The sequence below is a fragment of the Zalophus californianus genome, chromosome 12, assembly GCF_009762305.2.
Source record: "Zalophus californianus isolate mZalCal1 chromosome 12, mZalCal1.pri.v2, whole genome shotgun sequence".
Lineage (NCBI taxonomy): Eukaryota > Metazoa > Chordata > Mammalia > Carnivora > Otariidae > Zalophus > Zalophus californianus.
The window spans coordinates 599606-655946 of record NC_045606.1 but is presented as its reverse complement, the minus strand read 5'-3'; the positions used below and the strand labels follow the sequence as shown (position 1 = coordinate 655946).

At 52.5% G+C, this 56341-nt stretch overlaps 3 protein-coding genes across 4 annotated transcripts; 2 read left to right on the top strand and 1 right to left on the bottom strand.

Moving 5' to 3' along the window:
• The first annotated feature begins 7717 nt into the window (after positions 1-7717).
• Positions 7718-16104, top strand: PURB (purine rich element binding protein B). Its single transcript, XM_027573475.2, has one exon. The coding sequence runs from the start codon at positions 7806-7808 to the stop codon at positions 8718-8720; it is 915 nt and encodes a 304-aa protein (XP_027429276.1). The 5' UTR covers positions 7718-7805; the 3' UTR covers positions 8721-16104.
• Positions 16105-29330: 13226 nt separating this feature from the next.
• Positions 29331-37654, top strand: LOC113911499 (histone H2A.V). 2 transcript variants are annotated; one of them, XM_027574177.2, is made up of 5 exons: positions 29331-29457; positions 32052-32129; positions 34471-34584; positions 36385-36514; positions 37327-37654. In XM_027574177.2, the coding sequence occupies exons 1-5, from the start codon at positions 29455-29457 to the stop codon at positions 37386-37388; spliced, it is 387 nt and encodes a 128-aa protein (XP_027429978.1). In that variant the 5' UTR covers positions 29331-29454; the 3' UTR covers positions 37389-37654. The 2 variants fall into 2 exon arrangements, with proteins under 2 accessions (XP_027429978.1, XP_027429980.1); XM_027574179.2 differs by lacking the exon at positions 34471-34584.
• Positions 37655-51071: 13417 nt separating this feature from the next.
• On the bottom strand, positions 51072-54506 carry PPIA (peptidylprolyl isomerase A). The gene is made up of 5 exons (XM_035723339.1): positions 54378-54506; positions 52967-52997; positions 52583-52671; positions 52201-52373; positions 51072-51406 (listed from the first exon to the last, which is right to left on the bottom strand). The coding sequence occupies exons 1-5, from the start codon at positions 54444-54446 to the stop codon at positions 51274-51276; spliced, it is 495 nt and encodes a 164-aa protein (XP_035579232.1). The 5' UTR covers positions 54447-54506; the 3' UTR covers positions 51072-51273.
• Between the last annotated feature and the right edge of the window lie 1835 nt (positions 54507-56341).

Genomic DNA, 56341 nt, shown 5'->3' with positions numbered 1-56341 from the left:
GGGGGCCTGGGCCCACTTCCCCGCAGGGCGGCCCTCAGCTCCCAGCGCAGTGTGTTTGGAAGCCTGGAAGCTTCCCCGGCCCACTCTTGCTCTGTCCTTCCTGCTAGGACTGCCCCGTGCTGTCTAATAAACTGGTGCTTTCTTTACTCCCCACTCAAATCCAGCAGCCTCCAGACACCTGGGAGTGACCCAGGGTTCTCGGCCAGGCCCCCTCAGTTAGATTCCATGGCGGGGGGGGGGGGGGCGCCTCACCCTGGACCGATGCTGTCAGAACATGACGGCTGCTGTTCTGGGGCATGGGGTCGGGCTGACAGCCGGGGGCACACTGCAGGCTGGTAAATCAGTACACAAAAACACCCTGAAGAAAGGGAAAGATGAGCTGCAGACGCGGATGGGTGCTGCCTCAAGTTGCATTGAGGACACGCACAGAGCTCCCTGTCTCCCCGAAACGCGGGTGAGAGCTGCCAATGGGCTGTTCCCCAACAGCAAGCATGAACGGGGCCACTCACGGGCCCAACAGCTCGGGAAACAGCTCCTAGGTGTTCACCTAAGCCAAGCCCCACCCGTGTGCCCCACAAAACAAGTTCCAGAGTCCCCCGGCCTGTTGGTGACAGCAACCACGTCCCTGATACCGCGGGCCAGTGGCATTTCCCCACAGTGTATTATACAGCAGTGAACACAATTCACTCTGGCTAGACAAAGAAGGGTGTGTGTCTTCACATCATGATGGGGAGTGAGAAACTTGGTTGGGCCCTGGCACCCAGATATTTGGCCAAACACCAATCCAGATGTCAGGGTGAGGGTATGGTTTAGGAGAAATCAACATTTATAGCAGTGAACTGTGATTAAAGCAGATCACCCTGGGGCGCCTGGGTGGCTCAGTCGTTAAGCGTCTGCCTTCGACTCAAGTCATGATCCCAGGGTCCTGGGATCGAGCCCCACATCTGCTCCCTGCTCAGCGGGAAGCCTGCTTCTCCCTCTCCCACTCCCCCTGCTTGTGTTCCCTCTCTCACTGTGGGTCGCTCTCTGTCCAATAAATAAATAAAATCTTTAAAGAAAAAAAGCAGATCACCCTTGATAACATGGGTGGGCCTCGTCCAATCAGTTGAAGGCCTTAAGAGAGAAAGACTGAGGTCCTCCTAGGGGAGGGGGGAGTTCTGCCTCCAGGCGGCTGTCAGACTCCAGACACATCAGCTCCTCACTAGGTCTCCAGCTGCCACCAGTGCCCACAACAGTATGAGAAATTCCTTAAAATAAATCTGTCTCCCTTGCTCTCTCACACACTATATATATATATATACACGCATAGGCACACTTCATTTAATTTCACTTTGCTTTACTGCATTTCACATTGTCTTTTTTTAACAAATTTTAGATTTCTGGCAAACCTGGGTCAAGCACGTCTATGGGCACCGTTTTTTCCAGCAGCATTTGCTCATTTCACGTCTGCATCCTATTTTGGTGGTTCGCCTAAGATTTCCTGCTTTGTCATTACTATTTTATCCGTTACGGTGATCTCTGGTCAGTGATGAGGATTCACTGAAAGCTCAGATGATAATTAGCTTACTTCATTAACAAAGGATCTTTTATTTATTTTTTAAATATTTTATTTGAGAGAGAGAATGAGAGAGACAGAGAGAGAGCATGAGTGGGGTGAGGGGCAGAGGGAGAAGCAGACTCCCCGCTGAGCAGGGAGACCGATGCGGGGCTGGATCCCAGGATCCCGGGATCATGACCTGAGCTGAAGGCAGACGCTTAACCAATTGAGCCACCCAGGTGTCCCACCTACACAAATTTTAACATGCAAATTCACACACCTCTGTGTGTGCACATAGATTCCTGCTGTAAAACGAAGATTATTCTCTGCCTACTGATGCGTAGCACTTTCATTTTATGCACAGAATTAGACTGATCAAGATCTTTGGTTTATCGCGTATTCTTAACATTAGTTCATGCACCACGGTCTTTTTATCATTCGTTCGTTCGTTAATACTATTGTAATAAAACCCGGGGCGCCTGGGTGGCTCAGTGGGGGAAGTGTCTGCCTTTAGCTCAGGTCATGATCCCGGGGTCCTGGGATCGAACCCCAAGTAGGGCTTCCTGCTCCGCGGGGAGCCTGCTTCTCCCTCTCCCTCTGTTGCTCCCCCTGCTTGTGCTCTCTCTCAAATAAAAAAATAAAATCTTAAAACACGTTGACAACTTGAACTTTTTTTTTACTTTTTATTCGGATAGAACTGCAGAGCTCTAGGAAAGGGGCCAGGCAAGCGGAGAATCCCTACATGTGCCCGGCCCACGGTCCCGCGCTGACATTGTCCCCGCTGCTCATCACTCCGCCCACGGGCACGTGTTTCCGCATTGGGGTCGGAGTGCAAACTGCAGCCACGACACCCTTTATACTTTCCCGTGTAAACCTCCTCAAAACAAAGATGGTCTCTGCTACAGCCACAGTTCAACGGTCAAAGTCAAGAAACTGACACAGCACAGTTATCTGATGGGCATTCTTGGCAGGGATCCTCCAAGGGCACCAGGGTGGGAGGCGCCGGGGCCGCGGCAGGGCTGCGGGGGGTGACCCGTGGGGACCTGCGCTAGGAGGAGGCAAACATTTGCTTCGCTCAGCAAACTCTCACCCGCTGGTGTCGACATCCACCGCGGATTTTTTTACTCTATTGTCACTATGCTGGCCGCTAAATATTCCTCAAATTTCATCTTTTCTTCCTTATTACTGGCCTTTCTACTGCATGGGAAGGCCTTCCTTTCTCTCATTCGTTTATTCGCCTCAGGAGGTATATATGGGATTCCGATCTTAGTCAACGGCTTATGCTCTGTTGCTGCCATGATCTGATGCTTACGTTGTCCCAGACCCAGCCGGCACGTGTGACCTTTTGACGTGTCCCCCTCGAATTCTGAGCACTTGCTGATACAAGATACTCGCTCACTCTCCCCCCGTCCTGGAGGCACGTTTCTCGGAGCAACAGAGACGGAACTAAGAAACCAAGATCTGGTGCTGAGTGTGCCCGCCGCTGCTGGGGCGTCGCTGCTACTAGGAAAGCCACCTAATACACGCGCCCCCATCCGCGTGTCCGAGGACGTGTGCTTCTGCATCCGTCTGCATCGGTGTGCGAGTGCACGCGCTCGTTTGTGGAATGAAATCGTGAGCTCAAGCGGGTACCTCGGACTGTAACCCAGGGTCACAGGGTTTGTCTCAACCTCCCTCCCCGTCGTCCCTCGATCACGCGGCCTTGCTCTGTGCGCAGCGGAGGCTTGGGCGTCACCAGCCTGAGGGAGGCCCTCGTCTGGCTGAGCCAAGGGCAGACGGACTCACCAGGCGGGGGCCCGGTGCTGAGCCAGACGGTCTTCTGGAAGGTACAAGGGAGGCAGAAGCAATATCCCCAGGAAGCTCTGGGGTGAGAGCAAAACCTTAAGATTTTCTGGATGGAAGGAGTGGCCAAAAAAGACGGCTGCTGTCCGGCTCTGTGGAAAGGCCTCAAGGGACACAGGGTCGCTGGGAAAGGGCAAACGTGTCCCCAAGCAGCTGGGAGGGGGCTCCTCACACACTGCTGTCCCCCAAGAGAGGCCGCCCCCCGTTCAAGGCACGAGTGACCCTAGTTACGGCCTCCTCAGACCTGCTTATGAATAACCACCTAATACACTTCTGACTGTTCTGTTTCTAGGGATCCTGCTTCCTTTTTTTTAAGGACTTATTTTTAATTTCATTTAATTTTTTTTAAGATTTTTATTTATTTATTTGAGAGAAAGAATGAGAGAGAGAAAGCACATGAGTGGGGGGAGGGTCAGAGGGAGAAGCAGACTCCCTGCCGAGCAGGGAGCCCGATGCGGGACTCGATCCCGGGACTCCAGGATCATGACCTGAGCCAAAGGCAGTGGCTTAACCAACAGAGCCACCCAGGCGCCCCTTCATTTAATTTTTTAAGTACGCTCTACGACCAGTGTGGAGCCCAGTGTAGGGCTTGAACTCATGACCCTGAGATGAAGATCTGAGCTGAAATCAAGAGTCAGATGCTTAACCCACTGAGCCACCCAGGCGCCCCAATTCTTATTCTATTTTTTTTTAAGTAGGCTCCAGGGCCAACGCGCATGGGGCTTGAACTCACAGCTCCAAGACCAAGAGTCACATGCTCGACCAAGACAGCCAGGTGCCCTGGGATCTTGTTCAAGGTTGCTCTGTTGAGGGTTTCATCTCTCTCATCCAACAAACATAATTTCTCCCAAAGACAAAAGTATTTCTAGGTTTGATGCGCGTGTGCTCTCAATTCAACACTGCGTCTTTACAGAACAGGCAGCCTGCGGGAAACGTCTGCACACAACCAGGACTAATACCAGCAAGGAAGGGCAAGGCCGCTCTGGAGCTCGTGGTCTGCACACTGGTGGCCGGGAAGCTGGAGTGAAGCCGCTCACCATCACCAAGTGCTGGGCAGTGGAGGCTGGAGTGTTCCCAGGAGGGACATACACCTCTCCTGGGGATCCCAAGGCCGCGTGGCAGTGCCGGTGAGCACAGGATACAGGGGGCTTGACGAGCGTGAGTGAAGCTGGGTACCAGCCTCTGGGAGTGCCCCAGAGGTGTATTTTAAGGCCAAGAGCACCTACAAAACCTGGAGAGCTAGTGCATCGATTGATAAGCCCCAAAACCAGAAACTGTGCCTGGAACTCAACCCCCGAGCGAGAATTGATTTTCCACCTCACAGGAGACAAAAATCTCCAGAATGACAGCAGGTGTGGGCCTTCTGCCAGGCCCGGATGAGGCCATCTCTTTAGCTTGTGCACGAACAACAAACCAAGATGTCACTGGAGGTTCTGACGCACGCCAGCTGGAAATCGTGACCAGAGCGTCACGCTGAGATGCATCTGCACATGGGGTGCCGGCCGGGAGTCTGGGTGCCAGCGCCCGCGATGGGGGCACCCCTCAACACCAGGGCATCGTGTCTGCAGCTCATCCTCAAATGGTTCTGGGGGAAGAAAAAGGAGAGAGAGAGAAAAGAAATGTGCTAAAATATTGACGTGTAGGGGATGTGGCTCAAGAGTGCTACACTTGAACAGTACTGTTTCAATTTTAGGCTTAAAAGGAACAATAACGGGCAGGGGGAGGTACCGGAGCTGGGAGACGGGCTGGTCATCTGAGGCCACGGACCCCAGTCCCTCACGTGTTTCCCTAGCCCTGGCAAGGCCCGCCGCCATCTGCGCCTCCTGCCCGGCGCCAGCTGGTCAGTGGCTGCAGGAAGCAGCGTGCTTTTGCCCCAGCCTCGGCCGGACCAGCTGCTCAGGGGGATTCTAGTCGCGCCCAGGCGTCCTCCGCAACAGGCGGCCTCACTCGGGCCCTGGAGCAGATGCAGCCTTTGGTGGAAAGCCCCATCTTCTCTCCTCCCCACCAGAAGCTCCTGTCTCTCGTCCACGCTCCCTGCCCACCTGCCAGGGCCATGCCCTTCCCTCTGTGCCCATCTCCTGGCCACTGCAGGCCCTCACTGAATGACCACTCCCCTCCCTGCTCCCCAGCCTCGGAGCTGGCTCAGGCCTCTGGAAGGCAGGCAGACGCCTCCCTTTGCTGGGTGCCGTCCTTCCCCACCCACATTCACTCCGTAGCACTGGGACATCTGGCTTCCACACTCCCCCCAAATGGCAGCGTAAGAGAGAGAATTTAGATCCGTGACGTGAGCAGGGATCTCTGCTCCACCTCTTAGAGCTGCGTGATTTTTGCCCATGTCCGAGACCTGCGGGCAGCGGACATGCAGGCTCAGTATGAACTGTAACACTGACTCCTCAGTCTTTGTCCCCCCATCTTGTCTGCGTGTCCCTGATCCCTCTACACTGCCTCCCGGGAACTAAGGTCAGAACCACCCTGTCTGCCTGTGGTTCCCAACCCTGCTGCCCCTCTCCTCGACTTAGCTTGTCTGGGTCCCACAGCTGCCTACATGCCTCCCCTTGGGCAGCCAGCCAGCTCCTCAAATTTAACACACTGCCTGACACTTGGACCCGCTCTCATCTGTGCTGGATTTGCTAAAAGGCAGGTGCTTAAGGCCACTGAGAAGTAATAAACTTCTGGGAAAAGAATGTGATATTCCAAAAATGCACCAAAGCTCGACCCATTGTGCACCATTCTCTGTGAGTGGCATGGGGGAGGAGCACCGAACATCAGCAGGCTGGCACCCAGGAGGTCTCTGCTCAGTGCTCCCTATCATCTCCAGAGCTGGTCCTCCCCAGCAGCCTTGGGCACTCTAACATTAACGTGGACTCCTCTTGCCTGCCCCCACATCCGGTTTTTAAATCTTGATGCTTCTCTTGCCCCAAAGGCCCCACAGCTCCCTCCCTCTCCACCAGCCACATCCAGTCCCTGCTTGCTTGGGTCTGCAACACAGCTGTTGCCTCCTAATGGACCCCGCCAGGCTGTCCTGTGCCATGAGTCACCTCCTCCAACTACAGAGCAGACATACATGTCACACTCCTGCTCACACAGCTCTGCCTGCCCCCTCCAAGTCCAAGCCCCTGCCTAGAGGTCAAGCCCTCTCGCCGTGATGTTCACCACCCCCTCCCCGCAGACCCTGGGCTCCAGCCAAACCAGACTTCTTGCCATCCGGGAACATATGTTCCCTCTGCCCAAAATAATCTACAACCATCCCCACCTGTCAAGATCTGTCTTTGTTCAATAAATAGTACCGGGACAATTGGCCATTTGAAGCAATTTTTTTAGATTCTCTGCTTCACAGTATGCACCAAAATATGTTACAAACGAGAATTAAGCGTAACACATGATGTAATCATGTATGTTTAAGAAAACAAACTGTAAAAAGTCTGAAAAATATGTGACCATCAAATATATGAAAAGGGAGAAGATCCTAGGCTCAAAACCAAAGCCCGAGATCTGACTCATCAGGCAGAACCGGGCTGGTCAGAAGCAGGCTGATGAGCGAGGAGCAGAGGGGCGGCGAGTTCTCCCCGAGCTGAGCCGGGCCGCGGGGGCGGGCGGCCCGCGGGACCTCAAGGAGGAGCCGCGGGGCACCTTTCACGGAGGCCAAACGGGGTGCGGCGCCCGGAGAGGCCCACGTCCTCCCCGGGCCGAGGCTTTCCGCCGGACCGGCCCGCGCTCCGAGATTGGCGGACGGAAACTGCACCACCCCCCCCCCGACCCATCCCGCCCCCCTCCTCCCCTCCGGCCCGCGGCGATGACGTCACCGCGCCCACGTGACGCGGAGCGCCCGCCGCTCCCGGGCCGTTGCCCAGCAACGCTACCGGATCAGCTCTGTTGTGAGCGCGGATTACCCAGGCATCCTCCCTCTTTTAATGCCTCTCCATTTAGAAGTAACCACAATCATAACCGCTTTTCCTACAAGGAAGTGCCCCTATCTCGACGAGTCTGGCACCTGGGAGACACGCGACCGCAAACGGGACGCACACCGTCTCCGCCCCGGGCCCTCCCGCGCCCTTCCCGTCCCCAGACGCCCTCCCCTTCCCAGGGCGCCGCGCGCCGCGACGTCACTGTTCTGCGCGCGGCCGCCGCCGCCGTCGCCGCCGCGGCGCGCGGCGCTTCCGGCCGCGAGGGCGTGTGGGCGGGGCGGGGCGGGTGGCGTCAGGGGGCGCGCGCCGGAAGCTGGCGGGAGCCGGGCGGAAGTGGCGGGGCGGAGCGCGGGGCGATGGGGGGCGGCGGCGGCGGAGGCCGGCGATGAGCGGCGGGAGCGCGTGAGCGGCCGGCGGGCGAGGCTGGGGGCCCCGGAGAGCGAGCCGCAGGGCGGAGGGCGGGCGCGAGCGCGGCGGGCGGCGGCGGCCGAAGCGCGGCGGCGGCGGCGGCGGCCGAGAAGATGGCGGACGGCGACAGCGGCAGCGAACGCGGCGGCGGCGGGCCCGGCGGCTTCCAGCCCGCGGTCCGCGGAGGCGAGCAGGAGACGCAGGAGCTGGCCTCGAAGCGGCTGGACATCCAGAACAAGCGCTTTTACCTGGACGTGAAGCAGAACGCTAAGGGCCGCTTCCTGAAGATCGCCGAGGTGGGCGCGGGGGGCTCCAAGAGCCGCCTGACGCTGTCCATGGCGGTGGCCGCCGAGTTCCGCGACTACCTGGGCGACTTCATCGAGCACTACGCGCAGCTGGGCCCCAGCAGCCCGGAGCAGGTGGCGGCGGCGGCGGCGGGCGCGGAGGACGGCGGCGGGCCGCGGCGCGCGCTCAAGAGCGAGTTCCTGGTGCGCGAGAACCGCAAGTACTACCTGGACCTCAAGGAGAACCAGCGCGGCCGCTTCCTGCGCATCCGCCAGACGGTCAACCGCGGCGGCGGCGGCCCCGGGCCCGGCGGCCTGCAGAGCGGCCAGACCATTGCGCTGCCCGCGCAGGGCCTCATCGAGTTCCGGGACGCGCTGGCGAAGCTCATCGACGACTACGGCGGCGACGACGACGAGCTGGCGGGGGGCCCGGGCGGCGGCGCGGGGGGCGCGGGCGGCGGCCTGTACGGCGAGCTCCCGGAAGGCACCTCCATCACCGTGGACTCCAAGCGCTTCTTCTTCGACGTGGGCTGCAACAAGTACGGCGTGTTTCTGCGCGTCAGTGAGGTGAAGCCGTCCTACCGCAACGCCATCACCGTCCCCTTCAAAGCCTGGGGCAAGTTCGGGGGCGCCTTTTGCCGTTACGCGGACGAGATGAAAGAGATCCAGGAGCGGCAGAGGGATAAGCTGTACGAGCGGCGCGGCGGCGACGAGTCGGAGTGCGAGGAGGCGGACGAGGACTGAGGGCGCCGCTTCCCCGCCGGGCCCGCCCCGCCTCCGTCCCCTGGCCTGGAGAGCCCCCTTCCTGCTCATCCCCAGGGAGCCAGTGGAGGCGGAGCGGGGAGGCCCCGTCGGGAGAACGCAAAGCTAAAAAGTAATACAGTTCATCAAGAGAAATAACCGCAAAAGAACAGTCGCAGACAATTCGAGAAAAGCAGCAAAGTTCCAAGGAACTGACAGCAGCCTGCAAAGAGGAGACAACCTGAGCAAAATCGTCTCTGTTTCCATAGTTTCCAGCTGGGGTTTGCGACCCCGCCAGGGTAGCCCTGCGGGGGGCCAGATCCTTGCGTGCCCGGGGGCCGCGGAACACTGGAGTCCCCCCAGACGCATCCATGACAGCTGCATGTGTGTTCTACCTGGGTGTCCTGGCCGGACGAGCTCTCCCGACCTCACTGTTGTGGGGTCGGTCTCTTCACCTCCACTGAAATCACCATATTGGATCTAGGTCTTCGTGAGATTCTTGAGAAGAGAGAGGCCTTGGCCTTTGCCCAGTTCTGAGGGTACAGGTTTCATGAAAAGGAGTGCGACTTTAAATAATCATGGACAGGGCATTCTTAATAAGAATTCAAGAAGCCACCGGGGAATATAGAAACAAATTGGGTCCATTTTGTCTAAAATGGTTTTGTGTGGAACCTGGACCAGTGTCCGTGTCTCTTTGTGGCATTGTTTTCCTGGATGCAAATGGATTCAGATGTCAATCCTTCAACTAGAAGCTGTTACTAAAGGGTTTTGGAAGTTGGCCAAGTTTTTTTCAGAACTAAGAGCCGTTTTACATTGGGGGTTGCTGAGGTAGGCCCGGGAAGAAATCCGGCATCAAGCACAAGGAGGACTGTTTGAGTGGATTAGTTGCTGCTCACTAAAGTCCTTCCCCCGGTCTCTAGACACAGAGGTCATTACCAAGAGATGGCTTAGGGGTGAATGAGAGCCAGGTCCCTGTGGCTGTTCCGCCTGAGCTGGCTAATTCGGCTCTTTGGGCCCCTGGTTGGCTGGATTTTCAACCGTTAAACTTGAAGATACCTACAAAAGGAACTGTGGCTACAAGCCTGAGCTTTAATGGAATATATGTCCTCACAGAAAAGTTGGAAATAACCAAAACTGAAGTCTTCACCTATCTTCAGTTCCGTCTGTGGATTTGTTCACATACTAAAGATCCTCAGGTCCAGAATTCCAGCATCATCTATTCTTTTAAAGTAAATTTTTAAGAACTCGATCCATTGTTTCAGTACCTCCCAATCAAAGTTGGCAAATGATGGATGAGTGATTGGAGCAGCGCGCCCTTTAGAAGCTGAAATCCATCGGAATGGAGATGAAGGGAACGTACAAATGCTGACTATGTCCTGGAAGCATTTTTATACCATCTTGAAATTTCAACAAACTGGCTTTCGCCAGTTTATCCAGCTGTTTTTCAAGAATAAAAGTTGGGGTTTTCAAGGATCGCCTCTTCTATATTTTAAATGGATTTTCAGTAGAAATGATTTTTACTAATCAAGTTAATCCCACCCCATCACCAAGGTATTCCTAGAAGTGTCACAGACCTAGGCGACTTTGAATTGAACGGGAGCTAACGTTCTTTCCAAAGTTTGTAGGTATTCTTTGTGCGACACCTTCTCAACCAGGAGGCAAGTAACCCCACCTCCACAATCTTAGTTTTGTGTTTTTGTTTTTTTTAACTGCATGCCTGCCCTTTATCTGAGCTGCCATTTAATTTATTGCATACCCTTTTATTATCTGAGTTTGGTATTATTCAATCTATACAATCTTTTTGTATTTATTGGGAAATAAGTAATCTACAAAAAGGTCATCTTCATGCATCATGGCCGAGAGGGAGGGAAAGAACTGTACATAAAATTAGGCTTTTTTTAAAAAAAATTAGACTATGATTCAGAATACTGTTGATCTTAGGTTTTTAAAAAAAAAAAAAGTGGAAGAGCCACAAACTGGTGCCCTTTTCAGACTATTTCTCTACTCTCATCCTCCACAGTAGACTTTTTAAACAGATTTTTTTTAAAGCTTTTCCTTTTTTTTAAAAGACTTTCTCCGTCGCAAAGAATGTTTCCTAAATTGTATGGGAGCAATAGTATTTTTGATGTTTTAATGACATCCGTATATACTCGTACTGTATTTTGTACCACAAGGCAGCTGTTTTCAATAATGTCCTGCTGTATTGACCTATGTGTTTTGAGTGTTGATTTCTTTGCTGCGGAGAACAAAAAATCCCTACACCGTTTTAGTAAGGGCGCTAGTGTTAGGTTTGCAGAAACTGTTTCAGTTTCAACTTTGAGGCAGCAATGAAAATTCAGGTTGCAGCTCTCAGTTAACTGCTGTGACTTGTTCATTTTCACACCGTGTACAATTCCTGTTTAGACCAACTTGTTTTCTTGCTTCAGTGGTGGTTCTGTTGCTCAGCTGCACTGAGCCAGTTCAATTTTGCAGAGGTGCAGTACCTCCCCTTTGGAAGGGGCTGGTGTATTTTTTCTTTTCTTTTTGTTTGGCTAAATTGCAGTAACTAGCCTTGCCTTTCTATTCTGTAGAAATGACAGGGTCTTCACAATCCTTCACCAGTGGCTACTAAGCTATAATTAGCTGAATAGAAAGAATGTGGAAGTGGTCTGAGGCATATAGAGTATATGCCAAGAACACTACCATATATGGCATCAGCTTTGGTTACCAGAGAAATTTTCTTAGTCATTAGACCATATAACAGTAATATATCATATGTAAATCTTTAGATATCAATTTGAGAATCCTCCAAAAAAAGGAGCAAAGAATGCATAAGCTATGTGTTGGAAAAAGTAATTTATATTAAAATTTTGACCTGCCTATGTAAGAATAAGTGGTAAACGTCATAGTGGTGGGTTTTTAAGTCTTAACCAATCTCAAAGGTTTGTTTCTCCTGCAGGGGGTGGTTCACAGTCTCTCTTCTCACTGCAGGAAGATTACAGAAGGGTGTGGATTAGTTGTAGCATTTCACTGACCCTCATTCAACTCACTGTTCTGGGGCAATAGAAATCCACGAGCACAGAGACTGCTCTTTTGATGTGTGGCCTGTTACCAAGGCCGGATTTCAGAACTCGTTCACAAACAGCGCTTAGCAAAGAAAATCTGTTAATTCCACTCAGAAAATGGCATTACAGACTCTGGGAAACAACCAGATTTTTTTTGTTCTGGTTTTCAGCCTCTACTACGAACAGTGATTCAGGGCTTGTCCTTTCACCTTGGCAAACATCCCGGCTAATCACATGTTCAAAACAGTCCAATTTCTAAGAAATGGGGAACGAAAATTCCTTTTGCGACCGGTGGTAGAGTGTTTCTCAAGCCAGTGCCGTTCTGGACCCAAGAAGTCCAGTCGCAGGAACAGAATCAAAAGAGCAAAACTCTGTGGTGAGATCCCGCCATTGCTTCGTGGTTTCTCTTGTCCCCACTCTGGTTCGAGTCGCGGGGCAGTTCTAGTCCGCGGAGAAAGCCTTCAGTGCATATGCTGCACAGAGCGCCACGTGAATCTATATGGCACCCAAAACTCAAAAGTGGAAACCCAATGGGAAACGCAGACACCCTGAGCTGCCGTGGGAGGCATGGAGTCGGTCAGAAGGGCTGTGGCCGTGGCGCATACACGGCCACTTGTCAGGTCACTTTCCACAATGGTTTGCTGCCGGCCAGTGGGGAGGCTGCGGGGGCTGCGGGGGGCAGCCCGGCCTCTCCTGCTCCCTCCGGCCCCTCCCTCGCCTGGCAGTAAATTGCAGGTCTTTTAAAGAGACGCAAGCTTCAGTTTTCTCAAAACAAAACAGTTATCCTGTCTTATCTGAAAAATGCAGGGTTGTGGGCAGAAGAGGCTGGTTATAATAATGCCCTCATATTGAGTGGTCTGAAAACGGCTGCACACTTCAGGCGCATAGTTGCTGAGGATGCTTTGTTCCGTGTGACCTTGACCGGCTCTACTGGAGGGTAGAGTGACCTGCACAAGGTATCGAGACGTAACTATTGCTTGGCGTCCGCCTTGCTCTGGAGGCGGATGGCCTTAGGGAGAAGCTTGAGTGTGTCAGCCATGCACATAAGTATTCTTCACTGTAAATTTTGTTTTCATTTTTAACCCAGTTACGGTACTTTGTCCAATGCACAACTGATCTCTCAGTAGATATTCATTTACAAATAGCGTGGCCTTGATCAGTGTGAGGGAAGGAGGGACGTGACCTCGCGGGTGCGAAGGTGACTCACCGAGAGGCCTTGTGCGCGCCACTCTTGGTGTCCGATGCGCGTGCGGCCCGGCTCCTTTCCGCCTGGGGAAAGTTCATGGTTTTGACCCTGGAGTTACCAATTCAATTGAGTTGTCTTCTGTTTTTAGGAAGGATCAGAATTGCTCTGATAAGTAACAAAGTTGACTGCTTTGGTGTCCAATCTCAGGTTTTAGAATAGAGTGGTGTAAAATCCCACTGTTAACTCTGAAAACAATTTTAATGTAATACACCCTAAAAGTCACACGCATGAGGCCTGTTCAGAGAGCAGAGCCTCCCGTCGCTTTCCTCCTTTTCCACTTTGTACTTCACTTGAGAAAGTGTCGAGTGATCTTACATTGTATATTTCCATTTGAACCCCGACATATTTCTCAAAGATAAAGCACTTTTTTGATAATGAAATTCATGGGATCTTCGTGTGATGTGGATCATGGTTTCTCAGGCTCCCTTAGATAATCTGCTTACAAATACTGTTCTGTGTAAGAAGAGTGAAAATCTTTGCTAATGTTAGGAAGTTTGTATTATTGATCCAGAATGCGTTTTGCTAGCTTCCAATCGATGGGAGAGTAAACAATGCTGCATTCACAATTTAATAAGTTACTTTCCCTTAAGCCTTAAGGTAACTTTTTTTTTTCCTGTCAACAACAGCACTGAAGTTAGAGTAAGTGAATGAGATTATCAGTTTTCAGGGTTGGTTTTAGAGTACTGTAAATCCATGAGCTGTCTTCCTGAACAGTTACTATCCCCCTTGAATAAACTGGATAGTGGGTGCGTGGGTGGGCTGGGGGGGTAGCTTGTAGGAAAGAGAAAAGAAAGAAAACCACATTTACCTTAAGAAAAATACACAAAATTTAAAAGTGCATGTCGGCGCCCCATTTTTGAAATTGCAGATAGAGGGTGGAAATGGCAAACTAGAACCTCATTTGCCCAGTTTCTAAATCTAGGAAAGCAAAGTCATTGATTTTCAAATCCCCCCCCCCCCCCCCCCCGCCAAAGTTTCAAGAGCTCACACTCAGGGGCGGTGAGTTCATTTATCCCAGTTCCTGAGTTAAAGTCACTATTCCCAGCCCTTGGTCTTAAAACGTAGTTTCATTACTGATGGATTCAACAGACCCTTCTTACGATAAATGTGGTCCAGTTGTGTCAGGATGAAAATCCGATTTGGAAAATGAAAAAATTATAAAGGTGTATCATGAAGACTTATTACTCTGGCAAGTTCCAGGTGATACCTGTTCCCCTTGATCCAAGTAAGACTTTGATGAATGTATTCTGTATTCCCTGAGGAAACAGGGAATATGCCGTCAGTGTGATGACCCTTGTTCACCATCTTTTCCATTTCATTTGCAAATCTGACTCCTGCCTCTCGAGTTAGACGTGTGGCCCGGTCCCGGTAAAGCACCGCAGACACTGTGTGGGTAGTTTCCCTGCTCCGAGGGGGCCCCTCATCACAGGGGGGCACAGCTTTGTTTGAAGCCAAGATGTTGTTTTCCCCCATAGGTGATTCTAACAGACGCTCTGATGAAGGAGCATGACCGTACTTTTGACTAGCCTGAGGTCGTGAGTCTCGGAGGAAATCGCGAGTGCCCTGTGTGTGAGATGTCCAGCAACACAGATGAGAGAGGGTCCGTTGTGTCTATAGGGTGGTGACCTGTGGGGCCGTCCTGCTGAGGAAAGCGGTAGAGCCCTTCACGTTGCCAGTAAGTCCAGCAGCAGACTTTTCATCCTGGGTCTTACCCGCCGTCCAGGCTTGTTCAAAAAAACCTGGTTGGAAACGGAATGGCCAGGAGGATATTCCTTCCCTTTTTAAATCCCCTTTTCAGGGAGATACAACTGCAGGGAGAGGCCCAAGAAAATTGCAGGACAGGGTTCTCCCACAAAGCACATCCGTGTTGTAGGGATTGGGGGTTCCGCTGTTCGTCGCTCCAATACGAGGCAGAAATCTGCAAGGCACCTCCGCACACAAAAGCTCTCTGGATTCCTAGAAGTTCATAGATGGAACAAAAGTCCATCTTTTGCAAGCACAGGGCATACTTCTAGAGCCTAGTTTTACCTGTTGTCGCAGCAGGAGAGTGTATGGGAGGTCTTTCTCAATGATCATCAATATTTGAATGATAACTAAGATCGGTGTATTGGAACAATTAGTGGGGATTTATTCTTCCTTTTGCTCCTTCGTGCAAATGTTTTCCCGGGATCATTCCTCAGAGTCCATTTGTCTTCTGATACGTTTCCAGACAGCAAGCCTTCCATCCTGTGGGAACCCTCACTGCTGGTCATAATCAGCAGGGGCTTCCTTAGACTAGACAGTTCACTCCAAAGTTGGGACTGATGTCCTGCCTGTGGAGACTCGGCAGAAGTCATTTAAAATGATTTTAAACCAAATCTTGATGGCAGGAGACCGAGCTTCCTGATCTAGAGGGACAACTAGGTACTTAAAAAGGGGTTTGGGGGTGTCTTCAGTCTCTGTGTAAATACCCACATGCTTGTGCATTGTAAACCAAGTGTGTATTCCTGTGTATGAATTTGTAGAACTGGTTTCTGCTTCAAGAGAAGCTGCACCTTTAATTTTATAAGGTCCCCTCCACCTGTAACCCTATAAATATTTGTAAATAGAACACTAAAATTTGTAGTGATAGGATCAACTTGGGAATATCTGCTGAGAGACCAAAAAGTTCATTTTTTTAAGTACCTTGGTTAAAGAGTAAAGATTATTCCTCTTATTTTTTAAAAGAAGAATGCACTTTAACAGCTGCATGGGCGATTCAAACGAGCCCGTGAGGTGCAGTGCCGTTCAGAAATCACACTTCCTGGAAACCGTTCAGAAGCAGAGTGTAGACGGGCTGTTGTGCTCACGGCCTGGAGGTGGGAGCTCGGGTGCCAGTCGGCGTGGACGCGAGCAAGGCTGCCACGTGGGCACCTCCCGAAGCTTCCGACAGGCCTGTGACAGGCGGGTCCCGTGTTGACCACTAACTAGCAAAACTGACAGAAACACAGAGACAAAAGTTGAAGAATCCTTACTGCTGGTGTGCACTCCTTACAATAGCAGATTTTGCAAATGGAGTTTTACAGTCTATATTTAAAAATTGTATGTTTGTAACAAATAAAGTATGCGGAAAAGTGAACGACAACCGTGTGCTGGCGTCTCTGATTTCAGAAACCAGGTGGTGACGGGGAGGGAAGGACCACTCAGCGAGCTGGACTCGGGTGGGTCTGGAAGGGGGCGAGTTCCCTCCTGGAAGGACCCAGAAGCCGTCTCGGCTCTCATGGGGACGATAGGGGCGATAGCCTGCGAGTCCCAGAGCCCTCAGGGGTGCAAGACCCTTTGCGGTTCGTAAGCATCTGGAGGCAGTTGGGGTTGCACGTTAGTTTGCTGCTGCGGCCCATGTCCCAGACAGGCCACTTGTCACTTTTGTTCCTGGCCGCCTGGCTGTTAGGCCCCGACCTTCCCAGTGGTGGCGAGAACCTGCTCGCCCTCGACTGTCACAGCTGGTCACCCAGGGAGTGGGTTAGGCCAGTGCTCCCCGCCCTTGAAGGAAAAACTCTTGCATCCTAGATCCCAGTTGGGGTTCCCAAACCTTTTGGCCTCAGAAGCCCCTTTACACCTACCTAAGTCAGCCCCCCACCCCCTGCAAGGAGCTTGTATCTTTCAGGCCAGTATCAACTGATACCTAGCATATCAGACATTTAATTAATTTATTTATTTGAGAGAGAGAGAGAGAGCACGAGAGGGGGGAGGGTCCGAGGGAGAAGCAGACTCCCCGCTGAGCAGGGAGCCCGACGCGGGACTCGATCCCGGGACTCCAGGGTCATGACCTGAGCCGAAGGCAGTCGCTCAACCGACTGAGCCACCCAGGCGCCCCTAGACATTTAATTTTAAGACAAAATTAAAAGTACACACCCTGTGGGCTACAGCCACGGAGCCTCTGGAGAAGGCGAGCTGGTGAGAAGGAGGTGAGGGGCGAGCACCGCTGTGGCCCGGGAGTGGTCCTGACTCAGGGACCCCAGTGGCCCTCTTGCTGAAGGTGGGGGATGGGCTGGAGACTAGCACAGCTATCACCCCCTGGCGCCGCGGCGTTCTCCGGCGGAGTTAGAGGCTCTTGCTGTGGAATAGCCCCTCCGCGCCCACCGCCATGGTGTCCCTGGGACTCATGTCCCTGGCGCTGGCCCTCACTGCAGACCCCCTTGGGGAGCCCCAGGCCTCCCGCACCGGAGTCTTCGGGACACGGACATGGGGTGTCCGGTGTGCTTTGTTCTCTACCTTTCTAAGCTCCCCAGTGGTCCTCCTGAGTCGGGGATGTGAACCGGCGGCCTGCGGGATCTCAGGGAACCAAGAGAAAGGGTGCTGGGAATCTCTGCTGCAGGAAAACTTAATCCGGATGGCACAGCAGTCCCCGGACTGGCTTTACCCCGCGACCGCTCTGCCTCAGCTGCGCGCACGTTCACCCACCCGGGAACGGGACAGCTCCTCAGGGGGGTCTGCAGGGGGCAGCCCTCACCGGGAAGGCTGGGGGTCCTGCTCGCTCCCAAGGTGGGGCCTGGGACGCTGCACCCCTGGCGAGCTCCCAAGGGCAGCAGCAGGTGCAGGGACAGGACCGCGCTGTGACCGGCAGGGAGAACAGTGGGCCTTTCAGGTGCCATGAGCTAGCTTCTGTCCCTGGCTCTGTCACACACTAGCAGAGTACGGCTCTGGGCGAGTATCGAACACAAAAAAACTTGGGGTCCCCGCCGGTCTGGCGTCCGGAGAAGCCACCTGGTGGCCGCTACTGGAATCTGTAGCGGACTGTGGCCGGTCACTGGTCGTGGCGAGCCCCTACGTGCAGGCGCGCCCCGGCTGCAGAAGACGAGGTCCCGGTTGCAGTGAAAACAGTGGGGAGCTTTTGGGGAGAACGGGGCGGGGTGGAGGGAAGCCGAGTCCCGCTCCCAGGTCCCTGGAGGGCAGGACCGGCTGCAGCCAGCGCATCTCCCTCCTCAGGGACAGCCTGTGCGTGGTCTCAGATTCCCAGACGCGCCTCCGCAGACTCCCGGTGGGGGCCGGGGGCCCAGCGTGGGCGGCAGAGGTGGGAAGCAGCGCGGAGCCGCGCCCGGGGCCCTGGGAGGTGCTCCAGCGCACCTGCGGGGGGAGGGGAAGGACCCCACCGGACGCGCCGGGAACCTCGGCGCTCCGCCCCGGCGCGCTCTGCCCGCCACCGAGAGAGGCGTCTGAGGGGCTCCTCTGGGGCCCGACTGATGCGGTCGCCACAGCTGGGAAGCCGACATCAGCCCAAGCCATCAAGATGGGCCCGGGCCTTCACTCCTTGCCGGAGACAGCACCACTGACGCCGGAAGGTAGTCCCCAGGCCGGAGGTGACCGCGGCACTCTGTGTAGACCGCGGGACCCCAGTTCAGGCCTCCCAGCTCATTAGTGGTGGGGAGTGAGCACACATCTAAGCCAGTTCTCTGCGCTGCTACCCCATTCCCATGCTGGCAGCCCTGGGTGCCCCACAAAGGTCTGCAGGACCTCTTAGGGTCCCTACAGGGAAGCAGCTGACCAGAAACTGTGGGTGCCACTCATCAACGTCCTCAGGGTGTGGTGTCTGAGAACAAAATTAAAACAGGTCCCCAAAGTTAAAAAGAGCACTGTGCTGATTGGGTTCATCCGTATCAGTGACCCAGAAAGAAAGTGCTACAGTCTTGTATCAGAGTGAGCCCAACTCAACTGTAAGCACCACCAGCTCGCTCTAGACCTTAAAATCATGGTTTCCCTCCCAGAACACAAATGGCTCCAAAGTCACATTGCAGGAGTGGATTGGAGCCAAACAGGTACTTCATATGAAGCCAGTGGGAAGAGCAAGTGGACCTGAAAATGGCCCCTTTTATGCTATTTTATCTTTTTTCCCATCCTAGGTGTCAAACCAGGAAACAGCCAAGTGAATAAACAAGAACAGGCAGTGGTCCCTTGCTCAAGTGCACCGCAGGCTTCCCAGGGCTGGACCACAGGCCAGAAGCTGGGGGTGTGGACTGAAGCCGCGGCGGGGGGCCTGGCTCAGGCACAGCCTTGCTCGGGCTTCCCTGACTTCTCCCTCCCCAGGCTCTGCCAGGAAGCCCTCCTAGACTGTCCCACCCTCAAAATCGTCCCGTCCTTTGCTCATTTATTCAGCACCCCCCATAACCGGTGGGCATCTTTTTGGCAATTAAAATCTCCAGGGGCGCCTGGGTGGCTCAGTCAGTGAAGCGTCTGCCTTCGGCTCAGGTCATGATCCCGGGGTCCTGGGATGGAGTCCCGCATCGGGCTCCCTGCTCAGCGGGGAGTCGGCTTCTCCCTCTCCCTCTGCCTCTCCCCCTGCTTGTGCTCTTAAAAAATAATAATAAATAAATAAAATAAAACAGAGAGACAAAAATGAATGTTCTCTCTTTCTCCAAACCCACTCCTTAAAGGTAACTATTGGTAAACAATTCAGCATGTGTCCTTTTGAAAAATGTTGATAATTTCTTAAAATCTCAGCAGTGTTAAGCGCCCATCACATTTATGTATGGTGTTTTTTTAGACTATTTATTTATTTATTTATTGGAGAGAGAGGGCACAAGCAGGGGAAGGGGCAGAGGAAGAAGCAGACGCCCCACTAAGCAAGCAGCCCGATTCGGGGCTCGATCCCAGGACCCTGGGATCATGACCTGAGCCGAAGGCAGGTGCTTAACCGACTGAGCCACCCAGGCGCCCCTGAAGGTATTGATACATATCGAAAACATGTGGTATTAGTTCACCAGGTGAAATGACGCAGAACCCTCGGTAGGTACATTAATGGCTATCCCTTGTGTGTTACTCTGGGCCACAAAGCCACCTCTGATGCAGAAACTGAATCGAAAAGCAACCTATTTTTTCGGGCGCCTGGGTGGCTCAGTTGGTTAAGCGACTGCCTTCAGCTCAGGTCATGATCCTGGAGCCCCGCGATCGAGTCCCACATCGCGCTTCCTGCTCGGCAGGGAGTCTGCTTCTCCCTCTGACCGTCTTCCCTCTCGTGCTTTCTATCTCTCATTCTCTCTCTCTCTCAAATAAATAAATAAAATCTTTAAAAAAAAAAGAAAAGAAACCTATTTTTTCATGATTTTAGGTTCCATTGAGTCAGGCATGGGCACATCTGTCTTCCCTAGTGGCAAAACAAAAACTTTTGAGCCCCTGGAGTTGAGAGAAAAGTGTCTTTATTTTGTGAGCTCTGAGGAATGGAGCAATTGTTTGCTGGTTGCGTTTCCGATCGACTTTGTGTGTATTTTAGGCAAACAACTGGCATTCACAAGTAAGAAGTTGTGAAATGGAGTGATGCTCACCTGCATGCAGGCATCCAGCGGCCCTGCGCTTCGTGTCATGAGACTATTGTGCAGTTTAGGAACAAGAAAACTTGTTCCTTCTTTTCTTTCTTTTTCTTTTTCTTTATTCTGTGACCTACAGTGAGTGTTTCCCGACCGTACCTGCGTCTAGCTGCTTCTGACCTTGAAGCTTTGGCTTAGAATTCAGAGAAAGCCTTTATGAATATGCACATCGTGTCCCCAGTAATGCCTAGTTCAGAACATGAAGGCAGCCTCAAGTATACATAATGCAAGAAGAGAAAGCATGTTTGGTTCTCAGGAAGAATGGCAGAAAACAGTGGCGGCGGGGGGGCGGGGGGGAAAGAGAGTTGCTGTTAGCAGTGTGGAATGTTCGAGGTCAGCAGCTGCTGTTTCCTGGCTGTGAAAACCCAGCTGGGGATGTCACTCAGGCAAGTGACTCATCGAGACAGGGAGGTCTCATTTGTTGGCTCAGCTAACACCACGCCTTTCCTGGGGAGGCTGCGAGCTTGCTTTGGATACACCTGCTGACCTCTTCCAGACCCCTGGCAGCTGATGGTTTTCTGTTCTGTGGATGGGACTTGGGATAAAACAAGTCTGGGGGGACGCATTCTAGAGCAGGGCTGGGGACACAGGCAGGGGCATTAAGCCCACAGTCGGCTTGGCTGAGCACCTGCCAAGCCCACAAACCGGGTCCTCCCAGGACTCAGCGAGCAGGACTTGACATGTTTTCACTTTGCAGCAAGGAGCATGGTTCCCCTTCGCGCAGAGGGTACTCCCCCACTGTTAAATCTCAATGCATATGAAAGATGTTTGCCAAAGGACACGTTCCAGTTACAGCCCGCCAGACAGCCAGGCTCCCAGAAGAAGAGCTGAGCGGCTCTCGGTAGGAGTCGTGCTTCAAGCGCCCTGAGCTAGGACCATTTCGGGGCCTTCAAGACTTGGGTATGGCCCAAGGGCAGCCATGGTTAAGAACAGCACTATTCTGCCACGACCGTTTCCAGACTCTTATCTGGGGCCTGGGGATTCTGGATGCATAAAGGTAAAAGCAAATCACACACAAATAAGAAATAGGTACAGACAATTCAGAGAAAAAAATGCCACCAGGGGTCCATAATTATATGAAAGTAATCTCCCTCCTAATAGGAGAAATGCAAAGTAAAACTAACTGAGATGCTGTTTCTCAGCGACGGTGTGACAACAAACTGCACTGGTGATTCCGTGGGTCTACAAGCACTCGCTATCACTGTGGAAGCGCACGACCCCCCAGGAAGGGTTTGGTGACATCCAGCACGATCACCTGAGAAGTTGGCCTTTGGCCCAGCAATCCCGATTCTGGGAATCTACCCCAAAGGCATCCTGGCAACAGTTGTGGTAAATGCACGGCCACTGGACCCCTTGGTCACTGTGCTCTCCGCAGGGAGGTCTGACAGGTGAATTTTTATGGTCCTAACATTTATGTTCACCACTCATTTTTGGCCAAATGTCTTTGTTGAACCGCATTCCTAACCTTTTCCTTTACGGCAAGCTGAAAAAGATTTTATTTGGAATAATAAAACAATTTCCTTATTTTTTTTTCTTTTTCACTGACTACAAGTCACATTCGAGGAGCTTCAGATTTTTGATTGTTTTAAAAAGAAATTATAGGCTGGCGGGTTTTCTTTTTAAATGAACAGATGTTGGGCATTTGATACAGTTTAACGTCTGGCTTTTTTTTTTTTAAGATTTTATTTCTTTGTCAGAGCGAGAGAGCGAGCACAAGCAAGGGGAGCGGCAGAGGGAGAAGCAGGCTTCCCGCCGAGCAGGGAGCCCGATGCGGGGCTCGATCCCCGGACCCCGGGACCATGACCTGAGCCGAAGGCAGACGCTTAACGACTGAGCCACCCAGGCGCCCCTAATGTCTTGCTTTTTTCTTTTTTGAGTCTACCTTTTCAAATAGATAACACGTTTCAAAATAATACAAAAAGCAGATTGAAGTCTTGCTCCCTCTGTCCCTGTCTGTCCCCAACCTCCCATGGTGACACCTGCCCTGGACCGGACCGTCCGTGCTGCCTGTCACCTCAGCGCCCCGCCCCCCGACGTTGCCCACCAGCTGTCATGTGTTACAGGATACTATTTCCACTTTTATTAGAGTGAGAAGACATGAGCTTAGGGAACCCCTAGCTTGTCCCGATTTGGTACTGAGTGCATCAGACAGAGTGCGCCCTTGACCACATTGTTAAAGCTGAGAAGAGACCAGCAGTGACCTTCTCTGTGCCTGACCCTTTCCCAACCCAACAGATCATGTCCCTGTCAAGCCCGTGGGGTGGCTGTGAACAGGTGCTGCTTTGTCCGGTGGTGGGAGGTGGTGTGGAGGCTGCTGTCTGGGGTCAGCAGGAAATCCTAGGTGATGGGTGTTTGAGCTGCGTACAGAGGGAACCCCAAATGTTCTTGCTACAGTGGCTTTATCATTTAGGGTGTGGTGGAAATCTGTAACTAACCATTTTCTATAATATTTTTCTATTTCACAATAAATTTTCAACAAGAGTGAGCTTTAAAAAGTATGTATCCCGGGCGCCTGGGTGGCTCAGTCGTTAAGCGTTTGCCTTCGGCTCAGGTCATGATCCCGGGGTCCGGGGATCGAGCCCCGCATCGGGCTCCCTGCTCGGCGGGAAGCCCGCTTCTCCCTCTCCCGCTCCCCCTGCTTGTGTTCCCTCTCTCGCTGTGTCTCTCTCTGTCAAATAAATAAAATATTTAAAAGAAATAAAAAATAAAAAGTATGTATCTGGAGCGCCTGGGTGGCTCAGTCGGTTAAGCTACTGCCTTGGCTCAGCTCATGATCCCAGGTCCTGAGATCGAGCCCCGCATCGGGCTCCCTGCTCAGCGGGAATCTGCTTCTCCCTCTCCTTCTGCCCCTCCCCTTGCTTGTGCTTTCTCTCTCTCTCTCTGTCTCTGATAAATAAATAAATTCTATAAAAAAATAAAATGTATCTAATGGTGCACCCGGCTCAGTCGGTAGAGCATGCGGCTTTTGATCTCGGGGTCATGAGTTCAAGCCCCACACTGGCCGTAGAGATCTCTTAAATAAACTTAAAAAAAAAAAAAAAGGTGTGTATCTAACAAAAACTGAGTGAATACTGAGTGCCCATTTCCACATGTAACTTGCAGAGAAGTTTTGTTGACCTTAGTGTCCTAGCAAGTTCAATGGCTGGAAAACCAGGAGACATGAATCTGCAGCCTCAACTGCAAAAATTAGTGGTTGCTTTAAATAAACTTTGCCCAGAAACGAGGATAGCCGTAAATACATAGACAACTTCAGCAGAACCATATCCAGCCACGTGATGCCAGGTCAACCAGTGCCTTGACCTGGCTCAAATAGAATCAGCAACTTTATCAGTTCTCCTAAGGTTCAAATTTGCACTCAGTCCTTATGATCAATGCTGACAGTGAAATCATCTGATATCGTTTGAATGCTACTGTGAAATCAGTTTAAAAGTTCAACAACTGGGGCGTCTGCCTGGCTCCTGGGCAGACCATGGGATGCTTGATCTCAGGGTCATGAGTTCGAGCCCCACACTGGGCATAAAGCTTAGCTTTAAAAAGAAAAAAAAGTCCAACAACTAAGATGAAATTGTTCTACTGGTAATAGGAATGTATAGCTGGTTGGAGCATAGTGGTGCAAAAATGTGCTTGCAAAATGAAGAAATCTATGGAGCATAAGTGCACTCGGAATTGAACGTGGCACGCACATAACTCATAAGGTGTCTAAGCGAGCCGTGATAGCCTCCCGACTCAAACCTACGGCATAGGGACATCTGGGTGGCTCAGTCGGTTAAGCGTCTGCCTTCAGGTCCTGATCCCAGGGTTCTGGGATTGGGTCCCGCATCGGGCTCCCTGTTCAGCGGGGAACCTGCTTCTCCCTCTCTCTCTGCTGCTCCCCCTGCTTGTGTTGCTCACTCTCTCTGTCAAATAAATAAATAAAATCTTACAAAAAAAAAAAAGTACAGAATAGTCTTCAACTTTTAACAGGTTTCAGAGCAGCTAAACTACAAAATTGTTGTGAAACAGTGAATGTTGAACCTAACAAACCCTTGAGCACAGCGGTGTGGGTTTTCTCTCTTTGTTGTTCAACATCCTGTTTTAGAAATGTTTGAGGGGCGCCTGGGTGGCTCAGTCGGTTAAGCGTCTGCCTTTGGCTCAAGTCATGATCTCAGGGTCCTGGGATCGAGCCCCATATCGGGCTCCCTGCTCAGCGGGAAGCCTGCTTCTCCCTTGCTCTCTGCCGCTCCCCCTGCTTGTGTTCCCTCTCTAGCTGTCTCTCTCTCTGTGACAAGTAAATAAATAAAATCTTAAAAAAAAAATGTTTGAGCCTTGAGCCTTTGAAAATCAATGTATACTGAATTGACATTTTTTCCTTGTAAACAAGACCTCTAAATTTTGGTGGTATTTTGTCCAAAATCAGTTGGAAACCATTCATTCGAGCATTTGATGCATGAATTGGTAAGAAACGTCAGCTTTTGGTATGTCCTGAATCGTCATTCTCCGCTATTTCCAAAGAAATACATTTTAGCTGGTAAAAAAAAAAATTTTTTTAAAAAAAGGAAAGAAACTTCAGCTTTTGAAACTCTTAGTTGCAATTATTAGGAAGCCACACTGGGAAATAGGAAAACAGTGAATGTGGTCCCTTCAGAAGGAAGGGAAGGATGAACAAATTAAATATTGGCAGAGCACTCTAGAATATCTCAGCTGGTGGACAGACTCTATTAGTGGAATTCATATTTTAAATTTAAATGTATATTCTGTCCTGCAATAGACTGAAATCGAGAGGGTCTCCCGTGTTGTAGCATCAAAATTTGGTAGAGTCAAAAGAATCAGAGACTGCTTACAAATGACTTGACACAACTCACACGGCCTTTCTGGATCTTTCTCGCATATAAAATGAGGATCATAGATTGTACTTTGCTTTTTATTATAAGAATTAAAAAGCACGTATAGAAGATACCACTTAGGATGGTGTCTAGCACAGAGGAGCAGGCCCTCAAATTTTAAGGCTGTGTGAGTTTTAACTCTTGAAAAATGTAGTCATTTGTTCTATTATCACATGAATTTTTTATTTTACTTCTCCCCCATGTAAAATTGAAATATTTTTATTTTTTTATTTTTATTTTTTTAAAGATTTTATTTATTTATTTATTCATGAGAGAGAGGCAGAGGGAGAAGCAGGCTCCCAAGGAGCAGGGAGCCCGATGCGGGACTCGATCCCAGGACCCTGGGATCATGACCTGAGCCGAAGGCAGATGCTTAACCATCTGAGCCACCCAGGCGCCCCAAATTGAAATATTTTTAAATGCATTTTTTATAAAGGCACTTATAAAGCTGACACATAGCCAAGGAACACAATTTAGAAAATACCAAAGAATATTCAAAAGCCAACCCACATTTCACCCTAAATAATTCATTGTTGAATGTTGATTCATTTCCTGGCAATGCATTTCTATGTGAATGACTGAATGAGAAAAAGAAAACAAATTCTCTTCAGGCAGCTTCCAGTGACGTTTCCTGAAAACCTGTGCTTTGCACATTGAATCATCTCGAAGCCCTTGTCAAATACCAAGTGACCAAAGACAGACTCTGGTCGATACCACTTATCTGTCCACCCTATGTCAGCACTGAATCATCTCGATCACTGTGGCTTTGTGGTAAGTTTTATTTTTTATTTATTTTAAAATATTTTTATTTATTCACTTGAAAGAGTGAGCGAGAGCACAAGTGGGGGAGGGGTAGAGAGAGAAGCGACTCCCCACTGAAGAGGGAGCCCAACTCGGGACTTGATCCCAGGACCTAAAATCATGACCTGAGCCGAAGGCAGATGCTTAACTGACTAAGCCACCCAGGCGCCCCATGATGTTTTAAAATCAAGAAATGTGGGTTTTGCATCAGTCACTCCCGCTAAGTATGGTACTAGCACTGGTTTTTCCATAGATGGCCTCTGTCAGGTTGAAGAAATTCCCCTCTAATCTTAGTTGCTGGGTGTTTTTATGATGAAAAGGTGTTGGATTTTGTCAAATGCTTTTTCTGCCTCTGTTGAGATGATCATGTGGTTTTTGTCCTTAATTCTACTAATATGGCATATTGCATTGATTTTCCTATGTTGAACCAACCTTGCATTCCTGGGATATAAGCCTTTTTACATGTGGCTGAGTCTGTTTTCACAAGTTGAGGAATTTGTCTCTATATTTGTAAGGGAGATTAGTGTGTGAGTTTTTTGTTTGTTTGTTTGTTTGTTTGTTTTCTTATAGGGTCTTTAGTCCCCGGGTAATACTGGGACTTTCCAATAATGAATTGGAAAGTGTTCCCTCCTATTTTTTGAAGGAGTTTGTGGTGGATTGGTATTAATTCTTCTGATAGAATTCAACAGTGAAGACTAGGTTTTTCTTTGTAGGAAGATCTTAAATTACTAATTCAATTTCTCTACTTGTCCTAAGTGTATTCGGGTTTTCTACTGTTTTCTGGAGTCTGGTTTGGGAGTTTCTATCTTCCCAGGACTCTGCCCATTTCATGTAGATTAAGGGCACACAGTTGTCCAAAAACATTCCCTGATAGTCCTTATTTCTGTAAGGTCCGTAGTGATCTTCCCTCTCTCACTTCTGATTTCACTAATCTGGATCCTCCTTTCGTTTTCTTGTTTAGTCTAGCTGAACGTTTGTCAATTTTGTTGATCTTTACCAAGAACCAACTTTTAGCATCATTGATCTCATTCTGTTGTTTTTCTTATTCTCCACTTCCTCTCAAATCTGTATCATGTTCTTCCTTCTGCTTGCTTTTAGTTAGCTCTTCTTTTGTGTTTTATTGTGTAAGGAAACAATGCGTGCGCATTGCACAAATTCAAGGTGACCGAAGGTTTTTGTAAGGAAACTATCTTGCTGCAGAAACATTTGTTGCTCCTTTGCTTTCCTTTTGGATTTGCTTCAAGGTAACCCAGCTAGAGGTGGGGCAGATGTAAATGTGAATCTAAAATAAAGTGGCCAGGAGTCCATGGTCACTGGTTGTGTGAGCAGTACTTCAAGTTCATTGCATTATTCACTTGACGTTTGCATACGTTTAAAACTTTGTTTTTTAAACAAACTTATTTTTTTAAGGATTTTATTTATTTGTCAGAGAGAACACAAGCAGGGGGAGCAGCACGCAGAGGGAGAAGCAGACTTCCCACTGAGCAGGGAGCCCGGGCTCGATCCCAGGACCCTGGGATCATGACCTGAGCCGAAGGCAGACGCTCAGTTACTGAGCCACCCAGGTGTCCCCATTTAAAACTTTTCACAGGAAAATATTACAAATATACATATCCTGTGCGTATCAATCAAGCCACTCAGTTTCCAGAAAACACACCAGTTGTCTGAACAGAGAGGATATAAAGGATTGTTAACTGCATAGAGTTGTTAACTGATACTGGGTAAACGGAGGACTCTAAGCTGTTGACAACCTGCAGCTAGTTACCTTGAAGAAACAAAAGGAAAACCTTCGAACCCTAGGGGAAGCACCTGTGGGCTGGAGCTCACACCTGAGGAAGAGCTAGCTGGGCTGCTGAGCGGGAGGGAGTGACCAGTCCGGTTTTGCTGGAGTTGGGAAAAGAGATTCAGCTACAGCTGTGGAAGGAGTAAAGCACTGCTTGGGTGATGCTCAGAGCAAGCGGACAGACTTGCGTCCCTCTCCCTGCCGGTCTTGTGGTTTCCTTCCACTGCTCCCTGTCGGCAAAACCCAGCAGGGAAGCAGGCGGCAAAGCAGAGGTATGTGCAGGGCCCCAGGCTGCGCGCTTAGCGCTCACCTAAGCCCCGCACCGTGGGGCGGCCGTAGGAAAACGAGGTGCCCTGTGTGGATCACACACCGAGAGCGAGGGCAACAGATCAGGTCTCCGGGGGCGGAGCCTGCAGGTGCGCGGGGGGGGGGGGGCGCGGGGAGGGGCGGAGCCTGCAGGTGCGCGGGGGGGCGCGGGGAGGGGCGGCGCCTGCAGGGGCGCGGAGCCCGCGGGGGCGTGGGGGGGCGCGGGGAGGGGCGGAGCCTGCAGGTGCGCGGGGGGGCGGGGAGGGGCGGAGTCTGCAGGTGCGCGGGAGGGGCGGAGCCTGCAGGTGCGCGGGAGGGGCGGAGTCTGCAGGGGCGCGGGGGGGAGGGGGAGCGGGGCGCGCCGGGGACACCGAGGGTACCTGCTCCGGAGCCGGCCTCGCGGATGCTGGACCCAACCCCGCTCCTCACCCCCTCCCCTCCCCCACCCCGGCGGCCCGCGGGGGCGCTGGCACCGGGGCCATCCGCACCCCACAGGTAGCCCCCACGGAAACCTCCGGGGTCCCCGCCGGCGGTGCGGACGCCCCCGCTCCGTGCCCGCCCCGCAGGCGCATGAGCGAAGCCCCGGCGCGGACGCGGGAGGGGGGCAGCAGGCGAGAGCAGGGACAAAGGCCGACGCAGGGCGCCGCGCGCGGGAAAAGGTAAAGGCAGGAGCACCCCGGCGGGGCCGCTCCTGGGGAGGCCGGCCGCACTCCGGGTGTCCGCGTTCTGTCCGCTCTCGGGCGCCGCCGGGACCCGAACGCCCGCCACCGAGGGCCTCGGCCTGTGGGAAGCAGCACGCACAAGCTAGGCCCCGAGTCGCCGGCGTCCCAAGCGTTCCTCACAGACGGCAGAGCGGGCGCAGAGAACGCGCGGGAAAGCCACCGCCGCCTCCGGTCGCCCCACCCATTGGCTAACCCCGCCGTCGTTCACGGCGGCCCGCCTCCCTGCTCGCGGGCGATGTTCTCATTGGCTGGCTACCGCCAGCCGTCCGCCCTCATTGGCCCGCCCCTCCGTTCGTCGGGCTGGAGCCGGGGAGACAGGCCGAGAGCCGCGCGTGGTCCCGCCCCCGCTCGCACACAGGCGCGTCGGTGTTGGGGCTGGAGGCCCCGCCCCCACGTGCCGTGTGCAAAAACAAACAGCCGTTAGGGAGGAGGTGCCGGGGGCGGGGCCTGGTTAGAAGGGGTCGCACGATTGGGCAGCCGCCGGGGTTCAAACCAGCAAGGCGAGCGGGGATTGGCTGGGGCGGTGCGAAGCGGGCCCCGGTTATTGTCCGGGCTCCGGCGGCGGCGGCGGCGGCGGCGGCGGCGGCGGTCGGAACTCCGGGGCGGCGGCTCGGCGGCGGCTCGGCGGGAGCGAGGGCGGGAGCGGCCGAGACCATGGTGAGGGTGGCGGCCTTGCGGCGGCGGCGGGCGACGCCGCTACCTATTGAGGCGGCGCCGCCCCGCCCGCCGTGGCGCCGGCGCGCAGCGAGAGCAGCGGGCCGTGAGGCCGGCCTGTGTCCCGGGCGGGCGGGCAGCTTCTCCGCGGTGTTCCCCGGGCAGCGCCGCAGACCTGCGTCCCTCCGCCAGCGGCTGAACGCACGGGCCGGTCTCGGGAGCTAAAAATACCGCCGGCGGCGAGTTGTCGGCTTGCTGCGGCGCCGCGGTCCCCGGGGGCCGGCGGGCAGGTGTCGGGCGGGCGGGAACCCCTCCGTCCCGCGGGCCGGCGGGCAGGTGTGTCCGGCCGGCCGGAGCCCCTCCGACCCCGACCCCGGCCGCGGACCTACGCGGGCCGCTGCCTCTCTGAGGCTCGGACAGCCCGCGGCTTGGTGCCCGCCGTCTTACCGAGCGAGTGGGACGGCACACACCGCGGGTCTGAGGCTGGCACCGCGTGACCAGAGTCACCTCGGGCTCCGGTAGTTGGCGGCTTGTGATTGAGAGCTAGTTCTTACTTCCTGACTCGGCCCTGGGGACAGCGATCGTCACTGTAAACCTTTGACTCCGGGGCACAGCCGAAACGCTTTCTGTATTGGACGAATGAGTGAGGATGTGTCAGCCGAAGTCAGAAACCCCAAAATTAAACAGAATCCTCTTACCGTGTAGCAGTGTGGCCAGAAGTTATTAAAGTGCGTGCTCTAGAAATCTAGCGGCGCTCAAGCCTTCTCTCTTGCTGAAGGACTGAATATAAGGAAGCTAGGAATTGGTTTGCAGACTTTTTTCCTGTTTCTAATACCTGCTAAGGCCTACTAGCGTTTTGGGAGCTAAACATTAAACCAACTGAGGAAAAAAACAAACAACCAACCAACTGAGATATGCAGTTGGGCGGAGTATGTGCAATTGATTTTTGTAGCTTACAATTTTTTTTTTAAGATGTTATTTATTTACTTGACAGAGACAGCGAGAGCAGGAGCACAAGCAGGAGGAGAGGGAGAGGGAGAAGCAGGCCCCCCGCGGAGCAGGGAGCCCGATGCGGGGCTCGATCCCAGGACCCTGGGACCAGGACCTGCGCCGAAGGCAGACGCCTAACGACTGAGCCACCCAGGCGCCCCTGTAGCTTACACATTCTTTTAAGAAACACATTAGGAAGGGATCTGTGGTTCCAAAGCTTAGCCTCCACTCCCTGAAACAGCTGGCCAATCTTGCAAACTGATTTTAAATTTTAACCAGCCTTTTTTTTTTTCTTTAAACTGAAGCCGTAGTAGATTGGGACGGTAAAATCAAACGGTCCAAAAGAGAACCTTGGTTTCTCTCTCAGGTCAGATTCTTGCTATTCCCTCCGCAGAGGCCGCTAACTGTCTGACTTGCTGTGTGATCTCCTGGAAATGTATGTGCACACGTCCTGTGTGTGGAATACCCCATGTTTACAGAAGTAAAAGCTCACTGCACTTGGACATACTCTGCCTTTTTCTCGAAGAAATATTTTTGTGGGCGTTCTGTATCACACATACCTGCATCTCATTTGTTGAAATGGCTGCATAATTTTCCCTTGCGTCTCTGTACGATGTCCTATTTGTGAACGGGAAGATTTTTTGGGAATATTTCTTTTGCTATCTGTTGATAGTAGGATTTGTTTAACCCTTTTAGTGTAAGCTGGAAGCAAATATACATAACAAAATTTGCCATTTTAGCCATTCTTTAGTGTCCGGTCAGTGGCCTTAAGTCCATTAACACTGTTATGCAGCCAGCACTGCCAGTCATCTCCAAAACTCTTCCTTCTTCCCACAGTGAAACTCTGCACCCATTACGCACTAACCCTCTGTTCCAGCTCTTCTCCAGCCTCTGGCAACCACCCTTCTCTCTGCCCCTCTGGTTTGGACCAGGTGCCTCCTGTAAGATGCGTCAACAGTATTTGTCCTTTAGGGTCGCGTCTTTAGCGTCTGTCCATGTCTGCGCAGGTGCCAGAGTGGCCTCTAGCAGAGCACGCGTCCGTTTTACGCATGCGCAGCATTCTCTACCTCCGGAGACGCGGCTGTTTCTGTCTGGGCTGCTGTGAACGTGCGCGGTTGGAGCCCCTGCTTTCAGTCCTGTGGGTAGAGACCCAGGGTGGCATTGCTGGGTCACGTGCTATTTCCAGGTGTAAGTTTTTGAGGGTTTGGTTTTTTTTTAAGGTGCTTTTTTTCCTTTCTCCCCAAATAGCTAACTTCTGACTGTTTCTGTGGAAATGATACATGTTAACTTTTTTTAATGTTTTTAAAATATTATTTCATTGTGAAATATTTACAGCGTAAAAGTTATATTGACTTGATGAAGATTCTTCAGGGTTAAATTTAACCTAAATTAATTTTTAGGAACCTCGTTTTAAATAAGTATTTAAGGTTTGACATCATGTTTATATAAATTCATAAATGGTGATATAACACATGTATATCTGAAATTGAGGAAGGAGATCACCTAGAGTTTTTTTAACTACCTGAGGTAAAACTGGAAGAAACTGTTTCCCAAATATTTTTGAAATAGCATTTTCAACTCTACATTTGGAGCTTTTTTTCACTTAGGCTGGAGGCAAAGCCGGAAAGGACAGTGGGAAGGCCAAGGCTAAGGCAGTGTCTCGCTCCCAGAGAGCCGGTCTGCAGGTAATTGATGCTCTCGTAATTCACTGTTAGTTTCTTTATTGTTGCGATTCAAGACCCATAGATGTTTCATTAATTATGAAAATGTATTTGTATTGCTGGCCTTTTAATGAGATTATTTGGTCTATATTTAAATCCTAAAACAACAGTCTTTTACTTTGTAGTCTTCTAAATGAAAACAAGTCGTGAAATGACCTTAAATGAACTCTGTGATTTAGCTCTCTTAAAATCTGTTATTTCTAGATTGTAAGTATGGTTCTGGCTCTTTTATAAATTGTATCACATAAAGTAAGTCTGCTTTGATTTTTGTTTTGGAGAACGTATCTGTAGTGGTATGGGAACTCTGAGGATGAGATAGAATTTTGGGTAGAATAATGGGCTATTCATTTGTCCTTTGAACATTTCCCCAATAGCTTCAGTTTTAGACTGGAGTGATGTACTCAAAACACTAAATATTTTCAAACTTCTTATATTTCAGTTGTTGCAACTTTAATCCCAAACTCAAAATTTTCTGAATGAGTGAGAATTACTCCCCGTATATAAGAGATCCTTTTAGAAGGAAAGTGTGAAGGCCAAACTGTAATGTTGGGGCTTTTATCCTCTTGGCTGTGGTGAGCCACTGAAAGTTTTGGAGCAAGAGGGTGACATGATACAGAGGTCCTGAAGGAAGGGGGTGAAGTTACCCTTGAGGGTAAATGCTGTATTTTAGAGCATCGTGTAAACCTGGAAAGGTCAGGTGAGAGCAGGAAGACAGCGGAGGCTGTTACGGTGCTTTTAGGGGTCAGGTAACACAGACCTGAGCCAGAGCGGGGCGGAAGGAATGGGAGGCATGTGTGTGTCCTCCACGAAGGGAAGGGGAGGCATAGGGTTGAGAGGCAAGGGGAGAAAGGTTTCCCTAAGGCTCAGAATCTGAGGGTCAGAGGAGTTGGTCTTGTAGCAGAAACAGGTTATGACATAATCAATTTCAGGTGAGTAATTTGAAGTTCCAGCAAAACACACACACGACATCCAAAAGTCACAGATCTGAGCCCCCTTTCCAAGAGGGAGTGATCGAAAGAATGACAAGTTTAAGATCACGTATGTAAAATTGGTAGTTGATGCTATGGATGTTTGCTCTGTAGAGCATGAGAAAGGGACATGACCCGGGTGCACCCTCAGAAACACATGGTATTTGAGTCAGAGAAAGAAAAGCCTGAAGACCAGCCTGAACTGGAAGACCATTAGAACTCTGTGTAATCTCTGCAGCCAGTGAAGAAATGGGGTTGTGGGTCCTAATATGCCTCCTCTGGGGGAGCTCAGGATTACTTAGTGAAGGAGTGTAAACAAACAGAATACCATGCTTTTCCTCCTCAAGAATTTGATCTAGTAATGGCCACTAGATTTGGCAGTTCAAGTGTTACCACTGACCTTCAAGAATGTTGTTTGGCAAAAGCCAGGTTTGGATTGGAATATAACAGGTGACAGGAAAGTTAGGGTTTCAGGATTTCCTTTTAAATTTTGCCTTTGGAGGGGTGCCTGGGTGGCTCAGTCGGTTAGGTGTCCGACTCTTGGGCTCCAGGTGGTGAGTTCAAGCCCCGAGTAGGGCTCCATGCTGGGCGTGGCGCCTACTTAAACATAAATCAGTCAGTCAGTCTTGCCTTTGGAAAGGAGATATGTAGACAAACTGGAGCCGTTGCCGCAGACATGGAGTTGTTTTGAGTGAGGTGCAGATGAAAGGAGCGAGTGGGAAGGTGGTAGAGCTGCCGTGGTGCTGAGAAGCAGTGTAGGGGTGGGGTGGGGGCGGTCAGGGGCGCAGGGGTGCGGCACAAGGACCCCTTGGAGCTGAGAAAGTTCCTCCTCTCAGAAAGAGTCCCGGTGAGAAAATGGTGTTAGTTTTTCTTAGCTATCGGATCACCTCTTGAAACTGAGCAAGGAAGGGTGGTGCTGGAGCCTGAGGAAGGTGGTGGGAGAGGAAGTCCCATGTGGCTGTTCCGTGAAGGGGTAAAGGGATTAATGATCCTGACACAACAGGAGGCCCCGTGGGACGTGCAGTGGATGCTGCACCACGAGGTTTCTCTGCCCATGGCTGTGATGCTCCATTTTTGGGTTGAATTACTGGTTCGTGGTGTTCTACCTTTTCTTCTCTCCTCAGGAGAGTAAGTGGCATGAAGATTTGGGGCTCCTTACTAGGACATATGCACAGGTCCTAGGAACTGTTCGTTGCTAGATAGGTTTGACTTCTGATATGCACAACCAAACTTACCTTCTCTTCTGCGTGACCCCCGTTACTCAGCCTTCGGTCACAGGCAGTGGTATGATGATAAGACTCTCAGGTGCTTCCCATCCTGATGGTCTGTCTTTTCAGTTTCCCGTGGGCCGCATCCACAGACATTTGAAGACTCGCACTACAAGCCACGGAAGGGTCGGTGCCACGGCTGCTGTCTACAGTGCTGCGATCCTGGAGTACCTCACTGCGGAGGTCTGCGGGCAGTGTCTTGTGTTGGGGGGCGGGTCCGGAAGGGGCCTGCACTCTGAAGGGCCGGAACCCATGGAGTCGGCGCTCAAAACAAAAAGACATACGCACTTTTGGATGCATCTTACTGACTTGTTACCCAGTACCAGGGTCATAAGGCACCTTGATGTACTCTTGTTCAAAGTTCAGACAAGGGTCAGCAATCCATATTTTTTAGCGACGTGACAAAGGAGCATCACATACTTTCAATACCATACTAGTAACGCAGGGAGCCATAACTATACGTATCACTGCTATGTGATCTTTGTGAGGTTAGACCGGAAACTCCTTGTGACTGAAGATTTGGGATGGGGTAAAGGTTAGCCAGTGTGATGATACATTTTTTTAAAATCACAGATACGTGGTGGTGATAAGGAATTTGGTAAAAGACCTAATGGATCCTTTTGGTTCTCTGTGGGGTCGTATGCATAAAATGCTGTATCTTGGTCAGTTTGACATTTCAGAAGATAAGTTAATTAATTCTTAATAGTCGGGTGATGGATCAGCAGTGCCTCCGTTCTGGCCCCTTCTAAGGCTCCGAAATTCCTTCAGCCACATCCCAAGCCAGGGAAGTAACTAGAGTAGTAAGCAAGTCAGGTGGTGGTGATAGCCAACCTGGTAGAAACAGGGAAGGTTCTTCCTCAGGAGGGCTGTGGTTGGGACCGAGGCTGAAAGGTGGAAGTTTGATCTGTGTATTATCACCGCTGCCGTTCCGTTAACATCCCCAAGTCCTTGACCTACAGACAGTCTTGTCTCTGTAAGGTCCGAGCCAGGGATTTAGTGTTGGGGGGGGGTCTCTGCCCCCCTTTCTCCTGCAGCTCACACCAGTTTGCGTGTGCTTAGCAGCAGACTTTGAAGAGGGGTGCACTTCTTTCATTCATGTGGAGGCATAGTCTTCTGGCTCAGAATGTTCCAGATACTTAAGTTTGGAGGTTTAGTCATTAGTAGAAGTAAAGAAAATACTGGAATCTAAGGTCAGGGATAATCACTTTTCAGCCTTGGCTTTGCACTAGGATCACTTGGGGAGCTTTCGAAAGATGCTGGTACCAGGCCGCCCCCCAGACCAGCCGGAGTCTTGGGAGAACGGAGTAGGGTCCCGGCGGTTTGTAAAGTGTGCCCATGGCTTCCGGTGCACACCAGGGCTCCTGCTTCTCCGTCTCCACACGGCTCTGGGGAGTTACTTCTGTTGGACTTCCATCAGAGGCTGTATAATGCTAGTATAGTCTGGGGAGGCAGAAAAAACAAATTAAAGATGCAGTTTTATGGCCAGCTGGGACTTTGAAATTCTTTTAGTTGAAAATTCCCGTTCTAGAAGAAAGCATCCTGCCTGCAGATTATAGGGCCCAGAGATGTTAAAAACTCTGAGTGAGAAATTACTTTCATTACATTTTTAAACTTCTATGAGTACTAAGAAATACATCCCAGCCGTTAAGGGCTGGGCAAAAATAGACTACAGGAAAAGAATGATTTTCCTAGATGTTCACATTGAGAATCTTGGCGAAGGGATAGTGTTCTCCCTCGCCCTTCTTTCTGTAGAAGCAGGTTTCTTGCTCAAGTGTCTAGCGTTCCTACAGCAAGTAGATATAAAGGGGCCCAGTGAAGTAAGGAGATTCCTCTAAAAGCTTCAGAAGCGTGAAAAACCCGTGTTGTCGGCTCATGTATCTGTTGTGTACAGATGCTGCAGGGATCTTTCTTGCTATAATTGCAAGTCTCCGCTCATCCTCAGACCCTTCACCCTCTGACGTGCCCTCTCTGGGTGCTTTGTAGGTGCTGGAGCTGGCAGGCAACGCTTCCAAGGACCTCAAGGTAAAGCGGATCACTCCGCGCCACTTGCAGCTTGCGATCCGTGGTGATGAAGAGTTGGATTCTCTTATCAAGGCTACCATCGCTGGGGGTGGTACGTATGATTACCTCTTCAGCCTCGGTCGTTGGCCTTTTTTTTTTTTTTTTTAAGATTTTATTTATTTATTTGAGAGAGAAAGAATGAGAGATAGCACGAGAGGGAAGAGGGTCAGAGGGAGAAGCCGACTCCCCGCCGAGCAGGGAGCCTGATGTGGGACTCGATCCCGGGACTCCAGGATCATGACCTGAGCCGAAGGCAGTCGCTTAACCAACTGAGCCACCCAGGCGCCCGGTCGTTGGCCTTTCTAAGACACGAGTGAGATGAGCGATCACCAGCGCATGTGAAGGCAGCTAGAACACACACACTTACTTGAAGTCCCTCACTGTTGGGTCCCTTACGGTGAAGGCTTCTGTTCATCCTGATCTGAATACATACTTCTTCTTGTAGCTAAATACAGTGCTACTTTTATTATAGCTAGCTCCTTGTCTAAAGCTCATATATGATATTTGAAACTAGTGTTTAAAATATTTCCCATACCCTGTAACTGTGTCTTAAAAATGATCTTGAGAAACTGCTCAGGGAATTGCCCTTGAAAGTCAGGGCTGAGATCATGGAGCGTGTCGGGATGAGTGCAGGTGAGATGTGAGCCGTGGTTCTCAGTCCTTGCAGGGTCACCTTCAGAGAACCCCCTAAAGGCTGTGGGTGCTGTTTGTTTGGCATAGTTTTAGTGGGGTTCCTAGACCCCCAGAGCGGGAGCCTTGGGTACTACACAGTACCCTGTGAAAGGCTGCAGTGACTGGCGTTCGTGTGGTCGCTCGTCCTCGAGGCACTGAGTGGCTCATCTGTTTCTGCTCGTTTCCTTCCAGGTGTGATCCCGCACATCCACAAGTCTCTGATTGGAAAGAAGGGACAGCAGAAAACCGCTTAGGGCGTCGTTTTAAGCAACCCCCTTCCTCCCCGTCATTGTACTGTAACTGGGACAGAAGGAATAATGGGGGTATGTGGGATTTTTAAAAGAGGCGGATGGAAAAGCCTAGACAGTTACTGTAGACACGCTCAGAGACATTTGTACGTTCTTAGGCTCCAAGTTGGATCAAGTACCTTTCCATGTGGCAGCACCTGTGTGTTGATTGGCTAGGGTCCTCCCGTGTGTTTTATACAAAAATGGAATTGATAAACCATTTTTTACAAAAATAATTTGTCTCAAAACTGTTCTGTTCGCCATGTGTTGGAACTATTGTGCTTCTCCTTTGAAATTTTTTAAATTTCAAATCGGTTATCCTATATTCGTAATAATTTTAAAACAGAAGTTGGGAATACGGATTTCCCAGGATTGATAGCATCACCCCACATCGACTCTTAGGTGCCCTCCATCTGCGGTACACACCAGTATCTTACACACAACGAAGGAAGGAAACACTGCCAATTGAACCCTGGTAGGCCAGCAGTTAGGAGAGGCATTCCGATTCCCAGAGTGCCTCGAGGATGAAAACGTACACTCAGATTTGATGAAATGGGGTAGTGGGATTGTTCTGGATTATTTACTGGCACTTCCTAAGTGGCAGGCCCTGAACTAAGTGCTTTAGTGATCAAGAAGTTCTGTTACACCCACTTTTAAAGATAGGGAAACCGAGGCTCACAGAAGTTACCGTTAGCCAGAAGACATTTGTCTTGTAGACAGAAAACGGCCGAACTGGAATACAAGCCTCGATTTGGCTGACTCCAGAGCCCACACTTACCTGGAATTAAAGGTAAATTTGTCAGAGTTCTCTGTCTTGACTTAAACTCCCAGCTTTTAGTGGTCTTTTATTGATAAAGTATAACATTCAGCAATTTGTGCCATAGTTTTAGAAAATATTTTACTTTGTCAGTTTCTAAGTAACTTGTGAGATTTAAGTAATGTACCAATTAATGGTCCGTCAGAAAGTTCTATTTTCTGCTGGGAAGTCTTCATTAAAAAAGAAAATTTTTAAATGCTTGCTAATGTAGCACTATCAAAACAGAACTCATTTTAAAAAACTTATTTTATTATGGAAATTTTCAAAAATACCGAAAAATAAAGAGAATGGTACAATGAACCCCGGTGTGCTCCTCTTCCAACTGCTAGCAGTCACCCTGTGGTCAGCTTTTTTTTTTACCTGTACGCCCACCGGATCCCTCCTCCCAGTGGATTCGTTTGACTCCTGTCTCAGGCATGATTTATTTTCACGTCTGCGTACCTACTGAGTCTAAAGATGGGGCACTTTTTGGACCATAATCACAATCTTAAGACAGCATTTTATAGTATCAGATCCCTTCAGTGTTCAAGTTTTCCTCTCAGCTATTTACAGTTGGTTTACTTGAATCAAGGCCTGGACATGTTCTGTATCTCTTTAAGTTACCTCTACGCCCACTGTGGAGCTCAAACTCACAACCCCGAGACCGAGTCGCACGCTCCTGCGACAGCCAGCCGGGCGCCCCGGCACGTTCTGTATCCTAACATTTCGTTGATGCCTCTTTTTTTTTTTTTAAAGATTTTATTTATTTATTTGAGAGAGAATGAGAGACAGCACGAGAGGGAAGAGGGTCCGAGGGAGAAGCAGACTCCCCGCTGAGCAGGGAGCCCGATGTGGGACTCGATCCCGGGACTCCAGGGTCATGACCCGAGCTGAAGGCAGTCGCTTAACGGACTGAGCCACCCAGGCGCCCTTGTTGATGCCTCTTGTTCTTTTTCAATCTATAGGTTTCTCTTCCTTCTTTGTTTTTCTTACAATTTATTTTTTGAAGAAACTGTGTTTTCTCTACAGAATTGTCTCTGTGGATTTTCCTGACTGCATCCTAATGGTATCTAAGATGTTTTTCTGTCCCCTGGATTTCCTGTGCACTGACAGATCTAGACAGGTTGGTTTGTATTCCGTTTTGCTTTTTCACAAACATAATTCCGAGGTAACATTGTGAACTTCTTGTTGGACCACATCAGGGGGCACCTAACCCCTGCCTGTGTGTCTCTTGTGCGCGGCCCCGCCGGCTGGTCAGGCTGCGCCAGCAGTCACCTCAGCTTGTCCCGGGGAGTCCTGGCCCCCGTGAACCATCCCTGGCCAGACGCGGGCTTCTGTTGGGATGGGGGGTCCTCGCGGGTTCCTTCTGCATCTGGAATTCTGTACAGAGCTTTTGCTCTTTGATTTACAAGGCAGGAGGAGAAAACATCAAATTCTGATTGGATCATCTCAGCGCATGTTTTGAAGAAGTTTCTATATTGAGGGCCCACAGTTATGCCTGTGTGAAGTCTTAATCCTTTTCAGAAGCCAAAGTAGCAACAGAAAAGAAGGCAAAAGTCATCAACAGAGAATAGTGTCTTTTCCTAGAATTTTTTTTTTTTTTTTAAGATTTTATTTAGGGGCACCTGGGTGGCTCAGATGGTTAAGCGTCTGCCTTCAGCCCAGGTCATGATCCCAGGGTCAGCGAGGAGCCTGCTTCTCCCTCTGTCAGGTGAATAAATCTTAAGGAAAAAAAAAATTTTATTAGAGCGAGCGTGTGTGCAAGAGGGTGTGAGTGGGGTGAAGGGCAGAGGGAGAAGCACACTCCCCGCGGAGCAGGGAGCCCGATGCGGGGCTCGATCCCAGGACCCTGGGATCACGACCTGAGCCGAAGGCAGACGCTTCACCGACTGAGCCACCCAGGTGCCCCAGTTTCCTAGAATTTTCTAGAGAATTGCTTCAGATACCAACTTCCTTTTGTAGTTCCTCAACTGCTGTGTTCCTAGGATTGTGTTTTTGTTTTGTTTTCTAATGGAGACAAAGACCACTGGACTCGTCCCACAGGTGGTCCTTGTTGCTTCATGTGTACCCATGCCCCATGCCCCCTGTACCCCCCGGCTTGTGTTCAAGTGCGTCTCAGCCTTCATAATTCCTCTGTAGTGCCATCGTAGGTATCTCTAAGAGAAAGCTTTTCCTGATCTTTTTAAAAAGATTTTATTCATTTGAGGGAGAGCGAGGGTGGGACGGAAGGAGAGGCAGAAGCAGACGCCCTTCTGAGTGTGGAACCCAACACAGGGCTCCATCCCACAACCCTGAAATCATGATCCGAACCGAAGTCAGATGCTTAACCGACTGAGCCACCCAGGCATCCCGAAAGCTTTTCTTTAAAAAGAGGTTTTTTTATATTAAAAAAAAAAAAAAAGACCCTCAGGATACCTGGGTGGCTCAGTTGGTTGAGGGGCTGCCTCTTGATTTCAGCTCAGGTCATCTTCGGGTCATGGGATCAAGCCCTACATTGGGCTTCCCACGCAGCATGGAATCTGCTTAAGATTCTCTCTCCCTCTGCCTCTGCCCCCTCCCTCTCCAAAAATAAATAAATAAAAAATTTAAAAACTAAGACCCACTCTAACATCTAAACTTTTTTTTTTTTTTAAGATTTTATTTATTTATTTGACAGCGAGAGAGAGAACACAAGCCGGGGGAGTGGGAGAGGGAGAAGCAGGCTTCCCAAAGAGCAGGGAGCCCGATGCGGGGCTCGATCCCAGGACCCTGGGACCACGACCTGAGCCAAAGGCAAACGCCTAACGACTGAGCCACCCAGGTGCCCCTAAGATTTTAATTTTAAGTAATCTCTACACCCAACATGGGGCCTGAAATCACAACCCTGAGATCCAGAGTCACATGCTCTACCAAATGAGCCAGCTAGGCGCCCTGAATTAAATTGTTTATTTGCCATGGAGTTGTAGGAGTTCTTTCTATATTTTGGATATTAACCCCTTACCAGATAGATGGTTTGCAAATATCTTCTATTGAGTAGGTTGCCTTATAATTTGTTGATAGTGCAGTGGTTCTTTTTGACATGTTATTATGAAAAAAATTTTTTTAAAGATTTTATCCATGAGAGAGAGAGTGAGGCAGAGGGACTCGATCCCAGGACCCAGGGATCATGACCAGAGCCGAAGGCGGACGCTTAACTGACTGAGCCCCCCAGGTGTCCCTACTATGAAAATTGTTTAACATGTACAAAAGTTAAAATCATTATGCAGTCAGTAATTCTTTTTTTAAGATTTTATTTATTCGAGAGAGAGAGAGATATACCAAGAGAGAGTGTGAGTGGGGGATGGGGAGAGGGAAAAAGTAGACTCCCCGCTGAGCAGGGAGCCCGATGCGGGACTCGATCCCAGGACCCTGGGACCATGACCTGAGCCGAAGGCAGACACTTCACCGACTGAGCCACCCAGGCGTCCTTGCAGTCAATAAATCTTATACCTACCTCTTAGAGTCTGCAATTAATATTTTACTCTATTTTTCACGTAATTATTCATCTATGGGATGGGCCTCATTTGCCTGATGTTTTTATGCTCTGTTTGTCCTGGTCTTTCTTGTTAGAGAAGGGAAGGTGTTCATCAGCCGGATCATGTCGTTATAGCAGATGACCGACAGGTTTTGAGGATCTGGGGAAACAAGATTCCCCTGGGGTATGTGCCAAGTTCAGCCAAGGGCTGAAGGAGTTTAAGGACATTTGCCTCTCAGATACATGAATCAGATTCTGAGCAAGATTTGTTACCTGCTGAAGAGGAGCTTCAATCAAAAGTAATTTCAAAGCACTTTGTGCATGTTCTATCTGTTTGGGCTTCAGGTAATGTGCATTGGCCACTCTCCGTCCGCTCGGCCATCCCGGCTGAGGTCGGAGTTTGAGGGCGTTCGGGCTCTGGGAAGGGCGAGGGCATGGGGGTGGAAGTGGTATCATTGGCATCCGTTTCTGCATTTGGGGTTCATAGAGGAGTCCCAAGGGAAGGAGTCAGCCTGAAATGTGTCAAAGTTGAAGACCACCCCCATCCTGGCAAAAACAGGCTTTGCCACAATTTACCAGTTAGTTGACCAGCTTTTCTTAATGTACAAGTAGGGAGTTAATTTGTGATCGGGTGAGACTCCGAGCTTAGAAAGGGAAGGTCACTACACATTTTCTTCGAAAACTCCCCACACGTCTTCTGTGGATTTGTCTCTAACCCCCTAAATCAATCTGAGAAAGCGAAGAAATCCAGATCCATGGACTTCCGCTCGCTGGCTCCGGCCGGCCGCAGAGCTGGAGTTGAACTCAGGCCAGTCTGGCTGCAGGTTCCAGGCCCTGGTGGCGTGAAGGGCACCACAGCACGTGAGGGAGATGAGCACGGGTCTGGACTTCACTCGGAAGAGCTCAGTCTAACACCTCGCGCGGAGAGCCCAAGATGACCTTGTGCCTGTCTGGTGGGTTACAAAGCGCTCTAGCGTCTGCACGTGTGGGGTGCTCGTGAGCCTCCGTGTGCACAGAGGCAGGACTCAGCGGACCCTCCCTGCACACAGGCTCGCCAGCCCCGCGAGTTCCTCCCAGCCCCTGGACAGGCCTCCGTTTGTTTGTCTCCCAGTTCCGTCCGGGACCTCAGTTCTCTCTCGATTCCCATGCCACGTCCTCCTGTCTTCTGCCCCACCGGTGAGCACAGCCCCCATACTTCCCACGTGTTTCACGGGAGTCCGGTTTTGTATTTGTGCTTTCTAGAGCATGCATCCTGATCTTGGATGCTCACGGTTCTGCCTGCACGTGCCCCAAGTTGGACCCTTTCCCACTCACCACCCGGGCCGCCGTGCTCACCTCCTGCCCAGCCTCCCTGTCTCAACCCATGCGACGCATCACTGCCAGATTCATGGCCCCCAAATGCGTCCCTTTTAGTGTGTCACACTCAGCTCCTAGGCTGAGTCAATGCACACGGTGAAGCCCTTTCTCTGCCGGGTCCTCTGCTGCCAGATTCCGCTCCTCCTGTCCCTGGCTCTTTGCTGTCCTGCAGGTCAGCCACGCTTTATGTGAAGGCCACCAGTGGCTCTCTGATGGCCGCACTCAAGGACGGGTGCACGAGGCCACGTGCGGCATCCGACAGGGCTCCCGAGGACTGGTGCGGTCCCTCCCACTGTCCAGATTGTTTTATCAAGTAACACCTTTTAAGATTTGTTCAAAGTATTTAAAATTTAAAAAAGTGTTTTGAAATGTTCAAAAGGGTCCAAATATGAACACCTCCGAGCTCAGCCGACGGCTTGGAAGACCCCAGAACGTTTGAGCAAGTGACAGAGAGGACCTTGCTAGCAGTGGGGACAGGACCAGGGGCTAGGGAAGGATGCATTCCTGGGGAGAACGGGGGCCGGGGGAGGATGCCCGCAGGAGCGCGTTCCGCAGGAAGGGGAGGTGGGAATGTCTCCCCGAAGGGGATGGTGCTGTGTGAGTGGTGCTCCTCATCCTTCTGCCTCTGTGCTGTGCCCGTGTGTGCACACAGTGACCCCGATGGGGAGGCTGTGGTCTGAGCCGGAAGGACGAGCCCCGGGGGCGTCGGAGAGGACATGGTGAAGCGGGGGAGGGCTTAGGACAGACCATCTGAACGTGCGGAGAGCCGGATCGCCGAATGTGGAGGAGACGTGGCTGTGTCTGTGTAGACGCGCCGTATTCTACCGCAGGGAAACGCGAGGCCTGCGCCGGCACAGCCAGGGGCAAAGGGCCCAGTGGAAGAACCTCTCGCAGGCAAAAGCGTTAGGACTTTTCCCAAACCAGGCTGCGCTTTGCACGAGACCGCGGGCCCCGAGGCCCCGGCTTGGTCGGGAACGCCTGCTGCCGGAGGGCAAAGGGAGCGGTTTCAAATTCACACGTCGTTCTTGAGAGAAACCCTAGTCCCGTCCTGGCTTCTACCCTCGTCTCGTCTGCACAACGTGGACTAAGAGAGCCTAGCCGACGTTCCCACTCATTTTTTTATTTTTAACAAATGAAAATTCAGGTGCGCAAGTTTTTTTTTTTAAAGATTTTATTTATTTGAGAGAGAGAGAATGAGATAGAGAGCACGAGAGGGAAGAGAGTCAGAGGGAGAAGCAGACTCCCCGCCGAGCAGGGAGCCCGATGCGGGACTCGATGCAGGACTCGATCCCGGGACTCCAGGGTCATGACCTGAGCCGAAGGCGGTCGCTTAACCAACTGAACCACCCAGGCGCCCCAGGTGCGCAAGTTTTGAAAGATGAATTACTGGGTCCTTCACGCAAGCCTTCCGCCTTCAGTCCGACCAGGGCAGCTCCCGGCTCACAGGATGGCTTAGTGGAGGCTCGCCTGCACCTCGCAGCCCTGCTCCCCAGCACTCTGCTGCGGGCCCTGCTGCCGTCAGGATTTCCCGATATTGATCATCTTGAACCAGCGCACGGAGAGGGAAGACCGGAGGCCAGCCTCTGGCTCTCCTGGTCAGCCCTCCGCAGGATCGGGGAGCAGTGGCCCTTCCCTTGAAAAGCTCTGACCTGGAACATAAAGGGATGGATTTGGGGAATGCAGGTGCAGATACGGGGCTTGGCCATGTGACCGGTGAACAGGACACCACTCACTCTGGACCCGCAGCACCATGTGCCTGATGCCAAGCGATCCCAGCCGCTGAGGTGGGCCCTCTGCCCCTGGGCACCTGGGCCCGGCCCTGGGGCTGGCTCCCACTCCCCGGCCTAGGAGAGGGCGCTGGGGCTGAGCCCGCACCACAGGGCCCTCAGCACGGGGTCCTGAAGGCCCTCCAGGCCCCTCTCAGCAGCCCCGCACCCCCCAGCGAGTCCTCAGGGACAGGGAGGGGGCTTCAGAAAAGTTCTGGGTCCTCAAGAACTCTGCCCCCTCCCCATGCGCTCTGGAACACCAGATCGGGCCAAGGACGTGGCAGATCTTAAGGAGAAATGGGTGGCAAGCCTGGATGTAAGCTGAGTTTAACGACTGACCCCCCTCCCCACGTCGTCATCCTGGCCTGCGTGGGATTTCAGGGGTGCAGAACACTGGCCAGAATGTCTCATCGGGGGAAGCGCCATGCACCGGAGCATGGCGCCCGCGGCGGGAGAGAGACCGGGGTCCTGGGCGCTACCAGCACTTTTGGTAAAGAGGCAGAATGGGCAGATCACAGCGCGGGCATCGCCTCATTATCCGTCGTCAGCGGTGTGACAGGCGCACCTGGCCGCATATATAACGGGCTCACGGGTCAAAAGCTATTGCCTCCTTTCTGGGTTCACCAAGAATCCATTCAATTTGGGGCGCCTGGGTGGCTCAGTCAGTGACGCGTCTGCCTTCGGCTCAGGTCATGATCTCAGGGCCCTGGGATGGAGCCCCGCGTCGGGCTCCCTGCTCGGCGGGGAGTTGGCTTCTCCCTCTCCCTGGGCCTGCCGCTCCCCCCCTGCTTGTGCGCTCCCTCTCTCTAATAAATAAATAAAAATCTTTTTTAAAAAAATCCCATGTTTAAGGTGTTTCTACGAGTCGGGAGTTTCTAACCAACCCTTTCCAGTTCACCCTTGGAGCCCAACGGTGGGAGAGTCAGCCACGTGGCTGAGGACGGTCCCTCTGCGGACTGAGCGAGATGCCACCTGCCGGCCCGGGGACGCTCACGGAGACGTGTGTCCCGCTGTCGTGCGCAGTCTGGGTGATTTCTAGGTTTCATTTTTGAAAACTGCCTAATTAAGGGATAATGAACAAAATGGAATTTTTTTAAGCAATAGCTTTGGCTACATGAAGCATTTTGAACTGAGCCAAATGCTGCTGATTCATTTCAGAATGTGTGTGTTTGAGGCTCTCACAGTGTAACACAGGTAAAATGAGTGCCCGGCGGCGCCCGCGGGGACGCTGCTCTTCCGGACACTCCCAAGGGGTATTTAGAATTTAGGCACAGATCACCCAAAATACATTCCACTCTGCTTTTTGCAGAAACTGTACCATATGTTATATGGCGTCTTCCTGCTCTTTACTTTGATTTTCTTCATCTAAAGTCTACTGGAGGCTATTTTGGAGATGTACTACCTTGTTTTTTTTTTTTAACAGCTACATCCTATGACTGTCAGTGACGTTTAGTGAGGGGGCTCCTGGGAAACGTGTGTCCCTGAAAGTGGACGGGGCAGGGCTGGACCCCTCGAAATGCATGAGACCACCCCTCTGGCGCTCAACCATCCGCGAGATGTCCATGCACATGAGAAACTCATATATGATAACCGAAGTCTAAAAATCCCTTTTACATGTGAACACTGCACACACTCTTGGTGGTTGAAAAATGCTAGCATCCTGGCATTTCCCAGGCCGACCACCACGCAGGGCCACCAGCAGGAAGCGCGGTCACCATTGCTGCAAGCCGTGTGATGTCATCCACGGGATTAGGGACACCCAGCGTGCACCCCTGTGCTTCTGCACATGAACGGGGTGCACCCCAACCTCCCACTGCACCTGGGAGTGGCCGCTGCCTGGACGCAAGCATTCAGAGAGAAATGCACGACATCCCCATGAGTGACTTCCCTCCCTTCTCCCGTCGTGCTCACTCAGGACACGTGATTTTGCAAAATTGTGTAGGTAAGGAAATTATGAGTTCAGGATAATAAAGGAATATGATCGGAAAGGCTACTATAAATTAATCAATTACTGTCATTCATGTAAGTAGTCCCCTGTGATGGATATTTGCACTGTTTCCAGCTTTTGGTCTCGGGTTGTGAGTTCCAGCCCCAAGCTGGGCGTGGAGCCCAATTTAAATAAATAAATAAATAAATAAAATCTTTAAAAGAAGATTTATTTGAGAGAGTGTGGGTGTGCAAGTGGGGGAGGAGCAGAGGGAGAGAGAGAATCCCAAGCAGACTCCCCACTGAGCCTGAAGCCCAATGCAGGACTCCATCCCATCACCCCGAGATCAAGACCTGAGCCAAAATCAAGAGTCAGACGCTCAACCGACTGAGCCACCCAGGCGCCCCTGCAAATTTCTTTTATTCCTGAATAAACACAGCTTTTGTTGGTAAAATCAACTAATAAAAGGCACGCCTGCCATGAAAGTAAGTGTACTTAATTTTCACCGGTGACCACCTCGCACTGGTCCCAGCACACCACTCGCCCCGATGACTCAGCGGCCCCTGGAGGCCCCCCCACCTCCCACAGTCTACACTCAGTACACAGAGCGACCCTTTCAAAATGCAAGCTCCATGGATCTTATTTGGATCCACATTCTAATGAACAGGGATAAAGTATTCCAACCGGGAATAAAAAACACTTGAGAGAGTTGAAAACACTGGAAAGTGACTGGATCGTTGATGATATTAAGGAATCATTATTTTAGATGCAAATAGCGGTATTCTTGGTTATGTTAAAAATGGAAATTCACATCCCTTGGAGACACAGTATGTACTAAGACATTTGTGCATGTGTCTGGAATTTGCTTTGAAACAGTCCAGTTGGGGGAGGGGGAGGAGGAGGGAGGCGAGCAAACACACGCGTGCGCACTGGTCCTCCGGTACCCGCGCGGCCCGTGTGCCTCGGTGAGCACTCGCTGTCAAGTGAGCCCAGAGTGGGAGCCTACAGACGCTGTGCGGCTGTGGGAAACAGGAATATATCCACCCGAGGTTAGCTTGTGACTTCTGTTTTCCAAATTTATTTATTTGAAAGAGAGAGAGCGCGCATGAGCGGGGGGAGGGGCAGGGGCAGAGGGAGAAGCAGGCCTCCCGCCGAGCAGGGAGCCCGATGCGGGGCTCGATCCCAGGACCCCGGGATCATGACCTGAGCCGAAGGCAGACGCTGAACCGACTGAGCCGCCCAGGCGCCCCTAGATGGTGACTTTTGGATGCATGTGTCTACTTCTCTCCACAGACCCTGCTGTAACTGCAGCCATGGGAGCAGGCCAGGGAGGGCTCAGTGACTGCAGGCACCAGGTCGAAGCCACAGAGAGGTCAGCTCAGAGGGGCTCGTGCTGTCAGACTGGGGATGGTGTGAGCGTCAAAAATGGTATTGTTTGTAACAGGTTTAGTAAAAATCTGTGAGTCCTTAGTAACCAGAAGAGGGAGAGATTCGAAATTTACTCTATTTTTACAGCTACTGAGTAACTGATTCAGGCCAAGGTCATTAACTGATGGTAAAGCAGAGCAATCAGGCAGAAGGTCTGGGAACAGGGTCTTCACACCGAAGCAAAGAGTCACTCACGCATCACCTGCTTGGTGGGAAGGGGACAGAGCCCCTTCCAGTGGGGCCGTGTGGCGGGCAGCGCCACCTCACCGCGGAGTCGGCCTGAGGTCGCATGCACCCCACAAGAGGCAGGATCGAGGGCACACAGCATCACCCACAAAGTCTTCCTGCTAAAAATGGTCAGCTTGAGACTAATTAACATTCTCAGCCTCACTTCCAGTTTACAGAAAATCCAAGAGCCAGAGGAACAAGCAAGTAAGTAACACGGACAAGTGACATCGGGAAGCTCCAGAATCGAGGACGTTCCACAAAGTCAACGTCTCAAGCTACTTAAGGAGCCAATGACATAAAGAAAAGTGCAGGCGGGGGCACCTGGGTGGCTCAGTTGGTTAAGCATCTGCCTTCGACTCGGGTCATGATCCCGGGGTCCTGGGATTGCCCCTTCTCCCCCCATGGAAGCGGGTGTGACAGCACATGGGCCCAAGGATGGGGTCTTCTTGGGGTGATGGATTAGGGTGACGATTGCCCAACTCAGTAAGTTCACTGACAATTATTAAGAAAAGTGAATTTTGGGACGCCTGGGTGGCTCAGTCGGTTAAGCGTCTGCCTTCGGCTCGGGTCATGATCCCAGCGTCCTGGGATCGAGTCCCACATAGGGCTCTCTGCCAGCTTCTCCCTCTGCCTCTGTCTCTCATGAATAAATAAAATCTTTAAAAAAAAAAGGTGAATTTTATGGTGTATAATTATCTCAATAAAGTTCTTAAGTCAATAGAAATTACAGTATGCAAAAAAAGGTGGAAGGACCGTTGTGGATTTAAGGAGACCAGAGACAGAAGAAGAACCTGGGCTGGGTCCCGGCTGGGCGGAGAAGGGCGTTAGGGAAGGCGTTCCAGTTGTAGGAGAATCACCGAACAAACCCGTTCCAAGGCCAATGGGGAAAACCTGAACATGAACCAGACATTGCAGATTCTACGGATTCTGCCCCTTTTTCAGAGGTGCGAAAGGCATCGGGTGAGCCCTGCCTTCCAGGGAGCACGGCTGGCCAACTCCCCTGGGCGTGGGGACACTGAGGCCACACTAGAATCCAGACCCTGCCCGACCTGCCTTCTCCTGGGGGCCTTCCTCAGAGGGCCGATTTACCCTTACTTTGCATAGGTCTGAGCTTGCTTCTCTCTGAGAACTAAGGTCAGTATGTTTTCGGGGAGACACATGGGTGCAGGAGATGGCCAGGCGCGAAGATCAGAACCACGGCTGCCTGTGGCGAGGGAAGCAGGACCATGCCGCGGAGGACAGGCAAGCCAGACGGGCTGCTGGTCTCCTTTGCAGCCCTCTTGATGCACTGATGGTGGGCAACTTCTTAAGGTGGCCCCCGGCGATCCCCACTCACTGGTTCTACACGCCCTTGGGTGGTCCCCTCCCCTCGAGTGTGCGCCGGAACCAACGGAACATAGCAACCGTGACGGGATGTCCTGTGTGTGACAGGTTGACGACTGACTTCCACCGCTGGACACTGCCGGCCTCGGGACCCTCCCCCCACCCCCACCCCCCCCCCGCCCGGGGCCCGGGGAGGACCCCGCTGCGCAGCGCTGACTCCTGACCCACAGGAACGGGAAGGATGAGTTCTCCCCCCTCACTTGGTCAGCTCTCCGCGAAAGCCAGTCGGGACCAGGCGGGATCTCAGTCCAGGGGCTAACAGCACGGTACCAGCTAAGACAGGAAGCTACTTAGGTCCCCGCATTTCTGGCACCTGGCACCATGCGTTGGCATCAACTGTCCAAGATCGGTTCGCTGGACGGACACAACCACTGACCGGGCGTGGATGATCCAGGACCAACCTGTTAACTACAGGAACAAAGCAGGCCGGGTTGAGGAAAGGTGGTCTATCCCCACCTGGACACGAGCTGCGCACAGACAGCCCGTCCCCACAGAGGGCAGCAGAAAATGACACAGCGGCAGACGCACCAGCACTTTGTGCAGAGGGAACCTGCCAGCAGCGGGACAAACTGCAAACATTCTGACCCCATTCGGACAGAAATGGCTCCTGGGTCAAGAGCCCCAGCGGGAACGGGTGCTGCGGGGAGCAGAGTGTACCTAGCTTTACTTCTAGACCCTGTAACAGCTCTAGACCTTTCAGCCCGCACGAGCTGCCCGCCGCACACCTGCCCAGTTGGGTCTCAAGCGCAGCTCCCCGTCGGGGGCAGGCACACCTCAACCGCACCTCGTGGCTCAGGATGATCAAGTTCCCACCATGGCAGGCCTGCAGGACCAGGGCAGGGGAGCCTAAGAGGCAGACACAGTACTGGGCTCCCCGCATGCCTTTCCCCACCACTTCCCTTGGCATCCAGCTCCCTACTCAGGGAGCCTGCTTCTCCCTCCGCCCCAACTTGTTTTCTCAAAATCTTAAAAGAAAATCGGGAGTTCATGTGGGAATGGAGAAAACCTAGCACCCCAGGGAGGAGTGCCAGACTCCGGTCCAAACGAAGGGTTACAAGGAGCTAGGACTGTTTCCCGCAGCGGTCACCATCCCCCGCCCCCAGAGCTCTGGTCCAGCCTGGCCCCTGCCCGTCAAGTCCCAGCCTATGTACCCCTCACCCACACGCTTTTAGGGACACCCTGCGCCGGTTATTTCCTTGGATCAGGGGAGCAAGCCTGCTGCTGCGAATCAAAGCTGTACGGACTCGCCCCTCCCAAGACAAGGCCTGACAACTGTGGTTTAGGTTTTATTTCATCATCATCAACTGAACTCTGCCATCCAGCTAGACCTGGGGAGAAGGAACCATGGAGCCCGCAGAACTGCAGCAAGAGCACAGAGATTCTGGGGTATCTCGAGCAGGTGGGGGTGGAGGGGTGCTCTCCCGAGCTACACAAGGAATGGTCTGGTAGTTAAGATAAAACACGAGTCGGATTTCCTAGATCTGTCCACAGTCAGCAATGGTGATCTTCTTGCTGGTCTTGCCGTTCCTGGACCCAAAGCGCTCCATGGCCTCCACGATGTTCATGCCCTCTTTGACCTTGCCGAAGACCACGTGCTTGCCATCCAACCTGCAAACGCAAAAGCCAGCATCACCGCTGGGGCCAGGGACCAAGAAGCCGCTCACACTGTGCAGGAGGGGGGCCAGGGCCCCAGCACCCCACACCCGAGACATCAAAAGGGGGGGGCATACTTGGCCTTTCGTACCAGCTCGTGTTGACTCAACACTAAACGTTTCATCCTTCTAGCTAAACCAATGGCAACACCATAGACTAAAAATCAGTCTCAAAAAGTGATGTAACATTCTCCAACTGCTGTCAAAAATCCTACACTTAAAATGGACCCCTAGGGGCGCCTGGGCCGCTCAGTAGGTTAAGTGTCTGCCTTCAGCTCAGGTCATATTCTCAGGGTCCTGGGACTGAGTCCTGCATCAGGGTCCCTGCTCAGCGGGGCAGTCTGCTTCTCCACACACCCACCCCCGCACATGTGCTCTCTCATAAATAAAAAAAACCCTGAAGAACCAACAAGCACACTACAATGAAATAAGAATTACCACTCTTGTAGTTTGTGTTTACTTTTTTAAGTTGTTAGTGATCTCTACACCCAACGTGGGGCTTGAATTTACGACCCTGAAATCAAGCATTCCACACTCCTGAAAAACTGGGCCAGCCAGGTGCCCCAAAAGTAGCAGCCAATCGAACTACTCAGCTAGGCGCCCTTGCTATTCCAGGATCTTGCTTTCTGTACCACAGGACCTAAATTTGTAGCTTTCTCGTGTCCTCCTGCTACTTTAGATGGAAAACAGGAAAAGAGAGAAGCAAGGAATTAGGGCTCCCGGGTTGCCTTCCCTGTGTTCTGCCCTTACCACTCAGTCTTGGCAGTGCAGATGAAGAACTGGGAACCGTTCGTGTTGGGTCCAGCGTTGGCCATGGACAGGATGCCAGGACCCGTGTGCTTCAGGATGAAATTCTCATCATCAAACTTCTCCCCATAGATGGACTTGCCTCCAGTGCCGTTGTGGCGTGTGAAGTCCCCCCCCTGTGAACAAGAGCAAAACCTATCACTCCTGGCAGTGTGATCAGAACACATGCAACTTGCAACTGTCCAACTTTAAAACACAAGTTTAACCTAACAAGATTAAGGGGGACCCAAATGGTAGAAAACAACTCATACACTCCATGGTGAAATACTCTAGCTCACTTTCAAATTAAGAGAACCACCCAAATCAGGACCAGTGAATTTCATACCTGGCACATAAATCCCGGAATAATCCTGTGAAAGCAGGAGCCTTTATAACCAAATCCTTTCTCCCCAGTGCTCAGGGCACGGAAGTTCTCTGCCCAAAAGGAAAAAAAAAAACCCATATACATATATACACACGTGCACACCGTTTATTTTATCTTTTTTAAAGATCTTATTTATTCATTCATGAGAGACAGAGAGAGAGAGGCAGAGGGAGAAGCAGGCTCCCAGGGAGCAGGGAGCCCGATGCGGGGCTCGATCCCAGGACCCTGGGATCATGACCTGAGCGGAAGGCAGACGCCTAACCATCTGAGCCACCCAGGCGCCCCTACACCGAAGATTTTAAGTTGGTACATCTCAGGAAGTTAAAAACGAAAAAGGAAACTAACCTGCTGTCTTTGGAACTTTGTCTGCAAATAGCTGCAAGAGAAAATGAGCGTTAATTAACATCTGCTGGCGTATCTTGTTGCTTAGTAGCCATGTCTTCGGGGGCTTCTGAATGGTAAATTCATTTTCTCACGAGAAGAAAATGCTTCTTCAGTAATTATCGTAAATCCCAAAAAAGAACGGCTCTCGACAGCCGGAAGTCCTGTGGGGTTGGGTTAAGCAACACGAGACCCAGACATGCCAAAAATCCACAACCGGTAATGAGTTAGTGCGAGGCTTCCGAAACAGGCCTCCCAGCCTCCCGGGGCCTCACACCTTCTCCGAACACGCGCCGGGCTCCGCCTCCCCCGACCGCAGCTGCCGCCCAGGGGGCGCGGGTGTTCAGGAGCCGCGAGCGCTCCCGCGGGGACAGGCTGCCACCCCCCGTCTGCTGGAGCCGCGAGCGCTCCCGCGGGGACAGGCTGCCACCCCCCGTCTGCTCGTGCAGGGCGGTCCCTTCCCGGCGCGGGGTCCCCGGCACAGCCAACCGCTGGGCGGAGCGGCTTAGGAGCGATCTCCGCCCCCATCACGCGCGGGTCGCCCTGGACCCGGAGTCCCCGCCCGGCGCGGAGCGCACTTTACACGTAACTGACGCTGCGTGTCTGTGCGGAGTCTCGGGCTGTTCCTGCCGGGAAGCCCGCGCCCCGCGCGCCGCCCCGCCCCGCCCCGGCAGCTCCCGGCGGCCGCCCCTCCCCCCGGCCAACGGCCCCAACCCTGCCCGGCGAGCACACACTGGCGCGGGGTGCAGGGGCCTCCCGTAGGGCCCCGCCCTCCCGGCGCGGGGCGGGGGACGGAGAGCAGGAAGGAGGCACGAGGAACGGGAGCCGCCACCGGAGGCCCCCAAGACGGGATCCCCCCCCTCCCCGGCAGGTGAGCCCCGGGAGGGGCCGGGGCTGCGCCACGTGCGGAAGGCGGCGGGGCGCGTCCGCGTGCGCCGCCCGCTCGGCCCGCAGAGCCGCCGGGGGCCCGTTGGGCGGGCGGGGCCAGCGTCGTCGGCGCAAAGGCGGGGGCGCCGCACGCTTCCGCCGGGCGGGGCCGGGCCGCTTCCGCAAACCCGCCCCCCCCCACCGCCGTCCCCCAGGCCCCCGCCGCCCCGCCTGCGGGCGTTGCCCACCGCGGGCGCGCGGCCCGAGCACGTGCGCGCCGCCCCTCCCCCGCCGCCCCGCCTTTGTCCGCCGCCGCCCCTCCCCCGCCGCCCCCGCCGCCCCCGCCGCCCCCGTCCGCCCAAAATGGCCCCTCGTCAGGAAATGGCGCCGCGCCGCCCGCGCTCCTCGGGCCGGGGCCGCCCGTCCGCCCGCGCCCCCCGCTCGCCGCCAACCCCCGGCCGCCCGCGCCGGACCCTCCGCGCCCCGCCGGCGCGCCCCGCCCGCCCACCTCGAAGGAGACGCGGCCCAAGGGCTCGCCGTCCACGGCGATATCGAAGAACACGGTGGGGTTGACCATGGCTGGGCGGCGAAGGCGGCTCCGGGTCGGTGGCGTCTGCAAGGCGGCACGAGCTCCGCCGCGGCCCCTTTTATAGCCGACCGAGCCCCGCCCACGGCCGGTCGCGCGCCCGGACCCTGGCCAATCGCGAGCGCGGGCCGGTCGGAGTGATGGTGCGGCTGGCTTATGAGAGGAGACGGCGCCGGAGGGGCGGGACGGGGGCGCGCGTGCGCGCTGGCGGCGCGGGCAGGTTCCCGCCCGCGGGCTCCGTCGCGGCGCTGCGGCGTGGGGACCGGGTCCGGGACGGGGTGCGGGCGCGGGGACGGAGGCCCGGCGGGCCGGCGGAGCCCGAGAGGGCGCCGGGAGGGAGGGGGACGGAGGCTCCGGCGCTGGCGGGCTTACGCAGTCCGGCGGCTAGGGCGTGTCCCCATTGCGCAGAGGGGGCAACTGAGGCGAACGCAGGCCTCAAGGTCGCGCCGCCCGCCAAGGTCGCCCGCGCCCCAGCAGGCCCGCGCCCCCGCGACTCCGCGCGCGGCTGGGGGCGCCGAGTGGCCCCGGGCATCAGCCCCCTTCTCCAGCGCACGGGAGGCACCGCCGCCCCCGTCTCGGAGGTTACGAAATGCTTCCAAAATGCCCTACTTTCCCAAAATATCTTGCACAGTCTGCTTGAATTTTCTCCAGGAGGAGGACGTTGACACGAGAGCCTGGCAGGCTCGTACCTGCGGAGTCGCGGCGCGCTCCCGTGCCCTCTTTCGACTTGGGGAGCAGGAGTGGGAGCCGCGCCCCAGAGAGCGCCCCCACCCCCGGGCTCGGACGCGGGCGGTGACCCCGTCCCCCGTGCAGAGTCTGGAAGGGGGGTCGTCAGGTCCTCGTCGGCCACTCAGTTGCAGCATTCCCGGTGTCAGGTTCGTGTGTCAAAGCCGGTGTCTCCCATCTGCACGGCTTCCCCGGCCGTAGGATGCGCCCCGCGGCGGGCAGCCCGCGCAATGACTGCAGCGGCATCCGGAGCCCACGTGTGCTGGGCTTACAGACCCTGCTTCCCAGCCCCGGCCGCCCCACGGCCCCCGCTGTCACCGGTGGAAAGTGAGGCACCTCCCTGTGAGTAGCTGCTCAGTCACCAGCCTGCGAGTGTTCCCAAAGCCGGACCTGGAAACTGCTTTTTTTTTTTCCTCTCCCACATCACCTGGTGCTTGGTGACCTTGAGAAAGCTACGTGTTCCCTTCTGCTTGAAACAAAGTGCCCCAGGCCCTCAGCCGTAAGCTCCCTGCACTGCTTCCTCTCCTTCACGCTGAGCCCCGCAGCACTTAGGGACCCGTCCTAAGAAAGAAGGACTGCGTGAATGCAGAAGTGACTTCACTCTCGCTCATGCCGCATAAAGTCCTGCCTTCTTGTAACATCACCGGGGTCAGCAAGGCCCTGGGGCTGCTCCCTGCATCCTCACCAGCTTACAGTGTGTGCACTCAAGAAAGTGAGCATGCTGGGGGAGTCACTGTGGTAGAGCATCCTGAATTAGCATTATCAGTTGAACCCGACTTCCTAACTGAGTAAAATATCAGCAGGCCCAGAACCTCAGGAATGTGGGGCTGTCCTGCCTTGTTTGGATGAATCACACTCAAAGCAGACCCAACTGCATTCAACGGCGCCCTGATCGGCGCCCTGATCGGGCTAGCTGGGGGTGTTCTAAACCCGACAGCACCGGTCTGTAACCTTGTTGCTATAGTGTTCTGTACAAATGCTTCTCTCAAATGTCTGTGAGCCACAGAGAAGTAATAGGAGAAAAACCGGGTTATTGAAAACATTAAGAAAACAGACCACTTTGGAAGAGGGTAACTTGTGCACGCCTCTTGCCCGGGGACTGGCGTGGATCGTCCCATCTTCTTGCTGCTGCTGGGCCCAGCGGTGACTTCAGAGTCCAC

Bases quoted from the DNA above. Each gene is read 5' to 3' on its own strand.
- PURB (XM_027573475.2), top strand. From the start codon at position 7,806: ATGGCGGACGGCGACAGCGGCAGCGAACGCGGCGGCGGCGGGCCCGGC.
- LOC113911499 (XM_027574177.2), top strand. The intron at 34,585-36,384 runs GTCTGCGGGCAG...GGTGCTTTGTAG, and splicing joins TGGAGTACCTCACTGCGGAG to GTGCTGGAGCTGGCAGGCAA. The intron at 36,515-37,326 runs GTACGTATGATT...GTTTCCTTCCAG, and splicing joins GGCTACCATCGCTGGGGGTG to GTGTGATCCCGCACATCCAC.
- PPIA (XM_035723339.1), bottom strand. From the start codon at position 54,446: ATGGTCAACCCCACCGTGTTCTTCGATATCGCCGTGGACGGCGAGCCC. The intron at 52,998-54,377 runs GTGGGCGGGCGG...TTTCTCTTGCAG, and splicing joins TGGGCCGCGTCTCCTTCGAG to CTATTTGCAGACAAAGTTCC. The intron at 52,672-52,966 runs GTTAGTTTCCTT...CCTTTTGGGCAG, and splicing joins CAAAGTTCCAAAGACAGCAG to AGAACTTCCGTGCCCTGAGC.